General features: G+C 39.1%; 1 protein-coding gene and 1 long non-coding RNA gene across 3 annotated transcripts; one reads left to right on the forward strand and one right to left on the reverse strand.

Annotated features, from left to right (window-relative positions):
* Positions 1-8651: 8651 nt before the first annotated feature.
* Positions 8652-49525, reverse strand: ZFC3H1 (zinc finger C3H1-type containing). Of its 2 annotated transcripts, none has more exons than XM_027455578.3 (35): positions 48781-49525; positions 44019-44435; positions 41518-41582; positions 41063-41261; positions 40162-40388; positions 39593-39716; positions 38763-38860; positions 37667-37870; positions 36824-36988; positions 32808-32945; positions 32277-32395; positions 31773-31919; positions 30507-30681; positions 30204-30335; positions 28966-29514; positions 28779-28888; positions 27478-27609; positions 26300-26421; positions 25643-25744; positions 25189-25305; positions 24433-24616; positions 22354-22540; positions 21730-21921; positions 19551-19788; positions 18352-18457; positions 18074-18272; positions 17536-17630; positions 16476-16586; positions 14634-14738; positions 14388-14553; positions 13496-13596; positions 12253-12354; positions 11630-11669; positions 9626-9688; positions 8652-9500 (listed from the first exon to the last, which is right to left on the reverse strand). In XM_027455578.3, exons 1-35 carry the CDS (start codon positions 49400-49402, stop codon positions 9363-9365), a joined length of 5991 nt encoding a protein of 1996 aa, XP_027311379.1. In that variant the 5' UTR covers positions 49403-49525; the 3' UTR covers positions 8652-9362. The 2 variants fall into 2 exon arrangements, with proteins under 2 accessions (XP_027311379.1, XP_027311380.1); XM_027455579.3 differs by having other exon boundaries at positions 9595-9688.
* On the forward strand, positions 41196-42006 carry LOC140001922 (uncharacterized). Its single transcript, XR_011807722.1, has 2 exons — positions 41196-41287; positions 41857-42006. It is a non-coding gene; the product is annotated as an uncharacterized lncRNA (long non-coding RNA).
* Positions 49526-53789: the final 4264 nt, after the last annotated feature.

Genomic DNA, 53789 nt, shown 5'->3' on the forward strand with positions numbered 1-53789 from the left:
CCCTGCAGACTGTTTACATACTTGTTCTTTAATCGCTACAGCCCGGAGAAGGACGATATTTCACTCTGGCTCAGGGGACCCGAAGGACAGCAGATGAGAGCTGCACTGTGGAGCCGCAGCTGTGAGTGTGCTCAGGCGGTGCCAGAGGCCCAGCTGCTGCCTCTTGCTGTCCCCAAGAAGAGGATTTGGGACCTATCTTCAGAAGTTTGGGCACTTGGGACCACTAGGACCCCGGCTCCATCCAGCCAAAATCCAGGAGGCTACAGCCTCAGTGCTGGGTTTTCTGAGCTCCTCTGGATCCACAGCACCAGCACAGGACCTGCCTTGTGCCTCCAGGTACAGTGGCTATGCCTGTGCTGTGTATTAAACAGAACAGGGCTCTCCTCTGCCCTCAGCACATAATCCAGGTCCACATACTCACATTCCCTCCAGTCCTTCTTTCCCTCAAAACAAAATGGTCTTGTCCATAAAACATAGTGGGAGCAGCATCTGGTCCATATTAATTCACCAAATACCTGGAGCAGATGATGCATGGGCCAAAAGGTTTCGGTGGGTCATTCTCTGAGCAGCCACATGGACCTCCAACACCTCAGAAACTAGAGCGTGCAGTACAGGAGCGAGCCCAGGCCCGGCACCGTACCTCCGTGCTCTCCACCCATCTGCACACTGGGTGAGAGCAGGCCAAGCTGAAACAAATGTTTTCATTGCTCCACTTCAACAAAAGCTTTTCATAGCTTAAAGCCTCCGGATTGCTTAGTAGAATTGGACAGAAAAAAAAAAAAAGAAAAAAAAAAAGAAAAAAAAAAAGCAGAAAGATATACAAATATAATAATCAAGCCTAACCTTTGATCTAGGTTGATCTGATAAAGCTCTGGCACAGGGCCTGCAAAAACGACTCAACATAGCACTGTAGAAGGATTGTGCTGAATTAAGTGGTGAAAAAACAGGCTTTGTGTTCATTGGCACTTTATAGACATTGACCCACTCACATGCTGATCTCAGGCAAAAGCATTGACTTTTTACCTTCCAGATGAATTACACTGGTCATATTATTATCTCCTCTCTCGCAATTTTATATCAACTTACATTATTTATGGTGCGATATCTTCATGTCTCCACACTGTTCTCCAGACAATCCATCAGATTATACTGGGGCTTTACAACTAGAAAGCACATGGAAGCAGGACTTTCCATTCCCCTGTTGGTGTACAAGCACCACATGCCAGTCCCCCTGGATATTGCTCAGCTGGGGCACTGTAAAAACAAGGAGCAAAAGTTCTTTGCAGTCTTAACAAACTTGGTGCAAGGGTGCAAGTTTCCCACATTCAGCTTCTACAAATTAGCAGAAGATGTGCCATGGGTTATCTCCAAAATAATCTCCCAGTTAGTGCCCCATATGGTTAACAAAGCTTTTATTGTGTGTTTGAGCTGTAGGGAGCACTGTAACGCACCAAGAAAACCTCTGGTTTCGGGTGGACAGGGATGCATCACTCAGACCAACAAAATCCTCTCAGTAATGAAACTTGCACCATCTCCAGTAAACAGTCACTGGTGGACTGGGGAAGCTGAATGCTGCTACAAACGGCTGTTTCCAGTGCGGTATATGATCTCAAAGCTCTGATCTATGCACTCTGAAGTTTACCATAGCTTTCTGAGTCCATACTGGGCGATCCTCACAGATGGCATTGACTGTCCTACTGAGCGGTAACACCAAGGGCTAGATTGAGGCATGAACATTATGCTCTCTTTTATAGTAACAGAGATTAAAACCACCGTGTTTGTCCTTTGTGTAGACAGGTTTTTTTGATCCACCCTCAAGGATTTTAAGAATGATGGTATTGTACCTGTAACTGCACAGCTTGGTGCCAGTGCCCTTCTGAAATCATGCTTCAGTCTTGTGGGACTACCTAGGGCCATGCAAGGACTGCACACCGCTCCTCCTGCTGTCCCAAAAATTAGTAATTAGACAAAGCTTGGCTTCTCCTGATTTCCCAGAGGTCTGAACTGTGCAGGCCCTGGTGGTGACCTTCCAGCAATGCAATTCCTACCAAAATCTAACCAAAATCTAACCAACCTCTTCAGGTAGTAAACGGTGCATTAACAACACATCTAGAAGAGAAAGGAAGTTCACAGAGGATTTCGGAGGGGGAAGGAGGCCTCAAGAGGGAAAGGTGGAATTTGATGGGAAAGGCAGATGTGATTACAGTGAGCAGGGGCTGAGCAGGAGCACGTGGGCTATTCTCACATCACATCATCGTAACTAAAACTTCTTCAAGCAAGTTTGTAAGAGCAGTTCTTCTGCCTTTCCATTCATGCTGCATTAACTCTTGTCAATACAAGAAAAAACATCATTGCTTTCAAGACCTGTGCTTAGAAGTTCCCCAGCCATGTTTCCTCAGCCACGGAGTTTTCTTGAGGTAATGCAAAAAGGACTAACCCAACTAAAAGGGACAAGAATGAGAGCAAGATCAACAGTTGTCGCAGAAATAAAAAGCAGTGACAGAATTCAAATATCATCTCAAAGAGCAAATGTTCCTCACAGCCCACCTGTGGCCATCACGTGCTGTGAGAAATAAACTGAAAATAATTTTCCTTTTCAAAAATGCAGCATTTTCCCCAGCTCAGACTCTTTGATGCAAATCACTTACATGACAGCATCATTGCACCTTCTATGCTATTTTCTGCTAGATCAGACCCTGCTGTCTGCACTGAAAGGCTTACTCCTGTTTACTCTTTGTAAACATTTTACTGAGTGATGATACAGTCACTTCTGCCAGGATCCCAGGTGCAGTACTGCAGACTTTATGATTGGATTTTATGCTCCTGTTGGCAAACAGTCATACAGATAATGCATTGCCAACAATTTTACAAGGTTAAGTTTCAATTACAAGCCACACTCTGCTTTACTATCGGCTACTCAGGTAGGACAACAACAAATTGTAGTGTGCAATAAAAAAGAAAAGCAGCAGTTAACATCTATATTCTATTTTAGGCCCAGTTTTGATCTTGGGTTTCTTGGAAACATTAAGCCACCTTGCAGATACAGATAAGCTAACACTCGTGCACTCTTCAGAGCAACAGAAATCCCCTGTGATGAAATGCCAACAGACTCTGGAAAACAGGCCTCTTCTGCTCTCATCTCATTCCTGACCACGGGTAGGTTGGTCCCCAGTGAAATGGCAGGATGTGCAAGGACATCTGCTGGCTTTAGTCTAGATTCCTACACTAGATTTTTACACTTCCATTGCAGGATAGAGATATAACTAGAATATCTTAAATGTTAGCTAATGTAGGTAGAGATATTCAATGAACATTTTTTTTCACTAGATGCATAACCCACCAATTTATTACCTTGTAGCCAAATGCCACCAAGACATGGTTGATCAAGGTGTGCTTCCAAGGAATGAGTCTGCTCAGAATCCTACAAAGCCGATCCGATGACTGATGCACTCATCCCTCAGCTGAATTGTTCCATGACGTAAATTTAGGTGGTCAGACTTATTTATTCCAATAAATCAGAAATTTTTTTGCTTTATAATTCTAAATGACAGATTATGGGACATGAACTCAACTGACCTGCTATGGAGAATGGCACCCAGTCAGGATCTGACCAGCCTCCAAGGGGCAGATGCAGGTACTCATTCAGGAGCCTTGTGGACATGAACTTTTCCCAGAGATACAGTGATGGGCAAGTCAAGAAATAGTTAATTTTTTCCCCTTCTATTAAAAAAATAATTCAGTTCTGCCTTATTAAATAATTTGAGTAATATAATCTTTCTCAATGGTTTCTAAAACTTTAAGATGGTCTTTACAAACCAAAAACAGTAAATGTGCAAAATTGCTAGAAAACAAACAAACAAACAAACAAACAAACAAAAAAACAAAAAAAAAAAAAAACAAAAAAAAAAACAGAGGCCCAGACCAGGTGGTTTTCAGGAACACACTGAAAACAGCTTCTGCAAGGAAGAGATTTTTATTTTGTGATGCTTTTCTTGCTTCACTGACTGTTTACCTGCTTCTAGGAGGAGGCTTTATGTGATTGCTGCCCCTTTATGGCACATAGTTTCTGTCTGTCCCCCTCACTAGAGGCCAGGGTCTCTCTGAGTGAAGGGCTCCCACATTTTATTCACCATCTAAGTGTGTATCTCAGAAGGAAAATGTTATGTAGAGAGCTGTGGCTTCCTCAGATTTTGAACACAACAACTGTTACAGCAACTGCAGTGAAAATGAAGAGTTTAAGTATCTTAAGGCCACATCAGGGACGTCGGTTTCTTCCTCAAATTAGAAAATGACGAAGCAATGACAGCCAGGATGGCCTCTGCTATTTCTCATTGGGTTTTTTTCTCAACATCTTGTTATTCTTCAGACCCTCAGGACTGGAAAATTATGATTAATCCTTCTGAAGATTTTAATCCCAGGCTCCAGGTGATAATTAGAGATAATTTTCAAGGCTGGGCAAGATTTTTGGTGACATTTACGATCAAAAGCTGGGGGGACGGGGAGGAGGGAGAGAAGGGGAGGTAGGGAATATAATGAATGCTTCCCAATTAGACAGAAATACACTCTGATTTTCATTGTCAACATAATATCAACCTTGGGCATTGTGGAATTGGATCCAGGCATACAGCTGGACGCTGTATACATACAGGATGGTATCATAGAACAATAACCGTAAAGGGCTTTGTGCTCTGTTGTGCTCTTCAGGTAAGTGGACACTTCCGCCTTCTCTTCTCACTTCAGAGCCAGTTTTTGACCTACCTCATGCTCTGCTCACCCAGCCCTTACTTCATCAACCTCTGTAGGTATATGGCATACTAACTACCGTGACTTACCATAGAAGAACTATGAGGTCGTCCCACCCACCACCACACACATCCCTGTGAATCTAGCTTCTGTACAGATACCTCGCTTAGGATGAAAAGTGAAAGTGGTGCAGTGGTTAGTAATTGGTGTGGGGACTTAACCTTCATAGGTTCCTTCCCATTTCCGGTGGGATGGGGGAAAAGGAAAGGAATAATAAAAGCAAGAAAACTTGTGGGTTGAGGTAATAAAATGTTTAATAAGTGAAGAAGAGAGAAAGAAAACAAACCATGTGATGCAGAGAAAATCCACTACCTCCCATGAGTAGACTGATGCACTGCCAGTACCCAGGCAAACGATGGGTAACCTTCCTAAACCCCCTCTTCTCCCTTTTAATTGCTGAGCATGGCATTATATGGCATGGAGTACCTCTGGTTAGTTTGGGTCACCTGGCTGGTTGTGTTCCCTCCCAGACTCCTACAAAACCCACAGTATATTCACTGAGAAATGGAAGGCCTTGGTGCTCTATAAAACACTGTTTAGCCATAACTCAAGTATTACAGTATTACTAGCATTGATTTTGTCAGAAATATAAAACACAGCACCACACAGGCTGCTCTGAAGAAAACTGACTCCAGCCCAGCTCTGTACAAATGGGTGGGTTGACAGACATGAGAAATTGGTTCTGAAGTCTTTAATATCAATTATCAGAATCCAGTTAAAAATACAGGTCAGATTCTGATGCACAGCTGTACCAACTCTTACAGCCTCAATATAAGTAAAGATAATAAAAAATAAAAAAGTAAAGGTACTGTGCTATTGTCAGTATGGATGAACAGTAGAAAGTGTGTTTTAATAGGGTCAAAAATGCTATTCTTTATTATTGTTATTTTTGCATTTGGATATAACCCAACCAGAAAAAAAAAAAAAGTGAAAAAAAAAAAATCATGAGTTAAGCCAAGGCTTTGTTTTCCCTCCCTCCACTCCTTGCTTAAGGCTTGTAATCTGGGTGGAAAATACAAAAAGCTTGTTATTGTCTTCACAGTATGTCCTAGAGGTATGAAAAGGGTAAGATAAAGTGACCCAAGAATCTACCATCAAAGCCCAGAATGCAATTCATGTAGGAATAGCATTAACTCAGCACTACAAGCAGAGTATAAACCAGCTAGGTGCAATTACATGAACAATGACAGCAATTCAAAGTCCAGATGCTGCTGCAAAATGACTTGCTAGCTGTGGAGACCAACAGCTTTGACTCCTAACATTCGATTTCTGAGCTAATGAGCCAGAGGGTCACGCACAGTTAGGTGCTTCTTAGTGACATCTGATGTGGAAGAGGGTTTAATTACTGCTCCATTGTGTTTGGGAAGTTTTATTGCAAGACCTCTGGCAGGACACTTAGAGCTACAAAGCAGTGAAGTGATGCTAATGTGTTCTGGACATAAGGCTAGCTATCTCACCTAGAGATAAGGCAATGGGCAGCTCATGGAGCAGAAATCACCACCAAGTCTTTGCTTCTCTTGTGCTCTGAGATACATCAGTTGGCATGAGACCTGCAGTAGTTTGGCCTGCGCTATTAATTGCTGTCATAGTCTCTGAGCAATTAGTTCACAGCCGTGGACTCAATGGGCTATGCTGCAAGGAAACCAAGGAGAAGTGATGTATATATGTATGTACGTGTACGCACACAGGCATGTGTAATACAGGCTGGGCAACAGGGATGCCTACTCACAGCTACGGAGCCGAGCACTTCCTCTCGCACTCATTCCCAAACCAGCCATCCACACGCTGTGTTTGCTGTACTGGCTGAGGGAACCACACCCAGCTGTGTGTACAGCCATCTTCATCGCTAGGTGACCAGCCCTGACGAGGTGCAGTCTACTCAGTAGGGATTTGCATTGCCCACCCCCATTCTGCACCCAACAGATGCCAATGCCAGATGTTCAGAGCCAATAAACCCACACCACAGTTATCCAGGACTACTGTGTAAAACACGAGGTGCTAGGGAGCACCAAGATTTACAGGAGGCAGTAGGCATTCATTTTGCATTTCATTTTGTGCCCTTCACCTCTTATCTTGCCACTGGGCACCACAGATAAGGCACTGGCTCCTTTCTCTTGGCACCCTCCTTTTGTATACATTGACAAGATCCCCCTGAGCCTCCTCTTCCCCAGGCTGAGCAGGCCCAGCTCCCAGCCTCTCCTCACAGGGGAGCTCCAGGCCCTTCTCCACCTTGGTGGCCCTGCGCTGGACTCTCACAGGTATGCCCATGTCTCTCTCCTTCACTTGAGGGATGGGGGTGAGGGCAGAACTGCACCCAGCACTGCAGGTGTGATCTGAATAGAAGGGTCACCTCTCATGAACCGCTCACACTCCTTTGCCTAACTCCTTTGACTCCTTTGCAGTCAAAAATACCATGAGCCCCCATAGCAGCAAGGGCATGGTGCTAACTCATATTCAACTTGGTTCCTGCTAGGACACCTAGGTCCTTTTCTGCCAAGCTGCTTTCCAACTGGGTGGCCCCCCAAGAGCACATTGGTGACTGGGGTTGTTCCTCCCCAGGTACAGGACTCTGCCCTTCTCGTTGAACTCCAAGTAATCCTGCTTAGCCCACCTCTTCAGCCCACCAAGGCGCTTGCAGATGGCAGCGCAACCTCTGATGCTGCATCAGCCACTCCCCACAGTTTTGTGTCATCTGCAGAATGTCTAGATGGTTTGATATACATTTTGTTGTTGTTGTTTTGTTTTATAATTTGTTAACTAATGGCACATCACAACATGGAAAGGACTCAGTTTTGACTGCACGCTTGACCCTGTTGAGTTCTCTACTTTTATGCTTTGACCTCTTCTGCTGTTTAGTCACAATATAAATACTGCACCCATTTATGTGTTATGAAGAAAAAGTGTTTGTCAGCAGACTTGGGAAAAAGAAGGGGGGCAATGTATATAAGCCAACATTTACCATACTTAAAGGCTTTTTAATAAAAGTTAAATACTGTGCTTTTATAGACTTCTTTCATTCTAAACTGTATTACAAATTTGAAGAAATCAGGTACTACTGCATCACAATGAAGAAGGGGCTTGGGTCAGCTTTTTGATAGCGGTTGTGTAGTCTGCAAATAAGTCTGACCAGTGAACCAGGTGTTTGAAGTTTAATTTATTTAGTAGTTCATGTTTAAATAACAAAGTTACTTAAAACATGTAATCTTCCTCCATTCCCCAAGCTGAAAAAAGTTATTTACTACTTTCCTCCTTAAAGACAGTTACTTCATGTGTAGCTCATATATAGCAGGAGTTTTGAAAATTCCTGGATGTTATGTCACAGAGCACTTGCCCTTATTCACGAACATTAAGACCACTTGTTCACTGTCTTCATGGCAGCTGCATAACTCATCTATGCAAGAAGTATCACAACCCTCTTGTGATTTTGCATAGAGGGAAAGCAGGTAGAAAGCCAACCCAATATGAATAGTCCCACAACTAGTTCACTAGATTGGCAGTATCTGCCATGTACATGCTGACTGTAGAAAGAGGGCCTCATTTTAGTAAATCTGAAAATGAAATTATATAAAATGCACTTTCCCTTACTGACATGGCATTCTTGAAAGGAACAGTCACTGTGGAACAAATACATGTGTATCTGAGGCAAGAGGAAGAAAAAGAAAAATCATAGATGTAGTTTTTGTATATCCACAATCAGTAATTCAACCACATCTGCTTACCTTTTGATGAAAAGAAGGGAGACAAAATATATGTTTTGCTTTCTTTTTTTAATAAGGTCAGGTTCTATTGAAAATCTCTGTAAAAACAACTAATGCTGCAAGGTAGTACCAATACAAAACAGATCAATATTAACTTTAAACTGTTAAACTTTATTATAAATTAAAATTTCTTTACAAAAATTGCACATAATTGACCACTCTTAGGTTCTGATGCACTGGCATTTGCAATAGTTTCTTTAATCTTCAAGTTTAATAGTCTCTGCCGTGAGTCCAATGCAGAAAAGGGCAGTAAGCAACCCTCTTAGAGCCTTCAAGTGCAAGAAGCATACTTGTGGCCACGGCAGTTACACTTTCCTTAAGAGCGGCTGCTTTTGTTTTAAATCCTGTAATGAAAAAGTCTCAAAAAAGGTTTAAAAAAGGAAAAACCCAAAGTGGACTACTTGCTTTTTACTGTAAACACAGCCCAGTAAATTAACCCCAAACACAGATCTCTCAGGCATCAGTGAGAGTGTCAAGTGAATCAGGAACAGCAAAACAAAGAAAACAGAAAATAAAAGGAAAACATGAAAAAATAATGTCTGTCATTTTGATTAACTATACTTACGTACATGATGTTATGAGAATCTGGCAGGGCCCAGAAGCGAGGCCAGACAGCGAGTTCATTTTTCCAGAGAGGAGGGTCATGTTAATTGTTTCCAGGTTCAAGGAAAGCAGACTGGAGACTTGATATGCTCAGCAATACTCATCTGCCTTACGCAGATCTTAGGCACAGATCAGCCTGAAGAATCATTCAACTGATTTTGGCATTTAACAGGACTTATGGCTGACTGTACCCAGTGTTCAGTGATTCTTGCTTTCTGTTCTGCAAGTGTTTAAATTTAAAAGCTCATCTAGGCTGACTCCAACCTCTTGGCACTTGGAAACTAGTTTTCTCAGGTTATCAGTTTTACCTCCTCCTGATGCTTCAAACAAGAGTTGCTGTAAGAGATGGGGAAGCAGATATAAGATTTAGCCAGAGCTTGAGCATCACCACATCTAAGGATATGGGATATGCAGAAAATTTATATGAAACCTCAAACTGAATCATAAGGAGAAAACATTACATCTTTCCACAGTGTTGCACATAGAGGTAACTTATGAAGAGCTCTCTGATATAAATGATGGACCTGTAAAATAAAAACAAATATTAAGTCAGTACCATGTTGTGAGATCAAAATGAGTGATATGAAGCACAAAAGTCAGTTGCAATGAATTTTTAAATCAACTTTAATAGTTTCAAATTCAAGCATTATTGTCACTACTAAAAGAAAAGACAAGCTCATGTCTGACCTTAATTCTAACCCCTGTATGCAAATGATTGATTACATGAGAACATTCATTTTTCTTCAAAAGATTGCCTTATTCATTGCACAGGATGGAATATGCACAGGGAATGTAGCAGCTTATTCAGTAACTTTCACTTGTGTACAACTCCAAGGTCTTTCTTACTATTGCATACAATCCCAACCCTGCAATGAAAATAACTGTTTCATAGCCTTTTTTTTTTTTTTGACATCTATCTGCGCTTTATCAGTATGTCTTTGCAACTACAGCAAGACTTATTTTTCCATTTTATGTCTGCATTGAACTTTTTTGTTCTCCTTCTTCAAGCATCTACTCCAGCCTCCTTCAGCTACTGTTATCTGAAGTACCAGCTCCAATCAAGAAGTAATTGGTGTTTGTTAGCATTTTAAACTGTGAAACATTTGTATATTCTCTTAACAATCCTTTAAATGATCTGCTGAAGGAAGCAAGTGACAGGTTCTCCAGGGATGATAAATCCAGAATCTCAATCATAATTCAAACAATATCCTACTTGTTAACTAGAAGCTCCAGCTATCTGCAATATTTCACATATGCCTGAATTCTAATTGGTTCATATTCTTTAAGGGTTCTCTTCTCAATTAATTATAAATCTATTTTTCCAAATTTAAAACCAAATAATGCAGGGATCTTGTAAGTCAGCAGTCTCACTATAGGGAGTGCTTTAAAATGCAGTCCATCTAATACAATGACTGAAGCAGGGATCTGTGACTAATTAGAGATTACACCGAACGATCGACACAGAGACAGAATTAAGGTTGAATACACAGCGATGTCTTTGATGTCTCCTGACTGAACTATTTGATCTTACAAACTAAATAACTGTCTACTTAGGGGTGTTCTTTTTTAAAGACTCAAGGAAACAGTAAAAAAAAAAAAAAAAGGAAAAGAGATTTCATATGTGAATCTAACATGAATCCGTTAAAATTTTAGTACTGTTTCAAAAGAAAGTCTACTGACAAGAGAAGGATGCTGAGAACCAGTCACTGCAAGAATGACGTGTAACAAGATACAGCAGAGAAGCAGCTCAGAAATGCCACAAATGAGAGGTGAGTAACAAGCCCGTGTCTTCATGATCCCCCTAATACACAGCATCTCTCCACAAGCAGAATATTTAGAGTGACAGCAACAATACCAGAAAGACCCATTCTGTTTGAACTGAGAAGTGATTCACTCTGTTGCTGTGCTAAAAAAAACTCTCTTATTTACGTACAGAGATAAAAATACACCCCCCCACACCCACACATGTTAAGTAGCAATGAGTAAGCTTATTATTTTTGGAGAAAAGGAAATGATAGCTTTAGGGTGTAAGTGGGGCATGGGAAATCATTCAAATTCTCTACTCATATTTGCCTGGCAGAAAAACCCTTCCAACTGATTGCAAAGGTAGGTAGTCATTAGTTATCTTCCAGCACAACAGGATTTTTCCCCTCTACTGCATTTTAAATGTTAGCCATCTCCTCCAGGTTAAGGAAAAAAATAAATAAAAGGAAGGGAGGAGGGGGGAATATAGACTTCCCTGTACAGGAAAGATACAAGTAGTATGCAGAAGTACTAAAAATATAATCCCTTCTACTTTGATTGACAGAGATACTTCTCACACCTGAAGCAAACGCTTCTGTGTTTACACAGAATATTTCAATTATCCAGAATTCTTAGGTTTAAGAAATGACCATTGCTTTGGATAAAGCAAAAGAATGAAAAAGTTCTGCAATTTTTCATTTTAGTAAGGCGTGTTGACTTACTTCTCTTTGTCCCATTAGAAAGCATTCGGCAGCAATGGCTCTGAGGAAAAGAAACACACAAAAATATTTATTCTTGAATTATTTTAAATGCCATAATTGGCAGAATACTGACTGTGCAATGGAATTACAAATTCCTTGAGAAGAACTAACTTCCAATGATGTTAATCTACAGTGAAAAGATAAAAATAACCGTTTTTTAAAAACAACCTTACATGAGCAAGACATTTCAGTGGTTCCCCATTATGAACAAACACTGAAGAAAAAGATCAGTTCAGCATCACTGGATAATGGAGATTACTGCTATTGTGATATATAAAGGGGAGGGTAGAGAGGGAAGACAGAAGTCAATAGTTGAATTCAAAAGGCAACTTGTAAATATATCATTCATCTTTATCTGTATAATATCAATTCACATAAGTTTCCCCAAGAGGGAAATTCCATTTTTCATTTTAAAGATGTGACAGTACCTCTGTTGTAACAAAGTTACTGCTTAAATAATAAAATAATGAAAGAGACTTGCAGCACAAGCCCAATTTGAAGGACATTTCAGATTTACCTTTGTGATGTAAACCTTATAAACAAAAGCAATATCTATGAAAACAGATGTATGACTGTTGCATTACATTTTCCAGATGGCCAGGCATGTTGGGATATTATATGTAAACATCTTGGCTTGCAGTTTCAGAATTTGAACATTGCTCTCTTCCCAGTATCGCAGAAGCAGTCTGTAAAAGGCATTCATGAGAAAGGAACACTGCTCTAATCACTGGGAACAGAAAAGCAATGCAAAGATACATACACATTATACAAAATGTATTACACTTAATCTCAACCAAGAGTTGCAGGTAGGAAAAAGGGGCAAGACACCACACAAGATCGACTGAACATGCTCTTACAACAAAAAAGAAGGTACACTGTCAGAGAGTAACTACACAGTGTGAAAACATGTTGGCACATTACACGATCTGGTTTTAGCATGTGTGAGGTAACTGTATATTTGAAGGAAGGCTGATTAGTTTCGCAGTCACGTGGCTACAAGATACTGTGCAGACAGTTCTGCTCACCCATTTTGTGCAGTATCAACATTATCTAAGGAAGCTGTAAGCTCCACCTAGACAAAATTTCAACTTGACTTAAAATGCAGCCAATTTCCTATGCTCAATCTGGGTGTGCCATTCTCCCCACATCCCCCAACCTGTGGCCAACCACTTTTTTTTTTTTTCCCAAATCTGGCTTTGAAATCTTTGGAGTCCCTGTTGATGATGAACAGTAAGTGCTCGTGGTCTTTTCAAGCACTTCGTACAATGTTCTTGAGTTCACTGCAGCTGAATATGTTAAAATATGGATTCTCTAATCCTGGACGAGTGCATTTTGAAATACTGTCTAAGAGTTGATGTGATGTTTACTCTAACTGCCCTTAATTCCCATGAGATTTTTTCAGAATTAAGGATTGTCTTCACTAAATAAACATCAAACCTCCAGGTAGCACTGTTAAATACCGATGCATCCATTTTATTTTGCTCCATGTTAAAACTATACTCTTAGCAGATATTAAGTAACAAGATTTTAGTATAATATCTAACCTTTCTCTACACACTTGAAATTTACATTTGTAAACATATACAACATGAATATATTTATTAATAGTTCCTGTATAACTGTAACCTCTCTGTAGATAAAACAGAACCCTTTCAAATACTAGAAAAAGATTGAGATAGTATCAAAAGGCACAATGTGCCACAAACAACATGCAACAAGAGGAAGAGTTTTATTTTTGCAGTAGAAATCAAATCATGTGCATCGTGTACAGAAAACAGTAGTGGCATTAACCAGCTGTTCCTCTTGATTACAGGTGTTTTTACATACCTCAGTGCAAGTCCAGGATTAGCAGGCATAGTAGAACAAAACCTTTCCAAGGTTTTGGAATGTTGAGATTTTGGAATGCAGCTCAAATAAAAAAGAATTACCTGCAAAATTTGAATTATAAATATTAATCTACTTCACAGCAGTCTAATTTTGCTAAGAGTAATGGGATGACAGAATTATGAACATTGTGACTGAAGTGAGTTACCACCTACAAACCTTATCAACAACAAACCTTATCCCTCAGGGGTACAAACATCAATTCATTTAAGAAATCAACGTACTGTTGCTAATACCACAGATTTTAGTCTTTCCTGCCTGTATTTAGTGAATAAAAAGAAATGCACTGGATATTAGCAAAATGGGACCCAAGATTTTCACAGAGAGAATAAAAGTTTGACAGAATAAAGCTTACGGAAGCGCTCAACTCAATCTTTCTCTCCTGCTTTTCTACTTTATTTCTTCTGTTTCTCAGACACTATAATTTTTGTGATCAAAAGCGACAGCTTAAATATTGCTCCCATCACCCAGCGGTACAGCTCTGCTGACCCTTCTTGCTCAACCATCTTTTCTCTCCTTTCCGGTTTCTCTTTTATCAAAGAAATAGTAGTTTGTTATTAATAGCTGTATTCACACAGTATCAAGACATGCAATTTATTTATATTGAAGTTTCTCTTAGCCTTACGTACTCTTTATTCTGAAAGTCACTGCTAGGTATTTTTCTGCTTGTAACACTACTCTCCTCAAGTACCTTGTTCTACTAATTCCTAGCTCCCAGTGTACATATACTACTGATACTCTGATGCTGTTATTTTGACAAGTAAATTACAAATGCTCATTAAAAGGATACCAGTCTTTTTGTTTTTTAATTAACTGTCCCCAGAAACATTTTTACCTTGTTATGAAACTCGTAATTGGTCCAATAATCAGCAGCACTAAAAGGAATTGGGTATCGTGTGGGGACTGTAACCAGACATCTGTTCACTAGGTCAGTAAAAAGCTTGAATTCTTGAACTTTGTTGTTGGATCCAACAACTTTGCTATTGATAAAAACAAGGTAACTGGAAGAAAAGAGAAAAAAATTGTTCTGGTGGCCTTCACTTAATTTTGAGATTAAATTACTTTTGTCTCAAGAACTTACTCCAGCCAGATGTTCTGAACAATTTCCTGCTGCATCACTGCACCAAGAGCTGCTTCGTAGGCATCCAGTGCTTCACTAATACTCGTGTGAAGAGACTGGCACAAACTGTTTATATTAAAAGTTTAAAAATATGATGTTATATGCACAACATATCTTAATATAGAAGAGTAAGAAACAAGAACTTCCTTAAGAAGCACAAAAACAGTTTTCAGTTTAACAGCAAAACAGACTAACTTTAACAGTCAATGCATTACAATGAGCAAATCTCAACTGCACGTAAAAGTAAGGAATAATGCAGGAACTGTGCAGTTTAAAATACAGTTCTTGACTGAAATCGAAACATTATCCATTGCCTTCTTTTGTAATGCATCCATTGCCTTCTCTCTTTTATTAATCCTTATTTTAAGGATGCTCTGACTGCTACAGAATGGAGACAAGTCTTGAGATTCCATTTGGAAAGAACCAGAATAATAAAATTTCAAAGTTGTAATACAAGAGACCACTTGAGAAACGACATGAAACTCACAACAAAAGTAAGTGTTCTGGAACACACTGATCATATCAGAGGGAAAAAAAAGAAAAAAGCAAAATAGTCAAAACTAAACTAAAACCAGCTCCCTCAAAGAAACGTAGTCAGAACAGTATATGGGACCTCACCAAACACAGGAGACACTTTTTTGCCTAAGATTCAGTTATCAATCCTCATTTCAAGGTGTAAATTAACAATAAAAGCTAAGACTTCCAGTAAGTCATAAGAGAAAAAAGCATGAAGACTAAAGAAATGCAAAATACGGTAGGGTTGTTTCAACAACCTTCCTACAGAACTCTGCTGACTAGAGCAACATAATCAGTGCCTGATTCTAGGCCTGTTTTCTCCAAGAACTAGGAACTATTTACTAGTTTTGCTCTATACATATATATGTGTGTGTGTGTCTGTACATATGTGTGTGCACGACATATGTCTATACTTCTTTTATATAGATATAAGATGAATGATGTTTCTGGGCAAAACATTGTCCCTTGATCTTTTAAGGCTCTAGTAATCTCACACTATTTTCACCTGGTAAAAGTCAACTTTTATATCTTTTGCCACCTGCACCTTGAAAAGAAGAAAAATATAGGCCCAAATCCCTAAACACTTACTGTGTAGCAGAACTAAACCAACACAGCCACTCTTTGAAATGAATTTTGAAAGTGGTGTTAAAAGTAATACAGACACATATTTCAAAAGCACCGATTCTTCCTCTTAGGACCGAGTGCCTAAGCTCAGATTCTCCTGTGACCTTAAGTTAAAGTCACTAATGACGAAACAGTGACCTCAAGCGTCTTTCTAACAATACTTCACTGTGTAAGTACTGAAATCTAATAAGTGAACTTGCAAAGAAATAAGTATTTCTTAAATATATATAGATATAGATATATATACACACACACACACTTAGTTGGAATTCATGGACAATACCATAAACTAACATTGAGGTAACTTAATCTAAAACTTAGGCATTATCTTGAAATGAAACACGTTTTACCTGTTTAAAAGTTCACCGTCAACTGAAAGCTGAAAGTGTTGGAGTTCTAAGCAATGCTTAGTCATCACCTGAAGCATCACATTTGCCCCTTTACTTGAAAAACTCAATAGCCACTTGCGCAGTTGGCATAAAACTTGCATAAAACTGTCTATGCTTTGCAGCAGCCAGTTTGTTTCTCTGAACACTGGCAGATCATTTATTGAAAGAACCTCAAGTGACACATGTCTGGGCAAATAATGAATGTTCTGCAATTGAAAACTCAGTTTACTCAGACCTACTAGCTGTTCCTTAGAAATACTGTAAAACGCCTCACCAGTATATCTGCCACAGATATGGGATTTGCTGGTTTACAACATCATCTGTAAGGTGTTCTTTATAGAGAGGCGCTGTAAATTCAATTGGCATTGGAAAATTCAGGAGATATCTACAAGAGAAGAAGTAGTAGTAATAGAGAATATCCTTCTAACATTGAAGATTCCTCCACGAACATAACAGTTTAAAAATACAATTCATAGAATGTATTAAGAACGCACCTACTTTTCTTAGAGATTAGTTTAACTCTATCCAGATAAAAGATTTATTAGAGAACATTACATAAAAAATAGAAATGGTTTATATACAGAGTGGTTTACAATATTAGGCTCTAGGTTAAATGTTTCTCTCGATCTCAGACACCACCACCACCCACCTTGCCCCTCATAAAATACATCAAAACCTAGGATATAATTATCTACCTATAGACATCTACACTGCATTGCCAGCACTACATTCAATGTAAACAAACACAAGCAGGAATAAAACCTAACACATAAGAAGTTCTCAGTCTCATCTGTGTAAGATTTAACAAAGAAGGTCTTCCTTTGAAGGCCTTCAAAGGCAGTTAGCTTTGACAGACTTCCTGAAGTTTTGAAATACACAAGGTTCACTATCATCAATTAGGTGCAAAAAATTCAGGTGGAGCTTCAGCAGACCAATTACCAACATGTACCGTTTCAGCAATAATCTGTTGATTAAAAGCATACTGGACCTCTGGATTGAGGGCTTTCACAATTGCTTAAATAGGAAGTTTGCAGTATGCAGTTTTAAGCTCTAAACTTTGAAAAAAAAAGCTTCAGCATGCATGTATCGCATTCCTTTTTCCCCACATCCACAGATTAAATTTGTTAGCTGTTTCACCTGTAAGTTCTTATGCTTTTACAATTTAGTATAAAAACACAAACAACTATAATGCTTAGAAAACACCAAACCATAATTGAATGAAGTCTTAGCAAAATCTGCCAGAGCTAAAAGCAGAAGAATCCTAGACTGCTTAATTTTTTGAGAAAATGCCAGTATTACCAAAATTTCAACAGAAAATAATATTGCATACATACCTTAAGAGATCCATGGGATCATGCTGTTGGTAGGTATTCTCAAAGAAAGCTCCCACAAAATCTTGTAACAGTGGAAGAACATTGCCTGACCTTTCCTGTTTTTTTAAATAAAGAAATATATTAGACATCAACCTGAAGATGACAAGAACAATTTAAGCACAATAACCAGCAATGTCTCTCTCTGTAACGCTCCTTTGCCTTCATTCTCTCAAAAAATGAAACCTAATAGGGAAAGTCAGCAGGTAGAAGAAAACATATTACAGAGTGAGTTTACTGTTGCTGTCTAATGTTCTTGAATAAGGAGATTAACAGTGCATTAGAGTGAACAATTTGAGCTACAGATTTAGCACTGTATAAAATTACTTTGGTTACATTAAGTAACGTCACTAATCTTGCCAATTCTATATTAAAGCAGAACTACACATTACAAAAATATTGTTAAGAACAATCAATTTCCTACATGTTTGAAACTGCACATAAAACCCAAACTTTATAAACCCAGCAGACCAACAAAAGGAGTTTTGGGATGTGGCATTACCTGTGAAATAAGGAATTTACATAACTGATAAAAGACCTCTGCATTCTGAGGATTCTTCTCAAATGCTCCAATCCACACTTGGTAGGCACTGTCGCTCTGCTGCATCTGCACGTACAAGGTGGCCATACTCTCCAAGAGTGGGCAGTTGTTAGGGCAGAGCTCCAATAAAGATCTACAAAGTTCTGCAGCAGATTCCCACCTTGAATAAAAGTAACAGTTAAGTTTTCAAGGACACATAGGTGAGTACTCCTTATTAAAAATGTCTTGAAACAACTTACCTTTCAAGAAGCTTCAACAAAGCTATCATGTTTCTGTAGAGTGGAAAGCAGACAGCTATTCTTTTGTCAGCCTCAAGGCTCTCATCAGTACATGTTTTGACTGCATCTTCAGAACAACAATGTAAAAATCAAGACCTTAGACCTCAATTAATGTCAAAGGTATTCAAAACTTTTAACAAAAATTATATTTTAACAACTACAAAAATACAGAAGCAAAGTTTTCTGAGACAATGATAAAAGTCTTTCAAAAGTGTTATTCCTCATTCATCTAAAACAACAACAAAACAGCAAAAAAACAAAACCAAAAAACCCAAACCCACTGAACAGGAAATATCCCATCAATGAAGTGTTAAAGCTACATTACACAGAGTAGCTTATCACCATCTATTTAAAACTACATTCCAGTATACACAGGATTGCTGCTGAAATCAGTTCTACTGAGACAACAGCTAATATGTGCTAATTCTCTTTTTATGTTAAGAAATACACAGTTACCCAATACTGAACACCACATTATGTCTAGACTACATCCACTCCTCCAGGTTATGCTTGAATATTCATTTGCACACTGCATTACTGTCTGCAGCATAGTTATGTTCTCACAAGCAATTCAATATTGGTGCAGCTAACACCAAGTACTGACATACAAACAATGCTAATGTAAAGTCTCCCTCTGTCAGCACCACAAATCAATTCAATTTCTTCTACTACCTTCATGAGATCTTTTAAGTTACTCAGTTTAAACTCCAAATGCAGACAAACACACACTCTGCTCTGCCTCTTTTAAGGAAGCACACTAATCTTCCATGAAAGTACTTTCTCAACAGACATCCCATTGGGGATGGAGTAGAAGAAGAGAGGGAACGACCACAGAAGTTTGGTTTTATGCTTTCTTCAGCCTCCAAAAATAAGCAATGCCATACTAGCACAAGGCACTCCTCTCTATCCTGATGGAGTATCACAGTTCGTGGACAAAAGCTATGGCTTTTGATCATACATGAAAAATTTTGCGTGTTAAGTACCTAAAACATGGACTTTCCTCGCTCTTCTGTCCAAATCAAGGAGAAATATTCACTGGATTAATCCCAATGACTTAACATAGCTGCAATATCACACTGCCATGAAATTCCAGAAGTATAACATTTCTTGATATGTAAGAAGTGAGTAATGCAGTGAGCAATTTACTTCCTTAATCTTACCTTCAAACATCGCTAACAGCGTATCAGGATCAGTCTTCACATCTTGAACTGTTTGCCATGGTATTAAAAATGGCTCTTTGTTCATTATCCTTGAAGGACCGACATTAGCTGGATCATAGAACTTGACTGGGAGAATGCCGAATTCAATTAAATGTATGTAAGCCAGCCAAGCCAAGCAACGATCACTTACAGTAAGGCGTTCTGATATTATCTTTTCATTTGCTGATTTTAAGGCATTCTGTAAAGATCAGAAGAAATGCATTATATATTTTAAATATAAAATCTTTATGATCTAAGAATAAGAAGAAGAAACAGGAAGAGTAGTTTTAATGTTCTCAAAACTTTTCCACAGAAAAGACAGGAAATAATTCATGCTATCAATCATGATTAGATTTGGCTTTGAATGAATATGTGACTATGTTCAAGTAATACACAGCTACATGATTTCTAGTATTAGTTTTAGGAAAAACTGCTAAGATCATTATTTTGAAGGGGGAACAAAGACATTGAATTCATGCATCTCCCAACGTCTGTCTGCTTAATTCTGTGACACTTACATCCAGTTACATACAAATTATTTATTGCCTCTGGAGACAACTCACGTATGAGTTGGATACCGCTTGCTATACCCTATTAAGGGTCTTGTGTGGTTTTGGTTGTGTTTTTTTTTGTTGTTGTTGCGTTTTGTTTTGTTAAGTTTTAGTTAGACAGCTATTAAGTCACAGCTTTTCAAGACTCCTGAAAGCACTATCATCTCTAGAGACATTGGTCAGGAAAATCAGAAGCAGTACCCTGTATCTAAGAAATGTTTCCACTATCTTTTCTTAAAGTCACATGGAAAAGTAGAATAGCCCACTTAAATTGGCAGATCCCAAATAAAATCATTAGAACAAGCAATTAGACAGTCTAAACACAATTGCTCCTAAACAGAATAGACTCACATGGCTAGCGATTTGCCAACTTTTTTTTTTGGACAAATGCAGCCCAACCAAAGAACACGTTTTCAAGGGAGTCATAGTACTTGCAAATTTAGGCAAAATTCTACAAGATACTTAACTTATAAGGTACAAGGTAAAAGCTGAACATTCCAGAATGTTTTGCTTATTCACCCTTCAAGATTATTATGAATTTTTCTTTCAAATTTTTGAAGAGAAGTATTACTACTCAATTTGAAATAACATTTATACTTAGAAATCATCTCTTATTGAATGTGGTTAAATAACCTCTCCCTGAGATAGTCTTTTTAACTACAAACCTTTTTTTAGTGTTCACCTGTAATGTGGTTTTGTTACGATACTTTGGGAAAGGGAAAACAACCCATGTTCTTCCCTCATATACTCTGGATTTTCATTTCAGGTTAACAAATACTTTTTTCCACACTGTTCTTTTTGTTCATTCAGTCAAACATTCATAGTTTAATTTATCAGTACTGCTGTGTTTAGAATAGCTGTTGGAGAAAGTCAACACAGCATTACAGTTTACTATTTAAACTGGAGCTAGAAAAAAAAACATTACAGCCTTACACCACACAACCAAGAAAAATATTTTAAGGTGTAGCAGGCCACAGGTGCCACCTGCCGGTAAGAATGAAAAGCTTGCAGTTGAAATAGCAGCTCCAACTTTTAGTGGAAGCTGGTATTCAGCACTCACTGTCATCCACAATTTCTACAGACTACAGAACAGTAAAAGCACCCTGAATTCTCTCCCAGCCACAATAAAAGCCTGAGATAAGACTTTGGAGTTCACTGTATCACTAACATGTCATTAATGTATCAAGTTCTGGAGCAGGAACAGTAATGCAAAATAACATCACGCTATGTTCTTGCGAAAAGTTACTGATTTGATCATTTCTGTAGTAACATGAAACATCTGAGTACCTCACAGGACTGCTCTACTGCTTACCAGAAATCAAAATGCAAAGCAATTCCTTGGTAAGTATTGAGGTTTAGCCCTCCTTTGTTAATAAACTTTGTGTATTAGCAACCCAAGCAACAAAAAACAGGTAACAAAAAAAAAGGCATACCCAAATTTTACAACGAAATACTTTAAAATAGAATTCCCTAGGAGATTCCTTCAGCAAACAGAAGTAACAGCTCTTTTAAAGATCATACTAGAAGCCACATGCATAAGAAAGATGAAGGTATGAAGTCAAAACCTGGGGTGATAACTTGTAAGTTACCTGCAGCAGAACAAGAGCGTTCTGATGTCTTCCTGTAAACAGGCTTAAGTGAACTCTGTACAGGAGAGTCTCCAGAAGCTGGAAGGACAAGAGATTGGGATTTTCTTCTCCCTCTGTCACTTCCATTAGGAACTGTAGTATCCTCCCACATACATAGTCTTTTCCATCAAAGGAATTCTCCAAATTCAAGAACTAGAGACAAATAATTCATATTTAAAAAAAAATCAAAATACTTGCAAAAGCTTCAAGATAAAGTTTAATATCTCATGAATCGCATACTTTGAATAATGTATTTTACCACCTTATGAACCAAACCTTCCCCCACACACAATGAATCTTCACGCTAATTCACACAAAACACTTAAAATGTTAAAGAACAACTTTCTGCATCTTTGTGACTATTTAAATTTTGCAAGCCTAAGTAATTTCTGAAGATATCCTGCAAACAGAACTTTGAATCACTTCATTTTCTGAACAGTGTTGCAGAGGTTTTAAATAAACTAACACTACATCTTTTTCAAGTCAAACTTTTCCTTTCATACTTTCCCTAACAAACATTTTCTACAGTAGAAAATGCATACCTACATCAAGCACTTGACACATACAGTTTTATCTTTTACTTACTGTCCACCAGATTTGATAGGATGGGGCATATTCCACTGCTGTTTCACACATTTCCTGTACCTCCTCCTTTGTTCCTCGTTTTGAGAACAGTCTGAGGTAATGACACCAGATTTCTGGATTTTCTTTGTTGTTCTCAAGAGCTCGAGATAAAACATTTAAAGTAGAATCCAAACACTCAGATGATGAGCTGTGAAAATTTAAATAAGCATTAGACCTACTTTTCTTTTTTCTTGTTTCAGGACTTAAATCAATATAAAATAGGAAAGTGGATGCTTATAATTAGAATGGAAGTTACAGTCAGCTATCTTTTTTTCTTTAAAGATGTATTGTCCTTTCCTATTATGAAGCTTTCAATGTTTCAGCAAGTTTTCATTCTTCAAGGGTTATTACATGAAATTACTGGACTGCATAGAAAAATCAGTTTTCCCAAAAAAAAAAAAAAAACAAGCCAGTTTAACTAAGAATAGGTATCATTTATCCAGAAGCAGAAGTTCCAAGCTTCAATCATACAAAGGTATTCACATCATACGGGCTCAAACCTGAAAAGTAATTTCAAGGCTAAAAGTTGGAACTTTTTTCTTTTTTTCCTTTTTTATTACATATTTTACTTCATATGTCAGCAAGGACAGCGTTTATTCCAGGTTTCTTTGAATGTCATAAATTTACCTCTAAGCCGCTAAAAAAAGTTGATTTTACTTTGAGATGACTGGTATCATCTCACAATAATTAAATAATACAAGATTAGTTTAAATAAGCAACTAAATTGCAAACCACAGAGCTAAGCTTCAATATATAAACAAACCTCCATAAAACCACAGAAAGCTTTTGAGATCTTTTCAGACCACATTTATTCTGAGAACATCTTTAGAAATTAATTTGCAAAGACATTTATAAGAGGAAGAACACATGTTCCAAAGTAAAACTAAAACAATTATGTACAGGACTCAAACCTTCCCCTGTACTCCTTCTCTTAGCAGAGCACATCATGATAAGCCTAGAACCAGTGCTATCCACAAAACCACTAAGTGTAATACTGACATGGTCTTGGGGAGGATGTACTCTGAAAAAGGATGCATCCTTTTCCATTAGGCCCTGTTGTTTTTTTGTTTTTTGTTTTTTTTTGTTTGTTTGTTTTGTTTTGTTTTGCTTCTAAAATAAAAAAAGTTAGTTGAGAAAAGACATCTCTTCAGTCAGCCATGTGCTGGTAGCAGTTTCCTTGTGCACTGGCCTTTCCATGCTTTGCTAGTATTTTGTTACTGTTACATAGTAATTCAAACAGCACACAGCATACATTCCTCCATTCTAGTGTTCAAGCAGCTATTAATACACCTAAAGTTATCTAACATTTTCCATTATCTGTTTACACATTACTTTCTAGAACAGCTACTCCTCTCCACTCCCTTTCCTCCTTCCAACAGCTGGTCTCCCCACAACTCCTCTGCCTGAAGCTAGTACCTCACTATTTACGTCATTCTGTAGAATGAAACCATTTTGACAGAATTCCTGCTGAAGTTATCAGATTGCCAATAGAAATTGTCATACTCTGCAGAGTAATTTGATGAAAGAAGCTAGAGAAACTCAGAAATGCAAGAGAAAAAATTATGAAGAAACTGTTCAACTGGACAATTACTACATGGATAAAACCATATAGCAGAAGTATTCTTGCAAGAAATCTTACTGATCGATGTCACTTCAAACATTATTCTAACCATTTTTACTCTGAAGAGGAGAAACTGATGCGATCTTATTGGTCCCCTACTTTAACACTGGAAGTACAGCATTCCACTTTAATCTCAGGAATACATTAGGTTGTACACTTTTCAAACAATTATTTCTCCCGCTCTGCTTTCCACCAACTTCCGTTCTGAATCAGAATCTAACAAAAGATCAACTGCCATTGTAATTTATTAATCATACACCATACCACATACAGTAGGAAGTCTATTGTTTTCAACCTGCTTTTATGTAATAATTTTGTGGATTTGCTGAAGAAAGTTCTTCAGCAACAGAAAGGAAAATTGATTGTAGCAGTGTGGGTAAAGCACAAAAGCAAATCTAATATCTAAAAAGCAGACTTACCCTTCATTTTGATTCAAATATTTGTATGCAAGTTTAATCCAAAGCTGTACATTACAAGGGTTTTCTTGGACACTTGCCTCCAAGTTGGAAATATCATCGGTCTCACTTGTAAAATATCGGATATCATCTGGAGTCACCACAGCATCAAGAGCTGGAACTCTTTTTTTGTGTTCTGTAGGGTGGGCTGCAAATGAAAACAACAAAAAAAATCTTTTCAAAACAGAAGTGACTTGTCACATTAGAATTCATACAAGGAGCGACACTTTTAACATGTAGAAAACTGGCCATATTTAAAAAATAAATAGCAGTAAACGTTGCTTTGGTTTAATGTTTAAGACGAACTTCTTTTTTCCCTAATGACCTCACCACACTAAAGACTAATTCTACAAATTTAAGATAAAACAAAGATTCACTTTTTTTATATACAGTTCTATGGAAAAAGTCTAACTTGGTCCTTTGGTAAAGCTGGAACATTACAGATAAATTGTTCACTTTAAAAAACAGGCAGAGGTTCCATTTACACTTCCAATCTCAAATTATACTAGTTATTTGTTTTGTCTCCAGTATGACAAATTAATGTCAACCTTGACTCAATTATGCAAAATAATATTTGCATATAGGAAGTATGAGGAAGTCAAAAGAACTACAGAAAATACTGGTTTTCTTAAGAACCACTTTAAGAATTAAGCGTTGGGAAGAGGTTTGTAGGTATTTTTCCCACTTTTTTTTTTAATGGATGCCACACTTCTGGATTACCATATTTAATAGGGCCAACAGACTGTTCCTCCTCGCTGCTGCTACTATCTAATAGAGGTTTTCTCCAGTACTTCGGTCTCCATTTCCTTTTATCTTTCCATGTTGTAAAGGGAGGCGCTGCAAACAAACAATAGTAGAAATTATTTTACTTTTCTGTACTTAAGATTAAAATGTCCTTAAGGATAAAGATTATAAATGTATATGCGTTGCACTTGCAAAATTTTTAAGTTTCAACAGCATTTCAAATCTGTTATTCTCTAACACATAAGTCACATTTTCAAACTGGACTCCAAAGCTATTGCACTAGGTACTTAAAGTGTCATCTTTAATCTACCACAAGCATAATTAACAAACCGAGACAGAAAAGGAATATTCTTTGTTTAGGAAGTCAATAAGGTACCTATAGAATTTAAAAAGCTTATATTGTATTTAATTTATCAAGGAAGTTACTTACTGTGACTTTTACTCTCATTGACCTTGCTAGCCAGAAGAACAGCCATCTGATCCACTGACATACGGTCTCTATTTATACCAAAAAGTTTTTCAACATATTTTTCTGAAACAAGAATATAAGAAACAAGAAATAAGTTTGTATCTTAGGTAAACACAAATGAAAATAGATAAGCAACTTAAGAGCAATTTAACACAACATTCATGAAGTATGACTGCTTCAAGAGATAAGGTAATTTAACACACTGGATGACAAATCAAAAACTGAACAAGCTCTCATGTTCAACTTGCCTATACCATAACAGCATTATCTTAGAATTCCAGCTCCACCGAAACAGATCAGTCCAGTAGTTACAAAAAAGTACTAAGGAAATAGAGCAAGATTTTATCCCTAGTCCTGCCCCCATCCTCTGAGCCCCCAGTCCTTTGAGTGAAACACTCCACAAATCAATACGGTTTTTTCCTCTGTGTAAAGACATTAAGGTAACCCACTCCTGAGTGCTGAATTGGACAATTAGAGGAACATTTCCCCCTCCCCCCATACAGCAGTATCTTACATGCTGCTTTACATCAAAGTACTTGCTCCCAGAGCTTTAATGAAAGCCATTCCCTTCAGAAATAAATCTTTAAATGCGAAAGTAAGCAAAAGATTCTTATAAACCTGTGGCAGTGCTGATTTCCTCATCTGTGCTTTTTTCTGAACAACCAATCAGTTCTAAATTGTAAGAAAGAATATCCTGAAACAGCTGCTTTCGGCTCAGAGTGCAATCTTTCATGTGCTGCCTAAAACAAACAAATAAGCAATTAAATACTTATCATAGCAACAATTTAATAAGGCCCATAATTAGTAAGTTGTTTTTAGTACATGCTCAGGTAATTCTTAAAGAAAATGATACCCATGTAAAACAATATAATCTGCTTTGAAATTTTCATTAAATGTTTCTGGGCCTTCTCTAAACATAAGCCTACATCAATAACTTAACCCTAGTCTCTGTTATTTCAGTACAGTCTTGCTCGTTAGAATAAGCCTCTACACACTCATTTAGAACTTTCTGGTTCAAACAGATTAGTCACAAGAATTAGTTGTAACCTTGTTTGAAGCATTCAAAGTATGGTTTGATGATAACAGCTACAAAATGATGTGAAAGCTTTCTGCCACCAAAAAAGGGCAAAAAAGGAGCTGAAGTGCACTCCTGTAGTATTTTTCTAGTAGTTAGAAGCTTCCAAGGAGAGTGTAGACTAATTCATATCCATTTGTTCCACCAACTTTTTAAAATATACTTTGCAACACCATTTAACAAACTATTTTTTAAGATTATTTAACACCAGGCTTCAAAGGAACGGAATATCTTAGCCAGTATTTTCCTGGAAAACCAGAATTCCACTATAATAGTATCTTCTTACAAGCTCATTTAATACTTGTTATAAGCTTTACATCCATTAACATCACAATACTTTTCTACTGTGCTTAACATTACCAATTACTACCCAAACCTTCAGCGTAACATCAAACCATAATGAAGGTGTAAAGCAAGAGGAGCCCTGTCTAAACTACAAGGCAAACAAAGGGTGAAATATTTCAGTCTATACTGCGTTTTTTCTTTAAAGAAAAAACAAACTTATCTAAAAAGCCTCCTTTCTTCGTGGCTTAGACACAAAATTTTTATTTTTTACTGCCAACCAAGTACCTGAAACAGGGTATTTAAACTTAACTTTTTCTAGAACTTGTCCATAGGATCACAAATTCAGACCTTTTGAAGAAATGAAAACCATCCCTATTTCCGTCTTGAATCAGACAACAAATTTAGATCAAAAGAAATCAAAATAAAGAGAACTCACCACTGACAGTCATCATCGTTACACGTGCCTGTTAAATCAAAACGGCAGAAACACTGTTTTGGCTCAATCATATTGCTATAGGTTACTGAACTGAGGTACAATTTTTCCTTGGTTCGGAAATACGGACTAAACCTAAAATGAAATAGCAAATTCTTGTGATAAAGCATACAAACGTTAAGACATGAATTTTATTCAACAAAATAGATTTAAAAAACACTTTTTCAATACTAAATCTATTATTTCCAAAACCCTTACTATCATAAACATTGCTAACCTGTAATATATGAAGGAGGTGGAAAACTTTACGAGAGGAATGGAATGAAAGAGCACTTCTAAACTGCTTCTGCTCTAATATTCTCCTCTCCTTTATATGCAGAACTGAATTCATATAAAGCCATGAAATGTAGTAATCACCCAGCAGGGAAAGCAAATTACTGAAATTAAACTTCGGTTTAGTTCTAGAAGAACTTTACCCACACCCTAATGAGTATTAGATCAATATCAAGTAGAAGTACAAAGAGAACCATTAAAAGGTTAACTTGAAAAAACTTGCAACAGATTCTTAGAATTTGTGTGTGAACAAAAACAAACAGTCTGACATAAGTAGACTTATGTTTGTTTTAAATGTGTAAATAAAGTCTGACCATGTCAACTTTGGGAGTCCTAGCTCTCTAAGGAAGCCATACTTCTACATCAAGACAAAATGAATTTGCCTATAAAAATAGCATCTTCCCTCTTTTACTACTTCACAGTGGAGGGGGAAAAAAAAACCTGAAGCATGTGATAGAACTCCACTCCTACTGAAATTCCAGATCTCGTTTTCTAAAAGTTACTATGAAAAATACTTTTTTTTTTTTTTTTTTGGTCAAAAGACAGATGTGTCAAAAATAATTACACTCGCAGGTGCCTATTTTAAATCAAGACAAATCACTGTGGTCCTTCTTCCTTCCACTGACCAGAAACATAATACCTGAGTGGCTCAATCTTAACTTGGACAATGTAAATTCTACATAAATTTAAGGACTGCATAATTGAAATATTCTACTGTCAATTTTAGATTGCTTCAAATTGCAATTCAAAATAATCCAATTACAGAGAACAGTATGCAATAAAACCATCATACTGCACAAGAGGGACACCTGCTTAACAGAAAAAGTATCTAAAATCATTAAATTCTCTATCCTGTAAACAATTTTCTCTAGCTAAAGTTCCTCATCACAACTTGTCTTTCTGTACATGTCTGTGTATAAAAGAAAAGCAGAACACATACACAGAAGTCAAATAGCTGTTAGTGTCCATACCTGTAGGATTTAAATACTAGAAGAGGACTATGATACGGTCCAAATGGAAATGGTTTTGCTTCAGTTTGTTTATTTTGTGATGTAACAAAATCCATATCCACTGAAATTTCCTACAAAACAAACATATATAGGAATTACAGCACAAGCTAATAAAAACCACCCTCATATTTACTGTTAGAGCATTTACCTGACCACACAATAGATCTTCCTTGGGTGATATAAAGGCAGTACTTTTCAGTAACAGCTCTTTCAAGCTGTCAGCTTTAGCATAAAGTTTTTTCAGTTCATCAATATTCAACCCAAGGAAAAGCTCAGGCTCCTCCGCTGCCTTTTTAGAAAGTTTGTTTATAGTTTCTTGTTTTGGAGTGTCCATGTGTTTAAGATTTGGTTTAGTATAAGAATTAGAGTCTCTGAAAGATCTCCTTCGTTCTCGGTTTGAGTTAGATAGAACTTCATCATCGAAGTAGTTTTCTTCACTGTCCAAAGACAATTTATCCTGTGTGAGATCATGAAGTGATGGCTGAGGTAATGCAAATTCAGATTCCTCTTCTGCCTGAGGTGCAATATCGGATTGTTCCTTGGTCTGAAGTGCGCGAGCCTCTTTCAATTTCTGAATCTTCAGAGCATACTCGTACTCTAATTGCTGCAGTCGTTTTTTCTCTAATGCAATCAATTCTGCTGAATGCTTTTTTGGACTTGATGCAGGGGAGTTCTCCAATTTCAATATTTTGCTTGGCTGAAAAGGAAAAAAATCCCTTTATTTCATTTTCACATTTACTGATCTATTGACAGGAGGTAAATTAAACATGGGCAAGATATTTAACTCAAGAGTTTATAAAAATATTTTTAAACTCTCGCCAAGATTTCAACAAACAGCAGGAAAACCACAAAAGTTTCCCACAATTCAACTGGCATGTTTGCAGGTTTTTCAATAAGAATTACCCTACATCACGTGCTAGCCTTCAATAGAAGTTCTAGTCATAGTTAAAAGGCAAGCTACAAAACATGTGTAGATTGGAAAAGCAAAAACAAAAAAATTACAAAAATAAGCCTCTTTGTTTTGTTTGTTTTTCGAAGTAACAAAATCAGATCCCCACTTTGGTGCTTTTCCTAGATAGTTTTAATAAGATCAGTGATATCTAGCAACAGGACTTGTCTTTCTTCACAGATAAACAACATTATCTATATATTAACAACATTCCTTCAGCAAATACATGTAGACTATGAACAATTTTTTTTTTTTTAATGCTTAATGCTTTTCCTGTTGAAGACTCAAAAACGGAGGAGACAAATTATGAAGAGTCCCAATGTTCTTTGAAATGTCTTCCTGTTTTTTTCTGATATCCCATCTGAACAAAGCTTCCTAATCAAAATTGCTACTACTTTTCAAGTGCAACATTGTTTAACAGCATGCAGCAGACTTACTCCAAGGTGATCTTGCTCCAGTTTTCGTTTCCCAATTTCCTTACTTGCTACTGCTTTTGCTCGAGCAAGTTCTTCCCCATATTTCAATGCCAGAGCTTTTTTTACTGTTACTCGTTGTTGAACTTTATGAATCTGAAAAAGAGAAAAATATAATACTAAGATGCAAGTTTTCAAATAGGATCACATAATAAGAAAACTCATGAGAATGAATTAATTCTCCAAAGCAAGCCTACTGCCTCCCAAAATCAAACTTCGCATTCCAAGATATCTAGCTACAGTAAATAGAAACATTTCAGAATTTACTTGTTCCTGAAGCTTCTTGAGAAACATTTTATTAGCATTCAAGATCTTCTCTGTTGCTTGTAGCTGTTCAGCCAATTTGTTAATTTTGTTTTCAGCAATTCGAACATTCTCTCTCTTCTTGGCCTCTTGTTGCAACAAATGTTTCAAGACAGATTCATCCTTCATCAACAGAAGTCTAAAAGTAGAAAAGTCATGTAACTTTTTTTTTCCAGAGATAGGTCTCTTGGAGATATCATTTCTCCCCTGAAACCTTGGTAATTTAAGAACTTAAAATAAAAGTTCTTTGTCACTCATCAACAAACAAGTTTCTCCAAACAGTCTCAACATCTATAACACAATAGGCATCAGTATTACATGTATATACAAAAGATTTCGGTGTTCAAGTTCAGCAGTTCAAAGCAGATGAAAATATCTTAGTTATAAGGACAGAAGAAAGTAGGCAAGTGGGCTATTTTAATAGTTTTTCAAAATTAAGCCATGCAAAAAACATGTTATTGCTTTCTGTTACAGAACAAGCTCATTCTTTCATAGGGTACATGCTCGTGCCCTGAAAATCTTGTAATCTCCTGAGGTGGGTATGAAAGCACAAAGGCACAGTAATTAAAGATGAAGTTATGCATTAAAGGAAGATAAAGACTTGGATGGATAGAAGTGAATAAATGATGGAGAGGAGAGGGCAACATGCTATATAGAGAACACACACCAGTTTCTTCACAAGCCCACACAAATCAACAAAGTGAGAAGTTGAAAAGAAGTATGCAAAGCACTTATGATCTTTGCCACAGTTACTTGTAAGGGTGAGAAACATGGAAGAGGCATGCTAAAAGATGTAAGTGACAAGCTTCAAACAGCACACCTATTCTGCAGAAAATACTAATTCATCTATATCAGACATATCCTTTCCAAAACATGCTCAAAATGTACTGGGGAGTGAAAACCACTTTGTTTTCATATTTGAGTTATTAAGTAGCACGGATGAAGTCACTGAGTGTAAATGCAACTGAAAACAGTCAGTGTGATGAATCCTACTTACAAGTTACCAAGCAGCATGCTGGCCCTACAATGCAGGCCCTTTTGTACAGCAACAGAATTCAAGGCTGAATTGCTAACAACAGCAAAAAAAGCCATAGAGGTCTCCTGTACTTCAGCTACACACTGAAGATACATGTCTTTACATATATCTTTTTTTTTTTTTTTTACATGTATGTAAAAACTTTCACCCTTCTAACCAAACAAGCTAGGACACTTGGACAAGCCAGGACTTACTTATTTTTCTTCAGCTTCGCTTCTGCTTCTGTAACTTGTTTTGTCACTACTGCTATTCTCCCAATTCCATCAACTTCACCATCAGAGTTTGCAGGGGACGAATTGTTCCTCAGTGGATCGGATTTAATTAAACGCTGCTTCTCACGACTAAAAGAGATGGTAAAAGCAAAGATGTTCATTAGTTTCAGCATTTATTCCCAATTGCTTTAAAATCTTCAAGAAAAACAGTAGCGATGCAAGACTTCAAGTTAAAAGAAAAAGAACTTTCCACAACTGCAATCATTTACTGCAAGTCAGTTCAAATCTAAGGACTTTCCTTAGACTCCTAAAGTTGTCCTACTAAAAACTGATGGTGGGAAAACTGTAGGTAACAGCAAGATCTTCAAACAAAGAAGGTCTTCAAAACGAAGGTGTTCATATTTTAATTCCAACTGCAAATATATGTTAGTAAAGAAATACAAGGAATACACATTTTACTTCAGCAATAATAAAACTCAGTTGTACCTGGCAATCTCTTCTTTTAAGAGTCTGTACTCTATCTTCTTGTCTTCTGGTAGAGCCTCTGGAGTTCTCATTGGATCATTTTCTTTTTCCGATTTTGGAGGGGCTTTGATTTTTGAAGCCTTTTACAAAGAAGTCCAAGTCAATACTACTCACACAAGTTCAAAATACAGCTATTAGCTGCTATCTTTAAGCAGTTTTTCAGCACAAACTTAAAACTGTTCATGGTTACAAGATCTTTCATGCCAGTGTTTTTTTCTGCCATTACGCATTGAATTTGAACTGAAACAAGTGACATCAAAATATATTATACCGTAACTGTGTATTATACATTGTATCTGCAAGATGAAGTCTTAACAAAAAGATTTCAATCAGCTTGTGTAACAGAAGTTACAATGTAAATAGGAGTAATCTGGAGTACTCTTGACCTTTTCTACTGTAATCCAAATATTTCTTGACCAAACTCAGAAGCTTAAATTCTGTATACATAGGTATATTTTGTAATTATTTTGCTATTAAATACTGATAGCTTACCTCAACATTTCTTCTTGCTTCTTTTATCATGGATTCTAGTCCTCCAAACACACTGTTAGTTGAATTAGATGGCTCTCCATCAGACTCACTATCATCTGAATCATTTAATGTAACCACAACAGACTTGTGTTTTGGAAGCTGTAAAAAAAAAGTTTTTATATCAAGAAAAAGTTAAGAGATGACTGATTATTTATTTACTAGAAGAGAAAATAGATGCTAAAATCCTTTGTTAGCATGGCACAACACGATACACCATTTCCATGCTGTATGAAAAAACTAAGAATTCGTGCATCTCCACTAGCACCCATCCCTGATACTGTAACATAAACGGAACAACATTCTCAACCTACTCTCATGTATCTGTAGCATATTTCTGGCTCCACGGTCAACACATCTATCTCAAACCTTTCACTCCTATAATCCGTAAATTATTTCGCTTTTAAGGAAAATTATCACCTACCATTTGCAGGCAATTTTGGCAAGTAAACTGGAAAATAACAATCAAATCTGCATTAGAAATGTGGTAGGCGTACAAGACCTCCACACACTCTCGATGCCTCTGCCCACAGTTAGGTCTAACTGAATTTCCAGTGAGCTAGCGGCTCAGGCAGTTAAACTGACAGAACGCCAACTGCACAGGAAGAACATAGGCTACAAGATTAATCACGTTTTACCAACATTACTAACTGAAACAGTTCACCGAAAATCAGAGGATTGCCAATTCCAGCAGAGAGAATGATGCAGGAATAGAGTAGTTTAGATAAGCCTCAGATGCTCTGCAACTGCATACAGGAAAGACGCAATTTCAGTTCACTTTTCCAAGGACTTCTCTTCCCATCTCCCAGTTTAAACTTTTTTAAACTTTCATCTGTATTTAATTGTCCAGACCTAGCTTTTCATAGAATCATAGAATCATAGAATATCCTGAGTTGGAAGGGACCCTTAAGGATCATCAAGTCCAACTCTTGACACCGCACAGGTCTACCCAAAAGTTCAGACCATGTGACTAAGCGCACAGTCCAATCTCTTCTTAAATTCAGTCAGGCTCGGTGCAGTGACCACTTCCCTGGGGAGCCTGTTCCAGTGTGCAACCACTCTCTCTGTGAAGAACCCCCTCCTGATGTCAAGCCTAAATTTCCTCTGCCTCAGCTTAACCCCGTTCCCGCGGGTCCTGTCACTGGTGTTAATGGAGAAAAGGTCTCCTGCCTCTCGACACCCCCTTACGAGGAAGTTGTAGACTGCGATGAGGTCTCCCCTCAGCCTCCTCTTCTCCAGGCTGAACAGGCCCAGTGCCCTCAGCCGTTCCTCGTACGTCTTCCCCTCCAGGCCTTTCACCATCTTCGTAGCCCTCCTCTGGACACTCTCCAACAGTTTCATGTCCTTTTTATACTGTGGTGCCCAGAACTGCACACAGTACTCGAGGTGGGGCCGCACCAGCGCAGAGTAGAGCGGGACAATCACCTCCCTCGACCTACTAGCGATGCCGTGCTTGATGCACCCCAGGACACGGTTGGCCCTCCTGGCTGCCAGGGCACACTGCCGGCTCATATTCAACTTGCTGTCTACCACGACCCCCAGATCCCTCTCTTCAAGGCTGCTCTCCAGCGTCTCATCGCCCAGTCTGTACGTGCAGCCGGGGTTTCCCCGTCCCAGGTGCAGGACCCGGCACTTGCTCTTATTGAACTTCATGCGGTTGGCGATCGCCCAGCTCTCCAACCTATCCAGATCCCTCTGCAAGGCCTTTCCACCCTCATTCGAGTCCACAACTCCTCCAAGTTTGGTGTCATCAGCAAACTTGCTCAAAATACCTTCTATTCCTACATCCAGATCGTTTATAAAAATATTGAAAAGTACCGGCCCTAAAATGGAGCCTTGAGGGACCCCACTAGTGACCGCCCGCCAGCCTGACGCAGCGCCATTCACCATAACCCTTTGGGCCCTGCCCGTTAGCCAATTGCTCACCCATCGTATGATGTTTTTATTTAGCTGTATGGTGGACATTTTGTCCAGTAGGATCCTATGGGAAACCGTGTCAAAAGCCTTGCTGAAGTCCAAAAAAATCACATCAGCTGGTTTCCCTTGGTCCACCATACGGGTGATCTTATCATAAAAGGAAATCAGGTTAGTTAGGCAGGACCTACCCTTCACAAACCCATGCTGGCTGGGACCAATGACTGCTTTGTCCCCCAGGTGCGCCTCAATAAGTTCGAGAACCATCTTCTCCATGATTTTACCAGGCACTGACGTGAGACTGACAGGCCTGTAATTGCTAGGGTCTTCTTTCTGACCCTTCTTGAAAATCGGCACAACATTTGCCAGCTTCCAGTCTACCGGGACCTCTCCAGACTCCCAGGATTGTTGAAAAATAATTGAGAGAGGTTCCGCGATGACATCCACCAGCTCTTTCAGCACCCGGGGATGAATCCCATCTGGACCCATGGACTTGTAGGGATCCAGGTGGAGTAGCAAATCCCGCACACGTTCAGGGTCAGTTGGGAGTTTGTCATCCCCACCATCCCGGTCCTCCAGCTCAGGGCACGCTGGGTCCCGAAGCCCATCATCGGCATTGAAGACAGAGGCAAAGAAGGCGTTAAGCGTCTCTGCTTTGCCTATGTCATCGTCTGTGAGTAGACCTTCCCTATCAAGGAGCGGCCCTATGTATTCTTTAGTTCTCCTTTTTCCATTCACATATCTAAAAAAAACCCTTTTTATTTTTTCTCACAGACACAGCCAGCTTCAACTCTAGGTGTGCTTTAGCCACACGAATTTTCTTCCTACAAACACGAACAGCATCCCTGTATTCTTTCCATGTCACCTGGCCCTCCTTCCAGTAGCGAAACACTCTCTGTTTCCGCCTTATCTCCATAAGAATGTTCCTGGTCAGCCACGCCGGCCTCCTGCCGCGCCTGCCTGACTTGCGGTATTTAGGAATTGCCTGATCTTGTGCTTCTAGGAGGCATCGCTTAAAGAGTGACCAGCACTGTTGGACATCAAGGCCTTCAAGAGCAGCTTCCCAGGGGACCTTGCTGACTAGCTTTTACCTCAGGACAAGACACCACCAAAGTTTCTAGACACGGCAAAAAAAACAACTATACTTTTTGAAGTGGAACACACTCAATTTCTGCATTTCTTTCTGATATTCTGAGTATTGTCCAGAAAGAAAACAAGGATCACATCTACTTCTTCTGAATGTACTACAGTTGCAGTTTTTGCACTACCATCACACAGTATACAGGCAGACTTCCAGTTTTCATTGGTGCAGGAAAACAGAACAAAACTCTGGTCCTCCCAAACCCAGTATTCCATGGTACTACAGCCAGTGAAATCTAGTTTGATCTAACTGGGCATCCAACCCTTCTCCACATTTTCTAATGTCTGATGTAACAGTTCCCTATTAGTGGCTCTCACTATTCACAGATGAAAGCCATGAAACTGGTTTTGGCACAGTGGGGAAGCATAAACTGTCCCTAAATCCCCTCATTTTTCCTTCTAGGCAAAAGACAGCAGGGAAGGTCAAAATCAATTTTTCTCCAAGTAGTATAGGAAGTTAAGTAAGGAACAGGACTGACGCTCCAGATGCCAGTATAAAAGGGAGGCACTGTTTGGCCAGCAGCAGGAAAAAGAATTATACCAACAAGGTCCTGATGACCACTGTATTTCAAGCATTTTAACATGAATAGCCCAGTTCTGTGGACTAAGCATGCATTGCAGGTGGACTTCACTAGTAAGTTCAAAGCTTTAGTTTAGTTTAATAGAAGGGAATGCCATTTGTATAGGAAAAAGAAAATCGTAAACTTTTTTAGATCAGATGAGTGTGGGTGTGTTTTGATGTCTTCTTAAACTGTTACATTCTTAATTCAGCGTCAAATTCTTTCTAGAAAAGCATACAAATTATCACTCCACCATTCTGTGTTGTATCAGGAGAAAACAAAGATCACATGTATTTGTTGTTCACCCAAACTGAGTACAACTTCAACGTGTGGTCTTAGTAAGAGAAAGAACAAGTATTTCCTTACTGTGATCACTGCTCGTGGAGGCCTTGGTACTCTAACTAACTTCGTATTTTGTACCCGTGGCTGAGAGACAGTATTAATACTGACAGCAGACAGATTGCTTCTTGGCACAGACTGCAAATTATCTGGAACAGGAGGGGAAGGTGGACCACTGTTACTTGAAGTTTCCTAACAAAATAAAACAAAAATATAGTTATAAAAACACTCGTTATACACAGCTACTTTAAAAGACATGGAAATGTAAGCATAAATGAGGTACTGCCTAAATCATAATTTCAAGTTCTGAGACACATATGGAACAGACTATCCAAAAATATTAGGCAAATCTTGCAATACTGCCAGAAAGGCATGCAAGAGTATTTAAGTTATCCACGGTTCACAAGTCAACTGTGAAAGACTGGTGACCTTTTAATGACATCAGAAACAACCCCAACCTTCAAAAACAGAAACTTTCTTCCACACACAAAAAAATACCAAACACCCTTAAGCATTAGAACCTGCAGCTGTCTCCCAACCAATCTGAGACAGTTAAGCAATAAAAGTTTTACTGAAAATAAAAAACCCACTTCGCTCTGTAGTTTCAAGGTTTTGGTACCTTGAAGTTTCATAGTTCTTTTACAGAAGACATGCTGCAAGTTACAATTCAAAGGATATCCTGGGGTGGGATTTGTTCTGGTTTCTTTTGGGGGACAGAAGGAGATGGATATTTCATTGTGGGTTTTTTTGTTGGTGGTGGTTGGTTTTTAAGTTATCAGAAAGGCAAACTTATTTAGGAGGTCACATTTAAGTTTTGGTCAAGAATGCCACCTAGAGGTTTACATGTACATGCAAAAACCAGTGAAGTACCTCGGATCTGAAAGCTCGTTTGTTAGCTAGAGACTTGAGTAGCTCTTCTCGTAAGAGCATCTCCTCTTCTTCTTCCTCATCTGCAAATGGAGGTTTTGGTGGCTGCTCAGGCTCCTCAGGTGGAAGAGGTGGTAGAGGTGGAGGCGGATCAAGAGAAACACAGGAAATACCCTCCATATAAAGTTGGTTCAAAGATGGTACAGGCTGAGATAAAAAGAAAAACAAGGGGTTGCAACTTTTGAAATTTACTATTTCCTTACAATTATTTAGTAAAGATTATGCTATATCTAAATTATTTCATGGTTTAAAACTAACTCGATCTGCAGCAGATTTAAACTACTGTCAAAGGCTGGTGCTGAACACTTGTAACGACCCAAAAAAAAAGATGAAAATAACAAGGTTACATTTGGATGGTGAAAGTAGTGCAGACATACAAACTCTAAATGAAAATTCAAAAGTATAGTCTAGCCAAAGATATATGGCTGACTTGATAGGTGAGGGCTAATGGATTATATCACACTGCTCAGAAACAGTCCTTACAAGGTTTTTACAAATTTGTCTTAACCAACAAAGTTACAGGCTTCCTTCATTAAAAACTCAGAGGCCATCATGACACAGAAGAGCAAGTTTCTGTTGCCTTCCTAAATAGAGTAAGAACTGCTCATTGAATAAAAGTGATGAGGAAAAATTCTATTTTCATGGGAACTCTGTGACGCGAAGACAGCATGTAGTCAAAAGGCACAAAGTTTGAAAGGACTGGGATGAGCTACAGGCTTCCCCCCAGCCCTTCTAGGTAACAAGCTCTTTTTTGCTTGATGTAAAGGAAGATTTTAATGCTACTAAACAAATAAGAGAAAAAATGAGTTCAATAAGGAGAACTTCCATTGAACAGAAACCCGATTAGGCAAAAAGTAGCTGAAAAAGTTTAAAAAAAAAAAAAGAACTGCAAGACTTCCAGATAACCAAAGGAAGTCACCACTTGGCTCAGATTTTTTTCAAATACAAACTAAATTTAATCCAAACTGCAGCATTAGAAATAAGACACAAAATGAGAACTACTAACATTTTCAAATACATTCCTTCCAAGGTTACTTACTGGAATTGGAGGCGGAAGCGGTAGGGAAATTGGTGGTACTGGAGGTGGAAAATACGCCATTGGACACTCAAAGAAAGGAGGCTGTGCTGGAGAGGAAGCTAATAAAAACAATTGTAAGAAATACTGAACAATAACTCAAATTTATACTTCAGCTGACTTAGCACAGCAGAAGGAGGGCTTCCTTCAATTAACGCTTTTCAAGTCAGTTGAAAACACAGCACAGTGCATTTATTTCACACACAAAAAATAGTTAACTGTACAGTTTCTATTTTACAGATGAAATAGAAGTACTCCCAAAGAGTACTACTAAGGTACTCAGGATGATTTAGCCCATGTATTTCATCTAATTTGCAAGAATATCTTCTTAAGCCATGTATCACAGCAGTATAACCCCTGACTACCACAGTAGTGCTACAGCACTACAACCCAGGCTGCAGCTCACCTTTACCACACAAAGGCACACAGCTGATTCAAGTTCCATTTAACATCTATAGGGACCCCCATGCCCTTTTCTACAAAGCTGCTGCCTATCCAGTCAACACCCAAGGGCCCTCACTTTCTACACAACTCCTTTTGAATGCAAACCATAGATTTTAGTGCTGCAGCAAGTACAGTACAACCTTGAAGACTTTCAAGATATCCCTACAGCAGAGGTGAAAAGGAAAAAAAAGCCAGTGTTAAAGCAAGACAAAACTAGCTTACATTAAAAAGTTAGTGCACATTGCACCTCAAGAGAATGATTTTCCTTCTAAAATAGCAGCTCATTTCCCACTTTTTAACTTTTTTTTTTAAACCATTTACTATACAAGAAAGCTGAAAATTAGTCTTACCTGGAGAGTTAGTTTCGCTATCTGTATCCATAGCAACTTCATCATAATTATCATACTGATATATGCCTCCTGCACTATCCACAGACGGTTTATCCAAAGACCATCTCAAGTCTGTATCTGAAGACTAAACACATCAAAAAGGGTATTTTATTTAGCTGATCTTATGTCATTCTTCTACAGCAAAACAAATTTTAGAGACAGGCACTTATGTCTTCTAATTATTTCATAAATACAATTTACTCAGCTTATTCAAAAAAAGGCAACTGAAAATCAACTTCTAAGCAAATCCATTGCAGGCAGTGACTTTAAACCGACAGTTTAGAAACTGGAGCTCTTCAACTCTTTGGTGAGGGGAGCAGGAGGAAATAAAAACCAATCTTACCCAAATGAAAGGGAACATCTGTCTAGGAAGGGATTAAAGCAGTAAAACACCCTGAGGAGTTTTTTTTTTTTTTTTTTTAAGGGGTTAAGGAAAGGTAGGTGAGGGTGAAATAAGGAGGGAGAACAAAGACAAGAAAACTTACGAATCCCAAACATAACACCTGAATACCATACTACAAATTCATTACCCTGCTTCTTGATCTCCTCTTTCCTCCAACTAGCTTCATAAACCGATTGTACTGCTCTTCTTGATTTGAGAGGTCCCTAATTTTTCTGATTTCTTCTTCTCTCTTTCGTCTCTCCTCTTCCTCTTCTTGTTTCCTCTGGTCTTCTTCTTTCTGACGCCTGTCTAGTTCCTTTTGCTGCTGTATCTTCTTTGATGTCTTTGTCTGTTGTTTCCTTAAAGTTTGCTTGGCTTTAAACAGAAAGACATGCAATTAACTCCACCTTAACTAAATAGTCCCCCAAACCCTAGATTCTTGAGGAGCTTTGAGTAGGTGAAGAGGGTTCTAGAATGATTAACAGCTCATCACCCACTGTTTCATAGGATCATAGAATGCTTTGGGTTGGAAAGGACTACCCTCTAACTTCTTTTAGTTTAAAGCCATTTCCCCTTGTCCTATAACTAGGCTCCCTGACAAAAAGTCCTTCCACAGCTTTCCTGGAGGACCCCCTTTAGGCACTGGAAGGCCGCTGTAAGGTCTCCCTGGAGAGGTCTCTCTTCTCCAAGATAAACCACCCCAACTCACAGAAGAGGTCCTACAGTCATCCTCATGACCTTCCTCTGGACTTGCTATAATACTTCCATATCATTCCTGTGCTGGGGGCCCCAGAGCTGAACGCAGGGCTCCAGGTAGGGTCTCAGGAGAACAGAGAATAGGGGGAGAATCCCCTCCCTCACCCTGCTGGCCATGCTGCTTTTGATGAAGCCCAGGCTATGGTTGGCTTTCTGGGCTGCAAGCACACATTGCTGGCTCATGTCCAGCCTCTCAACTACCAAAAAATATTTTTTTCACACAACGTAACTATGTATTTCTACTTCAAAGTACCTGCCATTGGTAGCCATTTCAGTAACATTAAACTTATTACCTGTAGCACTCGTTTTTTTTGTCGAATGTGTTTTTGTACTGGCTTTGACTTTTTGTGTTACAGTTTTCGTTTTTGTTAGTTTTTCCTTGCTTTCCTTCATCACCTGCTGTTCTTTTTGTTGCCATTTTTTACTAGCAGACTGAAGTGCAAGAAGCCTAAGCTGCAATTCAGACATCTCTTCCTCTTCATCAAGCAGCTTCTTCAGGAGAAAAAAAAAAAGAAAGGGTAAGACAAAGTGAAGAAGAGTCATTTAATAAGTGACATTGTTTTGAAAGTCTGTTAAAGTCTGTCCAAATTTTTTACCACGAAAAAGCTTAAAAATACTGCTCTGTTGGTAAAGTGCTGTTCTTGAAGAATGAACTACTTTTACAGTTGAAATGTTTGAGTAGTTTGGAAAAAGGTATGAGACCATCATAACGCAATTATGCCTCATTCACAAAGGAATACTTCCTTACCTTTTCAGATGCCACATCTGAACCACTAACTTTTCGCGCTGATGTTTGTTCTTTGTCTTCTGAACCTTCCAAAAGAAAAATACTGTGGTTTTAAGCAAGCTGTTTCTCATGAAACAAAGCTATATTAAAATGATGTGCAGATTTGAATCCATGCAAAGATTTTTCATCAATATCATTGGTACACTACGTAAAACAGAACAGCAGTTGTATGTATATGAGCACATTAAAACACACTAATATAAACTTGACAGGTCTGTTGAAATCTACATCAGATTGCATAAGCCTAAGGCAAGACTTGCCTTTTTTTTTTTTTTTTTAAATAATCCTTCTCTCTTACAGCTGACATAAACTTCGCCAAGAAGCAGAGCAAAACAGATTAGGAAACCAGGAAAAAAGAAAGCTTCTTGCCATCCATTTTATGCTACCATCTCATATCAGTTGGTGTCCCGAGCATCTCGGATTCCCCTGGCAGCTATTTTGAGTAACAGGTCAGTCTTTTGCAGAATAAAGGCTCAAAGCTGCAATAAGAAGACATTTGCTCCATTTCACACCAAAAAAAGAAAAAGCTGTGCCATGGAAACAAACAGCAAATAGTAATGCTTTCCTGGTGAACATTAGTATGCTGAAAAATTAAGACTGTTCAAAAAACATGCATTTCTTTATTAATATATTTTATATGCATATATATTATACACATGCTATATCATAACTTAATTGTTCATGATTAATAGAACTGAGCATAATTAGTTCATTTTAATATTGTAATGTATAATGTAACATAAATAAGATATAAACATATATAATTATATTTATCTGCATCACAGGAAGAAAAAACTTTTAGAGAGGAGCTTGACAATCTTTTCCTGTATTAGCCTTTCTTCGAAGAGATTCCTTCCAAGTCAGATCAGGAGAAAGTAAATTGCACTCAGTGAAGCTTTTACTCTTCCCCATGTTTTATGGAAAGTCACATTCAGAGAAACATTGTTTAAGATATACCAAATCCTCAAAACTAAACAAAAATGGTATTTAACAAATGAATGTCTTCCTGCTTGTACATGTATGGATGTTTCCAACACACAGGAAGAGGAAAAATAATAGCTAATGCCCATCTCCATTCCAAAACAATTCAAAAAAGTTAGGCAAAGATCTTAATCATTCAGTCCACAGGACGGAAGGGACAAGATGCAGATAAGGACATGGTATGCAAACTAAAACGCCCTTTCAGATCAGAAGAGGACAACAGGCTGAAGAGACTAATGGGCAGCAAGGGAAGGAGAGCAGGGAACAACGTAAAGCCACTACCACTGGAGTTAAATCACAAAAACTTAATTCCAGAAAAAGACACAAGCTTCCCTCACTTTTAATATAAATTCTTCAACTTGAACAGGCCTGGAAAAATGTCCAGGACACCAGTTAAAATAAATGTAATAGGAAAAATGAATGCTGCTAATATCTTAAGAAATGTGTAATTAAGTAGCATACAATCACTTGATAGCCATGAATCTGCACCGGGTTTTTCCTACTTAGGAAACCTGCATTACATTGCCAGAAAGGCCTCTGTCTTACACACCTGTCTGCTTTCAGACCACCTTTGTCATACACTTAACTGACTGGTGCACAAAAATCCAGATGCTCTTAATACACATTACAGAATCTATTTTCCCTACCATATGGTCTGTATTTTCATCTTCGGTGCTTCTAAACTTTGAAGCTGGATTTTTCTGAGACTGCTTTCATTTTTATTCCTGCCTTGCTGTTATCCTCCTGCAAGTTACTTTTTTTTTTTTCCTTCTATGGCCAGAATCTCATTTTTCCTGATGTCTCCCATTGAAAACTACATTCTCTCAAAGAACAGCAAAATTTTTATTTTATTAATAGGAAAGACACAAGGGGAAAGGTATCTAGAATGAGATGGTTTATCTAGGAATTATCAGTTGTGTGTCTTGTTTTTTTAAACAGGCTCTCTTCTAAATTTTCATACTGAAGATACGTATGAATGACTGTGTTTTAGTCCTACCTTTCTTCGTATTCTTACTATTCACATGGATCCTTACTCCACCCATTTACTAATTTGTCTCTTCTTACTCCATCTGTTTAATTAATCTCTTCCCACTCAAATTGATAGTTTACATACACTGACAAATCAGCTAACATCAGATGACAAGTGATATGCATTAGTGCATCCTCTACACAGCAATCATTTATTAGAACTAGATGAAGCCTCAGAATAGTAAGTTTAAGTTAAGCAATTGCCTTATTTTGCTAGACTTAAAAATAAGCTGAAAGACAGAAGTCAGCAGAACCTGTTTAAAAAAAAAAAAATGCTTCCAAGCAACTTCAAGGAATTACATAAAACTGGAAGGAAATAGACTTTAACTTACAAATAACATTTTAAATAAAACTAATATTTTAATACAATATTCCCAAACACTTAATATATATGAGAAACAATGGCAAGCAAAAAGAACTTTACAAGCTAGAACAACTTTACAATTACTTACCTTGGGCAGATTCTGTGCCTTCAGATTTTTGTGATACCTGCTTTGTTCCTTCTTTGACTTTTTTTAACCTGCTCCTCTCAGCTGGAGTAGGCAGTTTTTGTCTGAGAGGTTTCAGTTCAAATGCCTGAAAGGCTATAACCGGATTTTTCTCCTCAGGAGAAACTTCTTTTATAGCATCTGTTGTAATACTGTCAGTTTCTACAGTTATTTGGTCCTCAGTGTCCACCGCTTTATCACCATCATGTTCATTTTCTTCCCTGTTGCTCAGAGCCAGTCTTTCATCTTTATTAATGTATTCAAGCTCTAACTGGATCTGCTTATACTTCAAGAGCAGATCCTCAAAGCTTTCTTCCACAGAGCTCTCACTTTTAGAAGAGTAGTTCTGCTTTCTAGATGGGGACCTCCCAAAAGTTTTGGCTGAATTACTGGTTAAGAAAACTAAGACAAGAACATATACGACATTAAATAGCACATACATGACCAATAAGGACTAGACTACAAATTCTTTTTGTCATAATCAATTCTGATAAATTTTAATTTTACCATAATGCCAGCTTGAAAAATATCACCCATAAAATAAGAGCAGCACATAAGAGATGCGTCCATTATTAAATATGGACGGCTTAAATACTTTCTCAAACCAAAAACTTAAGATTTTCTATTTATTCCAGGAATTTCATCAAAGTGCTGAGGAATCTCTCTCTCTAGGTCACGGTACCCTCCCGGGAACAATTGCTGCGATACAGAACATTTCTGGCATTCCAAGGAACAAGTCAAGCTTCCAGAGGTCCTAACTCTATCGCTGACCCCACAGCTGACACTGACAAAGATAGGTTAAATTCATTCTCACTCATTTTATCCTTTCCTAAAATGCTCTGACCTAGCTACAGCCCAATTAAAGGCTGCAGTAATTGTAGCTCAACAAACACATTAAGGCACCAGCTGTGAGGAAGAAAAAACAGCGGCCAAGACTTGCAATCAAAACATCCAAAATGGTAGAAGAAGGTTTGGAATTACTAATTACTCAGAAAGAAGTTCTCTACGTGTGCCCAAGGGATACAGATTTTCTTGCCACGTTGTCTGAAGCAGACAATGGAAACATTTCTTAGACAGCTATGGTGAAATTCCCACCATCAGAGGTTCACTTTCTTTTACTTTGAAAAGCTCTCTTACAAAAAAAAAAAAAAAAAAAAAAAACAGTAAAATAATTACCCCCAGGAAAAAATACTTAGGACACTGAGTCAGGTTTGACTCATTCAACTTCCAGTATCAACCCTCCGTGATAACAACTGACTCACAAAGTTATGGAAAATGCTTTTTCATCAACATTATGTCTCAAACCAATATATGGAGTAAAACTAGAAGCTAAAATAGGCATCCCCCGAATGCAAAAATATTGAGCACTGAGGACGATAACTTTGCTTCTCTCACAACATTCATCACCAACTTGGATGTTTCACTACAAGCCTAAGGAATCTTGGTATCTATCCTAGAAAAACAACTCCCGCATTGCAAAACATTTCCTGTTATTACAATGCTCTTTTCAGCTTCAGCACAAAAAAGCAGAAAGTAATCCATCTAAACTACATAAAATCCAGAAAGCAAACACTATTATAATTTGAAGTTCTATAAATATATTGAAAATACATCCATAACGTAAAGAACTGGGTGCAGTATAACCACAAATCACATTAGTAAGCATATTTGCAAATCTGCTTCTAAAAAAAGATTAGTGATTGTGAGTCCCAAGAAAACTTGCTAATTTTTACAATAGACTTATTAAGCTATTTAACATCTAAAAGTTATCTATAAATAGTTTCTGGAGTCATCTCGAATTGGCTAAAGACCAAATTTTGAGGTATTTTTTTGAGCTTGTGCCAGAACTTCCGAAAAAGGTATTAATCAGAAATCTGGCGTTTCTCGTTTTGGCTGCCATAGAGTTAATTTACTTCATAGCAGCTGGTATGGTGCTGTGTTTAGGAGTCAGGGTGAAAATGTAGTGATAACACACTGATTGATGTTCTAGCTGTTGCAGGGCAGTGCTCGCACAGAGCCAAGGACTTTCCAGCTTCTTACACTGCCCTGCCAGCAGGGAGGCAGGGGGTGCACCAGGAGCTGGGAGGGGACACAGCCAGGGCAGCTGGCCCACACTGGCCAAAGGATGTCCCATACCTATGGCATTGTGCTGAATTATCAAACCTGGGGGAATTTCCTGGCATGGAGGAGTTGCCACTGTGCAGGGACTGTGAAAGCATCAGCTGGCCGCTGGTGAGGAGTTGTTGTTTGCATCAATTCCCCTCCTCCCCTTCCATTTCTTTCTTAGTTTATTCACCTATCTTTATCTCAACTCACAAATTTTCACATTTTTTACCCTCTTCAATTCTCTCCTCCACCCCACTGAGTAGGAACAAGTGAGCTGCTGTGTGGTACTTAGCTGCCTACCAGGTTAAACCATGACAGTGTTTCATACATAGAGCTTTGGTTGGTTGGTTGTTGTTTTTTAAATACATAGCTCTACACATAGAATGCAAGAGTAGGTGGAATGCTATGAGAGGCGGCCAGGAATGCATTAAAACAACACTTATTCTTCAGTCAACACTTCATTCTACAACCAAAAACGAGACCAATTGATGATACTGGGGTTAGAAGTGAGGAAAAATGTAAAAAAGAAACCTCTGAAGGGTTCAGCATTCACCAGGGAAAAAAAAATCATACTTTGGTCCCATATTTCATACTCAGAAGTCCACAAATCTCTACATATGAGTTTCAGCTGAATGCCCATCCAATAATATATTAAAGTTGCTAGGAAATTAAAAAAGATAAACCTATTAAAAGATAATATCCGAAGAAGAGTAAAAAGAGTTCTGGAAGTGCCCCACCATGTCACTGATTTACCCCTATTTATACTTCTACAACCCCTATTTATACTTCTACATAGCATACAAAGTACTAGTTCCATGGATAAAGGAAAAACAAACAAAAAAAAAAAACATTTCTCTGTTAGCACACCTTTGAACTCAATTACCCTGGGGAATTCCAAATACCACTCCAAATCACAAGCTTCCCTGCACCACTTCACGCCAATGAAGTGCACCCCTACCCCATTAATATTAGCAATGTGAAGATTCCTTAGTATTTAGGGATACTCTAATACAAAATCTTTTTGATGGCAAGGATATGAAAAATACAGAAAAAAAATACATTTAAGAGAGTAAGTCATGGGCCTTCCTTAATCATATGACCCACAAATAACTAAATGTGGCTCATACAGGAGCAATAGCATTATTAAATTGCGTATAACGCTTAAGCAGAAGAGTGTATCTCAAGTATTGCAGATAAAAGATTCTCCCCTGTGCTGCTTTTGGTTTGAAAATTCAATTATCATTTTCTGAATGGTCTTTTAATTAAAAGCAGACACGGAGACTGTATCAATATTAACAAGCATTGCAAGTCTGCTTATGATGATCAATAGATTGGCCCTGCAAATTACTCATTCCACAGGAAGTAATCATTTTCTGGTGCTTAGAGCAACACTGCAAACCAAGAGATATCTAACATCCATTTTCAGCACTAGAACCATCTTACTATGTAACCTTGGGCAAATCACATCTTCACACGTCGCCTTGCAAGAAACAATCCTCAAATGAAGAGTCATGAAGACTTCAGTGGTAATGCTCTAACAAGATGAGATTAAATAGCTCTTTACCGCTAGTTTACATATTCCCTTCCCACTCCAAAAGAAGAGCAGTGACACTGATAAATAATCTAGGATCTAAAGTAATCTAACGTAACACAAGGCTCCAATGATCAGCTTTCAAAGCCTTAAGTCCTGGCACAAGCTGGAAACAATCCCTGTTCCTTGGGGCTGCCAGCACAGCCAAGCAAACAAGGCACATCCTTTGACTACTGGTACAGCAGACAACAGCATTAGGAGTTTTAACTGCTGTTTCTCTTGGTTCACTTTTTATGGTTTCCATTTTTATATTTGCCTGTTTTCCGTTAGGCAAGTGGTTGCATTTCCGTGCCACGCTGCCCCTAAGTTATGTTTCACGAGTTGTTTTTTCCTATAACTGTCTTGGAAAATGAGAGGAGGTTTTTCCAGTGCTTTTGCAGTTCCCACTCTTACGAGGAGAAAGTGTTAAAAGTGTTCAAAGCCGCCTAATCAGCTCTCTAGGAGCAATCAGAGGAGAACACCCTCCAAGAAACGCAGAGCATGGCTTTGCAGAGAAACGTGGCTTTCCCACCTTACCCAAACTCCCATAGGAAATGTACTCAGCACACAGAGCCCTGTGTCAAGCGAGGTTTAGCTGTAAAGCTGGCTTTAGCTATACGTAACAACCTCTGCGGGCCTGTAAGCGAAAATGAAAAAAAAAAAAAAAAAAAAAGGCAGCGGATCCTTCGTTGCCCAATAAGGGAAATTAACAAGCTTAGCGTTTTACAGCAACTCCGCTGTAATTATATCCGCTCAGAGTGCCTCGCCAAAGCCCGAGCCCGCTTCCTAACAGAAGGGCTGGCAATTTGGGGCTAGAAACGCAGCCCCCGGGCCCTGCAGGGCTACAGGGCTTTGTTCCGGGCCACGCTTTTCCCCCCCTCCCTAAAGGCAGCTCCCAGCAGTAACCCTGCCTGCCAGCAGCCCCTGCCAGCAGGCGGGGTCCCTCCCTCCCTCCCTCCCTCCTTCCCTCCCTCCCTCCTTCCCTCCCTCCCTCCTTCCCCAGAGCCTCGGGCCACGCCGGGCAGCGCCGCCCCCCGCTCCGAAGGATACATTTGCGAGGCGAGGGCTCCCTCCAGGCCTGGCCGCCGAAGCCGGCGCCGCCTCCCCCTCCTCCTCCTCCTCCTCCTCCTCCTCCGGGCGGCCTCCCCGGCGGGTTGCCTCCCCGCTCGCCGCCCCGGCTCCTGCCCCAGCGCCAGCCGCCCCTGTAGGGCCGGCCTCGGAAGCGGAACCGGTCCAGGGCGTTGTGGCTGCGCTCCCAGAAGGAGAGCCGGGGGCCGCCCTCCGGGTGCGGGCCCGGCGGCATCCGCGGCGCCGGCAGCGGCGGCGGGTGGGAGCGGAACGAGTCCTTGGGCCGGTAGCCGCCGTGCCCGTGCAGGTGGCCCAGCTCCGGCGGCGGCTGGTGCCGGGAGCGGGGGAAGCGCCGGGCGGACGACGACAGCGAGAGGCCCCCGCGGAGGCCGGGGGGCGGCCGGCGCCTGGAGTAGGGCCTGGCGCTGCCGGCCGGGCCGCCGGGCTCGGAGCCGCCGTAGGGCCCTGCGCCGCCGCCGCTGCTGTTGTTGTCGTCGTCGCTGATTTCGCCGTCTTCCAGCTCGCCCTCCTCCTTCGGGGACAGCCCGCTAGGATCCAGCGCCGCCGCCTCCGCGGGCGCGGCCGCCGCCTCCGCGGCCGCCATGGGGCCCCCAGGCCAACGGTGCCGGGCAGGCGGAGCGCGAGCAGCGGCGGCGGCTCCTGCGCAGCGCAGAGCAGCGCGGCCCCGCGCCTCGACCCCGCCCCGCCCCGCCGCCTACTGCCGCCGCCCGCCCGGCGCCGCGCTCTCGCGAGACAGCGCCCGGATTGCGCAACGGCTGGGAGAGCGGGGGGAGCGCCCGCGCGGGGGTCTCTGGGTGATGTAGTCCTCGGCCCCGAGGGGGGGTAGGGAAAGCCGATCCCGCCTCCGCTAGGAGCCAATGGGGGTCGGTCCGCCATGTTGGGGAAGGGTCGGGGGGGGGGGGGGGTGGCCGCCATCTTGTGGAAGGGAAGGGCAGGGCGCTGGCTGGGCAGGGGCTGAGCGGTGTGGGCAGCGGGGGTTTGTCTCCGTGCACCCGCGGGTGTCTTTGCTGAGTTGGTGGGGCCGGTGCCCGGCCTGCCCCGGGCTGTGCAGGGTTCTCCAGCAGCGGCAGGCGGTGTCCCGGCGGTGTCCCGCACCCGCCCGGGCGCCATTTGCCCGCCGGCCCTCCCAGAGCTGAGCTGCTCCTTCAGAGGTTTCAGGGAGGCTCGCCTCTTCTGCCAGCCTCCACGGCAGAAGTAAAAAGCGAGCATCTCAGAGTGGAAAGCAGTTACATAAAAATTAATAAAATGGTACCACGTGTTTTTATCTGACTTCAAGATTTGAGTATTCTGGTACAAAGTATGCATTTCAAGGGCTTCATCTCATAGCAGGGCACTCTCAGGCGAGCAATGATTACATTCCTGGGCAGGAGGATGAGCTTTGTTTAGACTAGAACAGAATAAGACGTACTGAAAGCATTCTGCTGTAGGTCAGGCAAGGTATCTGGAGCAGTGTCAGATTTCTGTGTCTGCAATCTGATCTGCTGTCATTATAAATGTTTTGATTTCACCACATCTAGTGATGATAAGCTCCAGAAATTTCCCTCCCAGCAGACATTGGTTGGGCATCCCAGGATTTTGCATATATCTGGTTCTAGTTTACAGTTAACTTTCTTCCAAAGTGTTCTCACACACCAGAAGGATATTAGTATCAGCCTGTTTTAAGAGGGGAGGGAAAATGCTTACAAAACTAAGGTAGTGGCACAGAAGTAGCAGCCCTATGGGAAATTAACTTCATGTGATGTTCCCACATCATTGACTGTTGCCATATGTTTGCTCAGAGTTCATCTAAGAAACCTGTGTGAATAAATCTTCCTAAGAAAGAAGCTTAAAGACTTATATGTAAGAAGGAATATCCAATTTTAAAATAATCATGAAGTGTACATAAGTTCTTACTGAACTCAGTTAATACCTTCAAAACACACATGAATATAAAAAGAAGGACAAATAAGAGGAGACAGTAAGATTGAGAAAAAGAATTAAAAATTATATTCAAATAGAAGGCATAGCTGTCCACTGATAGATAGAAATTATTTGTCTCATGAGAAGCTTTAAATCAAAAATTTCACCATGAGATATATCTGAGCAAATTATCTCAAATACCTTAAGAAATCTTTCCTTGGATGAGTTAGAAATACAAGATAAAAATAGGAGATGCTTGTATGAGGTATGAGATAAAAAACAGATATTTTACAGAAAACTATAAGAGCTTTTCAAACCAGAAAGTAGACTCTAATCTTTATTTTTGATACCTATGCTGAGTTAATACTAAAAAATACATCAGTCATGTTGATAAGCTCTCAACCATTCACTCACAACCATCACTCGGTGATGAGAAAACAAATGACATTTTGCAAGCGTTCAATTGTTCAGTACCTATCAGTTACTAATAAAGACTTCTTTAAAATCTGGGAGATGTTAAAACATGATTTCAGGTTTTTACATGAGATTATAATAGTGTCTGGTGGAAGAGGTGTGAGTTCAGTCTTAAGTACATACACAAAGCTTACTTTTTTTTTTTTCTCCTCTGGGAGAGGCTTTATTTTTAGGAACATAAAATAGTTGCTGCAGATAACTTTAGATGGAATACACATATTCAAGTGGAGGTTCGCTTCTTCTGGTTGTACATTCCTAGAAAGAACTGCAGTTTCTTCTATGGAACATCAATGCCCATTCCTTTATCCCCTGAGATTTACAACTGAGGAACTCCTTCATTGGCACTTGAAACTCTACACAAGCCTCTCTGTAAGGGCTCATAGAAATTAACGTCATGTTGAGAAGTAAGCAAGCAAGGTCAGAAACTTAACCGCATAACTCATGCTCTCTTTAAGGCAAAGATGACTGTAGGCTTTTTCTGCTGAGTTTGTATTTTACTTGAAAGTAATATATCTAGGTCAACACCAAAGACCACAGTGAGTGTATAATGTGTATTTTGTCCTGTGCTGGGATAATTATTTTTCTTTATTTCTTCAAATTGTGTACACATGTAATCATGGCTGATCTAAATACAGAACTAGAAATATTCTGTAGTGTTTTTATTTCATTTCCTGTTTTGACATATGCATGTGATTTTGTTAAACAAAAATATCTTATAGTTGGATTCCTTTCCAGATAAGAGAGTTGTTTTATGGATCATGGTTGCTACAGCCAATGTCATGCTCGTGCTGTTTCACAAAACAAAGGTCTGTGGTCTTTTTCTACAATGCGATAGGCATACAAATACATGTAAAGATGATTAAACACAACCATGTCCAATATTCTGATATTTTCACATTTTTCCTAACTACTTCCCTGCATATTTAAGAGAAAATCTGAAAATGAGTTCAAATTAGTATGCTTTAAAATAATATGATCAAGTGTACCATTTCTATCAAATGTAAATACTGCCATGGGTTGCATGTCATGTGTCGGAATGAGAAGTGAAAAATATAAACCTCACATCAACTTCACAGGAGACTTTTTTTCTGATGAGGGAAGTGAAAGTGTGCTATAGCATTTTCATCTGTATGAACATGCAGTATCTGTTAAAAGCACTGTGGAAACAATCAGAGACAATGTATTATCATGTTCTGCAGTCTTTCTCAGTTCTTAATAGTCCTCAATATGAACGTTTTTAAAGTAGTATTTCCTACAGCATATACGTAGAGCGAAGGATGATGAAATTGGTCTTGGACACAAGCAGTTAGCTGTTGGAACAGTAAAAGGAGCCTTTACTAAAGAACTTTTTAGATGGAGGGAATGAAGGGTCATAAGATGATAGTTATTTATTTGTACCGGTCTTAGTGAAGATATAAGCTGTTGGAGACACCACAGGGGATAAAAATAAGTAACTCCTTTTGACCAGGAGTTTTCTTAACCTGTGCTTCATAACTGTGAGTCTGTCTGACTGAGACTGCGTTTCTTTAGCTGGGAAAGAAATGACTTGTCATCTCAATTTACATGCATTCTGCATGTTACATAAGTAGTAGTTTCTCAAGTGCAAATACCGCAGAATGTATCACCCCACTTCTTGTGCATTTTGACAAAACGCTTTTCAAGCAAATCACTTTCTGTGGTGTTATGGAATAAATATGCAGTCTATTTTGCAGGTTCAGGTCAGGCAGAAGTAGGTTATTTTTATAGCTCAGGCAGAGAGCACATAGCACACAGAGGTTCGGCCCTTTGCTGACACAAACTGACTTAAAACAAAAATACATAAAATTACAGCAAATACATTCTGCTTAGCTAGGGGCCTGATGTGACAAAGCCGCATCTGCACAGGAGGAGACTGTCACAGCAGCTGGAGCAATGTGTTCCTCATGACTCTGTCTGCAACCCTGGGGCATCAACCTATGTCTGTTCAGCTTCTCTCTCTTGTCACACTGCTGTGTCCTTGACAAACTTTTAAGCCTAGGGAGGCCTCCTGCCACCTTCCCCGCTCTGAGACTTTATCCTCTCACAATCTTTAGAGATCCCCAGGGTGCTGCAGACAAGATGCAGGTGTCTTACTCGTGGCTCTTTTACTGAAGACCTTGCTGTCTTGTCTGTCCTTGCCTCTGGACTTAGGCATATGCCAGCATCAGCTTCTGGATTTCTCATTCTCTGTTCATTTCATGTCAAGGTACACAAATCCTATTTGCAAGTCTGGGATTACTGTGGTTACAGCAGTACCTCTGTACTTCTTAATACACTGTGTTACCATACAGATAATTATTTGAATAAACACATACAATACAACCAGTAGTAGTAATATATATATATAAACCTATAAACCCTACATTTTTTAATGTTTTCAAACCAGTTCCACTCTTTCCAATTATTGGGTTGTTTTGATTTGGCTGCCTCTTTTTTTAATGTGTTCACTCAAATCAAAATGTTTTTGGAGTTGTCTGTCATGTAGCTAAAATAGTCTTTTCCAACTACAATATGTATTTCACCCTTATGAGCCAGCATAAAGCCAAATTTTAATCTGTTTTGATTGTACAGATGCCAGT

This window comes from Anas platyrhynchos, chromosome 1, assembly GCF_047663525.1.
Source record: "Anas platyrhynchos isolate ZD024472 breed Pekin duck chromosome 1, IASCAAS_PekinDuck_T2T, whole genome shotgun sequence".
Classification (NCBI taxonomy): Eukaryota; Metazoa; Chordata; class Aves; order Anseriformes; family Anatidae; genus Anas; species Anas platyrhynchos.

Bases quoted from the DNA above. Each gene is read 5' to 3' on its own strand.
- ZFC3H1 (XM_027455578.3), bottom strand. From the start codon at position 49,402: ATGGCGGCCGCGGAGGCGGCGGCCGCGCCCGCGGAGGCGGCGGCGCTG. The intron at 30,682-31,772 runs GTAAGTCCTGGC...TTCTACTTTTAG, and splicing joins GCGAAGCTGAAGAAAAATAA to ACTTCTGTTGATGAAGGATG. The intron at 14,554-14,633 runs GTAAGTTCTTGA...CTTTTCTTCCAG, and splicing joins GTTCAGAACATCTGGCTGGA to TTACCTTGTTTTTATCAATA.